Raw genomic sequence first — 72,089 nt, forward strand, 5'->3', positions numbered from 1 at the left:
GGTTTGACCTCCAATATACTTTGGCCACCTGAGTGACAGCTTAGTCTTTCGGAGTTCACTGCACACTCAAGTCAAGTAGGTACCTATCTCCTCAAAACAATTCATCACTCTTAGGTAATGCTGACACTCAGGCTATACCTATTTACTATGATTGTTTCTATCACGTCGGAGATGGGAGGATGCTACTTATCCACTTATCACTAAGGTTAGCCTTTCGGAGTTCCCAAAGTAGTCTATGAATAGTCCATTCTCTCATCGAGATAGGAGGCCACAGGATTCTAACTGTTAAAGATTCCCGCACTATTACTTGTTTTATTTAGTTGAGGGCAATAAGGTAATTTTAACATTACTACGCATTAACCATGTTACTCCTAACCATCATACATCACATGCATCTAGTAACGCTCACAAGCAAATATTACCCTATGTACTAACATGTAGCAAACCATATAAAGCAAATAAAGTAAGCAATAATATGGAATGGTCATGGGATTCTCGAAGGTCTTCAACTCCTTGAAGCTTGAGAAGCTCCCACTCGAAACTTTATCTTCCTTGAAGTCACGTTCCTCTTCTTTCATCTCAAAGATCATCTCATGTCTTCAAGCGGTTACATCCATTGGACTTTAAAATTAAATTACATCTCATGAATTTAAAATAAAGATTAAAATTTTACAATCATTTAGAAAACCTTGGGAAACCAACCCTCCAATTGTAGGGCTGCCCAAGGAGGATACAACCATTTAGAATGGGGTAAGAAGAGGAGGAAATTAAGAAGTTACATAAATATAAAACAACCATCACATACTTAATCCCATGACCATTCCAGGTTACAAAACAAATGGTTAGATCAATTGCTCAAAATCAAAGTGCTAGTACCACATGAATCTCATAATCCCACTTTTAACTCTTTAAAAATGATTCAAGTATCAACTTTAATACCTAACACTTGGATATGCAATCTATACATGATAGGTAGGCATGTACTCTAGAAAGCATTGCATTCTCTATATTATCTCATAATAAAATGCAATGAAGGCAAAATTATAATTTAACACATACTTGTTTAATTACACAATTTCAAGAACTATTCTGAAATTTCTTTAATTAAACGATGTTAGAATGAAAATGCATTTCGGTTATCATAAAACTCGATGTCCAATCAATTCTCAATTAACCACACCAAGTGGAACCTCAAATTAAAAAATAAACGAGAAATTTACACATACCCCCCTGAGGTTTGACGAAAGGATATTTTTACCCCCCAGGTTGGGAAAATTCTGCGTACCCCCCTGAGGTTTGCAAATAGTAAAAAAAAAACCCATTCCGTCAATTCATGACTAACGGTGTTAAAAACATGGGATGAAATGACAAAATTACCATTGCCAAAAAAAAAAAAAAACCTGCAACCCATCTTCGAGTTGCAGGTTTGGAACTCCAAAGATCCCAACTCAAAACGAAGAAATACAGTTTCCCTTCTCATCCTCGTCCTTGTCTTCTTCCCCTTCCCTCTGCGCCTCGTCCAGTGCCCCCTCTATGGCCGGACACCTGCACCCTGTCGTCCACCCGCCTCAGCTCTCTGCAGCAATCTTCCAGTGACTCTTCTTCGTACTCATGGCCACTTCTGTACAGCACCCACCCTCTTCCTCCTCCTTGTCCTTGCCCTCCTCCTCTCTGTAGGTATCGTTGGCAACTTCACATAGAAAACAACAAAAACAAAATCTTGGATTCAGATTCCGATTTCAAATTCAAAATTAAGCAATGATTTTCGGTGGATTTTTTTTTTATTTTTTCAAAAAGAAAGAACCTCTGGCGGCAACGCAACTCCTCACGGCACCTCCCTCTGCAGCAGTCTTCCAGTGACAGTCCAAAATTTTAAGTATAGTTGTAATAGGGAACCCAAAAATTGAACTGCCAATCTTCTTTTGTTTAGATAAAAAATTTCAAGTATAGATCAATAAGAGACCTTTCGATCAGTCAATCTTCTTTTGCAAACGGGTTTTGAAGAAAACTTGGTTTTTTCCCTTTTCAGATGAGAAGCAAGGAAGAGGGGGGAGAGAGAGAGGGGTTTAAACATTAAATAACAGAGAAACTATAAGCAGAGAAAGATGTTGAAGAAGGGAGAGAGATCTTCCGCAAATCTACCTTTTTCCCATCTGCTTCCTCTTCAGCTCTACCTTTCAGCAACGATTTCATACCCTCTCAACCTCCAATCATGGCTGCCAACCCACCTCTGCCTTTCGTTCCAGTCAAATTGCCGGCAACTGAATCCATAAGCCACCCAACCCTCTTCTCCTTCTGTTTCTGAAATCCCAAATACTAGACTCATAATCACCAATTCCAAAATTGAATCAATTCTAAGCAAAGCCGTAGCTTGTTGGGTTCAATATGAGAAAGCCCTGGAATTGCCCCTTTGAAAAGGAATTCTGAAGTGAGAGTTCGAAGCACTTCATGTGGTGTGATACCATCGACAATTTGAACATTTGCATCCGCAAGGTTTCTCAAAAATCAAAACAAAAATTGAACTAAAATAAACAAAAACTAGAAGCTAAGAGAATCCGACAAAACAAGAAATTGCGGGAATTTCTAACATGTTTAATGGAGAAAAAGGTAGAGAAAGGAGAGACGGGCGCCAAAGTGTTTTCAAAATCTGAGGTCTTCTGTCTCTGGTGGAGCCGCATCTCAAAAGCGGTAGGGAACCGTTGTGGCGGTGGAGTAACGGTGACAAGGTCAGGGCAAGCCGAGGTAGTTAGGAGATTGGGTTGAATCGAATTTGATATTCAGAGACAAAAGACAACCGAACTAATCCGACAAGAGTAGGATGGCATCGACGCCGGTGAACGAGTTGCAAGTTTTTGGGGGAAGATGAGTAGAGGTTTTTTTTTTTTTTGGCAAGGGTAATTTTTTCATTTCATCCCATATTTTTAACACCATTAGTCATGAATTGATGGAATAGGCTTATTTGTTACTGTTTGCAAACCTTAGGGGGATACGCAGAATTTTCCAAACTTGGGGGGTAAAAATATCCTTTCGTCAAACCTCAGGGGGGTATGTGTAAATTTCTCAAAATAAAATTTGCATGTATTTCATTCAAAACATTTTTGACCGGTCCATGGGTCAAAGGCCCTTGGTTCGGCCCAAGGCCGAACCGTGTGGGTCCTATAGGTCCAACCCAAGTATTAATAAAGTGGGTCCTATGGGTCAATTTGCAATTAAATAGAATCCTATTTTAATTTGGACTTTCCTAATCAAGTTAGGATTTCTATTTGAATCAATTTCCATTCATGAGATAAAATAGTTAGAGTTTGATTCCAAATAAGAAATCGGAATCCCACTCCTTTTAAATTCTCAGTATATTGTGAGCAACTTAATTAGATTTAGATTCCTATCCAAAGTAGGAAATTAATTCAAATACAAGTTTCATAATCTAATTAGGCAATCTTGCTCACAAATCCAACTTTCCTAATCTAATTCGGAGACTTTGTTAAAAGTCCTATTGTGTTCAAAACACAATTAGAGCATCTTCAAGCAATCTCTATTAAAATAGCTTCAACTAGAACTCCATTAATGGAGTTTACAAGATGAAATTTGACATGAAAAAGATGAACTTTTTAAATCTACATCACATGCACACATAAATATTTTCAAAAATCATCATCTTCCCCAACCCCCATGGAGCCCCCCCCCCCCTTTTTTTTTTTGAGATGCAAGGGCCGCTGCCCACGCGGCGCACGACAACAGGCCGCTGCCTGCGCACGTGCTGGCCGCGGCCTGCAGCCACGCGGCACTAGAGATGTAAACGGATATTTAAAAATCCGTATTCGATCCACATTCGTATCCGTTTAGGAGAATCCAAATCCGTCCGAAACTAATCGGATACGAATATGATAATCCCCCTATCCGACCGATTATTATCCGATTCGCTTAGCAATCCGACGGTAATAAAATATCTGAAATATATCTCTGTGTCCATCTATCCTTTTAAGTTACCTTATTGGATTTTGTTATCTTATTTTTACAATTTTATAAGTTAAGATAATGTAATTCTTTTTCTATATTTTTTAGTGGTTTATATATATTGTTTTATGCAAGGTGATACATGGAATCACATATCTATGTGAGAAAATTAAAGACTAAGAAGAGTAAAAGAAAGGGTAGTTGTTGAACTCTCAAGTCTCAACCCTAACCTTCATCATAAAAATGGTAAAGATGCCAACGGATAGTCGAAAATTCATATTTGATTCACATTCATATCCATTTAGGAGATTCCATATTCAAAAAATCACTATCCGAAAACTATCCGAATCCGCCTGAAAATTGGTAGGATATTATCCGAATCCGTCCAAATATAAACGGATACGAATATGATAATGCTACTATCCGATCGAATTCGATCTGTTTACATCTCTACGTGGCACGCAGGGCTGCGCCTGCGCATGATCGGCCGTCCCACACCTACTGACAAGCTGGCCAGTAGGGGCGGCTGGCAGGTCGTGCTTGCTTGCTGCGGCTGTCGGCCGACGGTTCCTACTGGTGTGGCCTCTTCTCCTTCGTTTCATATATTGTCAACTTCAAATTTTGTGTACAATACTCAAAATTCAAAAAACTCAAAACACAATAATGGAGGAAGAAGAAGAAGATTGCAATTTGATTTTGACATATGTTTAATGAAGAACCTACGCTCTGATGCCAATTGTTAGTGGCGGCGAAAGTGATGGGATTCTCATGGAATCACAAAATTTTATGAGCATGCAAGGATCTCAATAAACACATTAATGTACTAATCTCAAGGGGAGAGCAAGGTCACCTAGAACACTCAAATGGTGTGTTCCTGCAAAGGAATACAACACTTGAAGATCTCCCAAGCTTGCTTCATCTCCAATGACCAATAGTGCTTGAGGAAGAAGAAGACTCTCGTTTTCTCTTTCTAAGCTCTCCCACAATTTTGTGCAAATTGTTTTAATGATTTTTTTTTCTATCATCATCAATCATCCTTGGTCGTAGGTCTCTTTAATACAGAGACCTAATTGAGGAGGTGACAAACCTACGGTCAAGATCTAACCAAGTGGTGTGATCCTAAAGGGTAGCCCATAAGATTATCCTAAATTACACATACGGATAAAACTTATCCAAAATTATAGTAAAGGACGATCCTACTAGGGCGTAACCTGAAAAACCCCTTGCGGTAGGTAATTTTATTATATTTTCTCCCCACACTACTAACACCTATAATGGGCCATTGCAACCATGGAATAAATGTCACCACCACAATTTCGGTCCATTATAATTTATCACGAGAGTATGGAGGACTTTTATTGGCCATAAAACTCTAAAAACTCTTTTCCAAAATACATTTAATTTAATATTAATAAAATAAAATACTCTTTGCAAACACTTTACAAAATACCAAGGCTTTGGATTTGGCACAATCACATCCGTTCACTCTCTTTTGGTGTTCTCCCTTTACTAGCAGTGGAAACTTTATTGAGCATCACATCCATAACTATTTACATTGTGCACACCGAGTAGCCGATATATAGTCAGTCCTTTCGATAGACATCAACCATTGACACACCACAAATGTACAGAACATAAATAAAATGGCAAGTGTCTCTCAAGTACAGAAAAAATAACTACCGAAGATTGCCGTTGCAACTACAACTTGATGGTGAATAATTCGGGAATCCTCGTGGATCATGTTCAACACAAAATGTGCCTATATTTATATTTTGGTTCAATCACTATTGTACAAATGTAAAATATAGCAACCATAGAACAGATTACCCAAATTTATCCGTAATTGTGAATAAAATGGTTTGAATTGGGCAGATGCAATATACAATTATGACAAGCACATAATTAAATAAAACCAAATTAATTAATTTAATCAAATTAAATTGGTTTTGATGGACACATAAACGTTATATCCAACATGCAGCACCACATGGAAACCAACTGTGAGATCCCATTAGGTTGTCAGTAGATGGGGGAAAAATTGTTGTTCTCTCCCTCTATTTGACCACTTTATTAAGTTAGCCATCCTAGTAATGCATTTTTATCAGGCTGCTAAATGGTAATGGTGTACAACTCTAAGAACATCTCCCTTTCAGCTTTCAGGCACATTAAGTTTAGACAGAGAATCAAAATGACCCCACCTACTTGTATTAAGACTATTAGCCCTACAAGTCCTCAGCATTAATGCTAAAGGCTATAAACCTCTACCCGATTAGCTTTTTTTTTAATGCCAAAATATTATCTGGGACCCGAGGGAAGCCCCAAAATTTTATTAATCATAGAGGAAAAACAAATACAAGGGAAGGACATAGCCGCCTTACCCCAACCCAAGGAGAACCAAACTCTCAAGCACTCAAGATAACCCGTCCCTTACATTCAGTATTTAATTAAAAAATAATTAAATTATTTGTCTGTATTCACCTCTACCCTATTAGTTAATGTCTAAGAAAAGATCAACACATCTATATGGGAATGGAAGGTATACTTCTCCCCTCCCTCCCCCCAAGCCGCCCCCAAGAAGTTCCTTCATGTATGTCCTAGTTATGCATTAACCTTATGTCATTTGTATGACAAATTCAATGATGAATGAACTAATCTGTGTCATATCAACAATACAAAAATTCAAACTGCTCACAAAGATTGGTGGTAAAAATAATTAATGGTTATCATAAGAGATGTAATTGTAATATGTTTACATTTCCTAGTTTATCTATGTTACCATAGGATAGAGTTCTCAATTATCAAAGATTGGAAGTTTCCTCTCCCATTGATTCTTGGCCAAGTGCATTGGTCATCTATATTTCATGTTACTTGGATTCCCATAGTTCTATCTCTATAAAAAACAAAAAAAACACTTAAGGTTTTCTTTATTTTATATGTTGTAGATATAAACACATAAAGTTCCCTGAGGCCAATTCTGAAATGGTCCATGGCTTCAGGTGAGGAGTTTATGTTGGTTCATAATGAAGGTAATGAAATGGCCCAGGATGGTTCCATAGTTGTAGGCTTGTTTCCTGTTCTTGTTTCATCTTTGAATCAAATAGTCTAACCCATTCCTATTCTGTTCTCCTTTAACATTTCAATGAGTTTGATTATGTCTGAACTTATGATAATGAATAAGAGTTAATGTTTTTTCATGAAATTTTTTTTATCTGTATGTATTGTATTGCTCTTATTAATTTTCCTTAATCATTATGACCTTTTTCAATTATTCGGCAATGAATATAAGGTGTGCAATTCAATTTCATTGGGTTAGAAAAGTGTTCAAAAAATATGTTGGCCTAGACATGTATGGGTACTTGAACATGATTTTTGACATCTACAATTCAATCCTTTTTTCTTTTTTTTTAGCTATGGATCACCAATGTGTATATTAAAATAAAAGAATGGAGGTTACAAGATTGATAGAAGAACCACCAAAAAGAAAAACATAGTAAGAAGCCATTTCACCTTCGGCATTGCCACTAGCAAAACTGCAACCTCTGGTAATCTTTACAAAAACAAAATCGAATCCCAACAGGATCTATGTAAATCAGTAATAAGGCCTGTCAAGCGTGTCCCAAGAGACCGGCAGGCTTAAGAAGGTAGGGGCATCGTTCCAAACATTCAAGGCTTTGGCTTTGGCTGCATGGTTCGCAAGGGCATCAACAGCCATGTTCGCTTCATGGAAGCAATGGGAAACCCATCACTGTATCGAGTCTAAAAGAGTAGAAACTGACCACCATGTCTGCAGGAAAAACCAGGGTATCTTGTGAGAGAGGATTGATTTAACCACAGCCTCTGAGTCGCTCTCAATCTAAAGCTTCACAATATGGAGTAGATATGGAGATGACAGATGACTATAGTATATATTAGTTGTTCGGGTTGCCTAAGATGGATGTCATCAATTGCATGTTTATGATCTTGAAGATAGCCCTGGTAACATTGACAATTATACAGTTAATAACTTCTCTAATGTTTATAAAGGAAAAATAGTTGAGTAGCCGGTTGAATTTAGTTCCACAGTTAATGGTACACATCTTAAGAGAAGTTAGATTAGAGATGGGCCTCGAAGGTAAAGCAGACTGTTAGAAGGAGTGGTGGTGTGTGTCGGGTATCAACTAGTGCTACTAGCAGTGATAATGATTCTACCAGTAGTGCTACAGCTAATGCAAATGCTACTAGTAAAGGTAAAACTACTGCTAATACTATCGTTGTTGTCATGAGTGGAAGATCTGCAATTATAGATGTTGTTACTAGTAGTGAGTTGAAGAAGACTACTGATGAATTGTTACCAAGTAGTAGTAGCTTGAGGAAGAGTCCTGAGGATTTGAAGGCAGTTAGCAATAGTGTTGCCTAGTCAGAGGAATCTTCGCATAGTTCTCATCCATCCAGTAGTGATGAAGAATGAAGAAAGCAAAGTGATAATGAAAGTGATATAACAGTGAATGTGATGCAGTTGATTTAGAAAGAAAGAATGATGGAAATACTGAGAAGAGCCATGATGATATATTTGAGCATGAATTTGAAGATGTTGTTTCTAATGATTCTAGGAGAATATCTTTGAAAAAAAGAACCATTTATAATGATACGAATCACTTCAAGGCTGCCCTCCAGAACTTTGTGATTCAAGAAGGTTTTGAGAATTTATTTGTGAAAAATGAGAAAGAAAGAGTAATTGTTGTATGTAAAGCAAGTGGATGTACTTGAAGGGTCTATGTTTTCCGTGTTTCATTGAACAAGAATGCTGACATGACTTTTATGATAAAATCATACAATCCAACATATACTTGTATCAGGACCACAAAATATAAAAGTGTTACATTGAAATGGATAGCAGAAAAAAATTGCAAATCAGGTTAAGACTGATCCAAAAATGAGTGTGAAAACAAGGAAGGTAGTGTTGGGTGCATCCGACATTAAAGTCTCTTATATGAAAATTTATAGGACACGCAATATTGCTGTAGAAATTAATCAAGGTAGCTTTGAGAAGTCATATGTACTATTACCTGAGTATGTTGATACGGTCTTGAAGACCATGCCTGGTAGTATGTTCAAGCTTCGTTATAATGAAAGACAAGACATGTCACAACCTCTAGTGTTTAAGAGGTTGTTTGTTCTATTTCCAGCATGCAAAGAAGATTTCAGGAAGGGATGCACATCTTTCATTGATATTGATGGATGTCATCTCAAGAGAAAGTATGGTGGTGTTCTATTATCAGCCATATTTATTGATGGGAACAATGCCTTGTTCCCTATTGCATTGGGACAGTTGGTTGTTTTTCCTTGAATGTTTACATGAGACACTTAAAGTTATGATTTGTCTTTGACTTTTATGTTAGACAAACAAAGGATACTCTAATATTTATTTGCAATTATGTTATTATATGGTTGTGTGTAATTGTGGTTTAAATTTGAATATGTTTTGTAGAGACTATCAGATGCAATTAGTATGGTCTTTCCAAATGCTCATCAGAGATGCTGCAAAAAGACATTTATATCAGAATTTCAAAAAAAGGTTTCCTGGTCCAGTTCTTAAGAATTATTTTTGGTCAGCCTGAAGAGCATATACTGCCACCCAGTTTTAAAGGGAAATGAATGGTATTACGGAACTTAACAGTGAAGCATACCAGTGGTTGATGAAAAATCCCCTAAGCATGTGGTCAAGGCATCCATTTGAAGCTAGGGCAAAGAGTGACCATATCACAAATAACATTTCAGAATCTTTCAACCAATGGATAACAAATATAAGACATATGTTTATTCTCACCTTACTTGACCAGCTAAGAGTGAAGCTGATGGAAAGAATGTATAACATGTATGAGAAAGGCTGTGGTTATGACATTCAAGGTATAATGACAACAAATGTGAAAAAAAAGTTAGACATGGTGCAGCAAAAGGCAACGGAATATATTTTTTGTCCATCTAGTCCAAATGCTTTTAAGGTGACAGATATGTTTCAAGATCGCATGTTGGTTAATTTGATAGATCACACATGTACCTGTAGAGTGTGGAATTGTACTGGGCTACCATGTAAACATGTAGCAGCAGCTATTACATTCATGAGGGAAAAACTTGAAAGATATTGTGATTCATTATACAGTATCAAGACATTTATGGATGTATATGGAGGGATGATCCATCCATTTCTTGATCTGGTTGAATTGACACCAAATGATCCTACCAAACTGGTACAGCCTCTAGTTCTTAAAAGGAGACTAGGAAGACCTCACAAAATCATGAACGAGGAAGGTGATGAGGAGTACAATGGGAGATCAACACAAATGAGATGTAGAAAATGCAAGCAAGTAGGCCACAACAAGAGGATATACCAGTTAGCTCCAATGAAGGGCACTGAAGCTTCTACTAGTAAGGGAGTTGATGTGAAAGTATATAACCTATATGCTTTTGTAGATATTTAATTTCTTGAATGTTTTATTGAAATGCATAATTAACTCTATTTATGTATGTCATACATATGTAGAGAAAGAAGGTAAATGAGAGCCAAGATGATACTTGCAACTCTCAAAGAATTATCAGATCATAGACATCTACAACTATAATACAAGAGAGTATACAGGATAAGACCATATCCAAATTGGTAAGAAAGTATGCAAGATTGCAAAAAGGACAACAGCTCAAAAGACGGTTGCAGACATGAAAAAGGTTTAGTTGGTTAGGAATTGAGAGGTTGTTTGGAATTTATTTGATGGGATTGAAACAAGGAATTTATTTGATGAGTTTGGCATGTAACAATTTTATAAATCCATTTCTTAATGGATTTTAATGATGTTAATTATTGTGGGTCTTGAATTTGAACAAGTTATATTTGTATGGATGTTGATGGCTTTTATTGAGATTGTATTATGATGATAGTAATTATTGTATAGATGATGATGGTAATTATTGTGTGGATGGTAATAGTTGTCATGTGCTGTTGTTTGTAAGTCTATAATATTATCTTATATATGGATAAATATTGTCCATTTGAACATTGAGGTTCACATCATTTCTTTTCGAATGATGCTCATGTGGAATTAGATTCTCCTATCCTTTAAGATTAATTTTGTCTAAATACAGGTTTGTATTACTATCATTTATATACTAAAATACTCTCCGTTTGAAATAAAGGTTCATATACGCAAAACTAATGGAATTTAAACCATTTCAATAGTATTAGAGCTTGGTCTTATTCAAATTCAAAAGAGAAATCTTACAACTTGCTTTTGTCACTTTTAAACAAACAACATTACAAAAGCACCACAAACTTGATTTCCTCGTTTATTGACAAACAATACAAATACCAACACAACTAAAATTGTTATTATAAGCTTCAGTATTTCAAAAGAGTTCTCCAAATTCTTCAATCCTTCCGTCAAACCACATATCTCTTCCCCACTCTATCGATCTTCTTGACTTCTTTCTCCTACAACCTCATGGGGATGGTCTCCGATTGTAGACAATATTGTTGGTGCATTTATTGGGTCACACCATTTGAAAAATTCACAATCATTAGATATAACTTGACAGCAGTAGTACAACCTGTACTTGTTTTGTATAGACTCTGATATTCTCACTAATGTCCTTCTATAACATCTACATTGTAGGTTCATATACAAACATGAATCTTGATTTTATATTTTTTCACACTCGATGTTGACAAATTTTTTCATGTAAAAATAAAAATGAAAAATATCATATGTAGAACTAATAGATAATGCAAAAGAGAAAAAAAAAAAAAAAAAAAAAGTTGAGTTCCAAGGGTGTGTGAGTCCATGCAATGACAGTGATTCCGGCTACAAATAATGGAGACTTAGGCCTAAATATGCAATATCTATTCCCTTTTCATTTATTGCCAGTTTCTATTATTAATCTTTCATGCTTGTTTATATTTTGTCTAGGTTTATTGCACTCATCATACTGCACATGCTATTCCCTTCCCCGGAAAAAAACATAGACAATATACAAGTACAAGCAGGCATGTCTTGAATGGATTCTGTCACACCCAGCCTTGGATTGCTCAGGTATTTTCATGAACCGATGCAGTCATGCACCTAACCTAACCAGAAACTCAATGCAGCACAATTACCAAGCACACACCACAATAGAATTAAAGCAACGAAAGATTAAAAGAACTTAAATATATACAATGGAGTCCGTTAAGGACCAAGTGGTAACTTTATATATACAAAGGTGTTGTCTAAGAACCCAAAACCAACTATATACAGTCATCCAAAAGTTAATATTTACATATCTAAGGTATCATGTACACAAAGGAGTAATTAACAAAAATACGGCCTAAACTATTAGGCCTGCCTAAAAGAAGGCACACAAATCACAAACGCAAGACCCGTCATGCTCCTCGATTTCTTGTGCTGCGAAACCATCGCCACCAGCGTCCACATACTCATACACAGGTAGTCCATCATCTGCACAATCATCTAAAAGAGGTTTTTCACGAGTGTAAGCTCCACTGAGCCTAATGAGAGGAGAAATCACACAGCATACAAATCAAATGATGCATGTAATAATGAATATTTAAATCATTCATTCATATGATACATGTAATATTCCCATTTTATTTTATCCACCTAGCAAATAGACTAAGTCATTGGTTTAAAACTACAGTGCTGACTCGAGAAGTATCTTGGGTCACTTCATCTTTATCGTCGCAATACTCCTTCAGACAATACCACAAAGAGCTCACCTCCACGATTAGTACCTAGTACCAAACCTTCGGGCAGACCCCGATAACCATGCACATCCCGATCCTAGTATAACCCCTACTCCAACCATCAAGTGCCTGATTACCCAGCACCTAAACCCTTGCTGGTAAGGGTCGTAACTCGGGATTTTTCCATCCTAACCATGTATTATAAATGATGACATGTTGTGTCCAAGAGTTCACTGTGTTCCATATACACGTCCACTCAAGGACACAGGGTCACACACAGGTATATAATTACATGATCCATATCATATCCAAATCCATAATATATGCATTTACATACAGATATACTTAATAATATCATCCACAAGAAACCAGTAATTAACATCATTAGAACTTCAACAACAAGAACACATATAATAAGCTATCAATACGTCAATTCACATACATGAACCTAGGCAAAAATTCGGTTACAAGATTCTTAAATAAGAAATCAATTTCAATTTTATTCAAGGTAATAAATAGAGTATCATTTATAGTTACAGCATCAATACTAGAAACCCATGCATGCAATAAAAACCCACTCACCTTAGGCTTGGAAAGAGCCAAGTAAAGAGGAGAGTTCTCTAAGCTTCAAAAGAAAGATCCAAGATAGTGCAAAGGCCCTAAACATGGTGTTACAGAAGGTTAGGGAAGGTTACATAAGGCCAGAACCCATACCCAGCCCAAACTGGGTCAAAAACCGCACTTAGTAGGGACCCGGATCTTCTGGACCTGCTAGGATCCGAACTTTCGAATCCTTTTACTGAACCCAGAATTTTGCAGGTTTTGCTGAGTTTGGAGAGTCCAGAGGGTAGGGTAAGATGATCTATACCTAATTTAGGTTCAGTAGGATCAATCGCATAATCAAGGGATTACACATGCAATTTCAATCAAAACAAAATTTACAAGAATTGAAAGGGAGATTGGGCAATTGAGGTTGGAGAACTCAAGAACAGTAGGATATGTACTAATTGATGTAAATTAGATGGAATTGAAAACCTAAAATCATAGTTAAACTTACCTATAGATGGATTAGAGTGAGAACTAAAAGAGATCCTAGGCATGCAAACCAATTTGAGTCACCAAGCTTCAAAACCGAACAATTCAGCTTCTTCTTTCCCTTCTCTTCCTAAGACCGATTTGTATCCCAAGCTTTGAGAAAAATGACTTCTCAAAGCAAGGTTGTAATTATATACATACCCCTTAGGGCTTGTTTGGCTAAAGGCATAGGATAGAATGGGTTTTTGAAGGGTAATTTTAGTCCTAGTGGATTCTGATACCAGAATTGGAATATAAGATCCCAGGTATTGTTGGAATCGTATCGATACACGATACGGGGTTTAAATGAAATTAGGATGTGCGGAGCCTGCAAGATAAAATTGGCTATCAAGCCATCATGGCCAGTCTTTAGTGGTAATCCGATAAGCACGATCGATCGGCTCGGATTACGTAAAATAAAAACTTGATTTTAATAACTAAAGGGGTTAGGTACCTATTAGTTGGCATATGAAATAGACTCGATTTAGATGCGGGTTTCACAAATTCAATGGTGGATTCTTTTCCTTTTGGGGCTTTTCAATCTTTTGTGATTATTATTGTGTAGTGTGTAGTAGTGGGAGGTCATAGAGTGTGATATGTAGGTGTTTCTACTTTTTATTTCCCCCACTCTATTATACACTCTCATTTTTTTAATAAGAGTTGAAAGGGAACCTCTGATAAAAGCTCTGTTTTTTAGAAGAATTTCAAATCATATAATTTTCTTACATGCCTGGTCTACTTCTCTAGTCCATGTAAGTTGCAAACATCTTTCATCGATTGCTTACATGCCTGGCCTGTTGCTCTAGTCCAAGCAGCATTTTTCTTTCATCCTTGTTCACACCCAACCAGTGAAGCAATCTCTATCTAAGAAGCATTCACATTGCTACAATTTGTCTCAGTAGCAAATTGATATTTGGATGAAAATCTCTATTTTTAGGCCTATAAAAGCCACTTCGTTTGAGAGGGGAGGGTTCGAATTTTCTAGTAAAAATTCTACTGAAGGTAGCCTTGAGTTCCCTCTTTCCATTGATGTCTTCACCACCTCCTCCATCCACCCCTTCTGTAGCTCAAGAAAATTCCTCGAATACACTCCCCTAGCCATTTTTGGCACACGGAGCATCACCATTCAAGCCACATTTCGGTGAGCCCTGGCAATGGTTTCCGGCGAACCAGACACATATTTTTTATTTTTATAAATAGAAGAATATGCCACTGTGTGTTTGATGTGTTCTGAAATTTGTGGAATCTAAGTCCAAATTTTTAGGATACTATTGCCCCTAAGGGTATTTTGGTAATTTTGGCTTATAACCCAAAATTTTGAAATTAATTGGGGTTTTTGTGTTGATGTGAAAAAGGCTTATTTTTTATCTATTGTTCTATGCTTTGGTTTTTAAAAAAAAAAAATTGTTTTAAAAATCAAGTAAATGGTTTTTACCATTTTACCCCTTAAGAGGGGCATTTTAGTCCTATATTTTAAAAAATACAAATACAAATATCAGAAAGATCCTGGATCTTTTTCAATGGTTTGATGTATTTTACCTCTATGTTGTGTATATATGCATATATTTTAATATATTAGCCTTGTAGGGGCATTTTAGTTATTTGGCCATTTTAATTTCTTAAAAATGTTTGAAAATGTTTAAAAATCAAGTTTGAACTTTGAATTGCTTATTGTGTAAAACCATATGTTAGATCATATCTCACTGTTTAAATAATAATATGTATTTTAATGGCTTTATAAAATTTTTAGTTAATTGTGATTCGAGTGTCAATTTTCTGAGTCCGATTCTGGAGATCCAGTGATTCAATTTCAAGTTCCAAGTGTTGTTGGAAAGGTCTGGAGATAAACTATTCATTGATGTAAAAATTGGGTGGTCATTTGGCCAAAAATTGGTCCGTATATAAACCCGAAGTTTGAGGTACTTTCTCTAGAGAATTTTGATCAAAAGTAATGGAATCGAATCAATTTTACACCAAACTTTGTGAAACACTTTAAGATAATGAAACCCACTGGAATACAAAATTTGAGATAATCCATGAAATTATCTCAAGACAAAAGATCAAAGCCTCACTTAACTTTCTTTCATATCCAATGTGAAACTAAAATTCTTTCATTCATTTGCTTTGGTTCTTTGGTTCATGGATAAGTAGAATACAAAAGGAGATATTGTTTTAAGGGAGAATGTTCTCTATGGCGGGGGCGCAAGCTGCACCCAGACACATGGGGGTGGGCACAATAACCACTCTACCCTCCTGAGTGGCAGGCCCATGTGTTTAGACGCAGCCTACGCTACGGCATAGAGAACATGAGCCCTTGTTTTAAAACCTGTTTTTGTTTTCAAAATTCCTTTAAATCCAACTTTTTTAATACATGATACTCTTTCTCAATGCTTCCAAATCCCACATATATACCTTGTTTCAATTAAACAAGAAAAAATTTTCATTCAATAGTTGAAAGTAAGGTTACATGTAACTTATTCATGAGCAAATGTGTCTTTTGGCCTTGTATCATGGGCTTTTAAGGAGGAATAATTATCTCCCCTTGAGAAAGTTTTTGCAAATCTTCACCCAAGACTTTCTATCTGGTTCCCCAATCTCCAATCTTGATTTTGCATCCTCTGCAAATTCTCTCTGTATTATTTCAATCAATGTCAGATAACAAAAATATATATATAATATGTTTCTTTCAAGAAGTTACACAAAATTGTTAATTAAGAAGTACTAATTAATCATCACTTACTTCTATAGAGTTGTTATTAGCTAGCCGATGGGTAATATCATATAAGATGTCTTTGGTGTATTCAGGGTGACCTTGGATGCCTAATATATGCTCTCCAAGCACAAACATCTCTACTCCAGTGTGCTCTGAGAAGGCAATCACCTCAGCCCCCATAGGTACCTCCCATACCTGTTATATGTTTGAAAAAATGTCAACAAAAGAAAAATTAATGAAAAAAAAAAAAAAAAAACTCTCATTACTTAGATTTAAACCATAATTTTGGTTTCACATCTAGACATCAATCCATAGCAATGAAACACCATTCACTAGGACAAAGATGTTTGACTAAACCATTCATTTAAGTGGCCTAGATATATGGATAATTAATGAGTGGAAATATCACGACCTACTAAAGTTTGAATTTTGAACAATCCAAAATAAAATCTCTTTTCACAACCACACATCTACTACCACCCCAAATCCCAAAACACACAGAAACCTACCTCATCTTGATGACACTCAAAGATGGTAAGGGAAGGTGGGATTTCCTCAAGGCCACCAAAAAAGCTAGAAAGAGGCAAGTCATCAACAATCCTGATTTTCCTCAACCCAAGATCCCATCCACCATAAGCTTTCCCAACCCTTCCACCCAATGCTCTGCACAGCACCTATTTAATAAACAAAATAGAGAAATCCATGAGAAGATGAAATATATATTAGGAAACAAAATTATATCAAGATTTAGAACTTAATTTTTGAAACAAAACCAAAAACCCTAGCTTTATGTATAACCTGGTGTCCAAAGCATATGCCAAGAACCTTCTTTTCCATGGCATCCAGTGTTTGCAAAAGAAAACAAAGTTTCAAGATCCATAACTCATTCCCATAAGCATCACAAGGACTACCACTGATGACAAAACCATGGTATTTGTGAAGATCATCCATGTCAGGGAACTCACCATCAAAAACCCTAAATAAGTCCCATTCTTCCCCTTCTTCTCCAAATGCTTTAAGAAATACATTAAAGTACCCACCATATACTTTCTTCACATAATCAGAATCCTCTACTGCCATTAACATACAGTACCTCTTCTGATCTCCAGAGACCATCTTCAACAAAACAGAGAGAGAGAGAGAGAAACAGAGGAAGAAATTAAGGTTAAATTGTAGAACTCACAGAAGATTGGAGGAGGAGAGTGAGAGTTAGTAAAAACCCAGTTGATGGGAATTTGGAGGTTGAAGACTCAAGTGAGAAGCATGTAAGGGGAGAAGGGGCTATTTGTAGTGAGAGGATTAGAGTGAGTGTGAAGACACGGTTTTAATATTTATATGTATAATATTTTATTAATTTATCCCTGATTCCACTTGCACGTGTTTTGTGAGACTTTTATATATTTTTTGTCACGTGGCTTTTTTTTTTTCAAATATAGAAACAGATATCTTTTTTTTTTGGTAAAAAAACAGATATCATTTTTCATACCTTGTTTGCTTGTGTTTAAACGTTTATGCTCCCATAAAAGGCTACAGTCAGTAAGTGGACTCGGTTACCGATCGGCCGATCCCGATTCTGATTCAGTTAGAATCAGTCGAAATCGGTTCAATTCTTAGAAATCGATTTCATTTTTTAATAAAAAATGGAGATTATCAGATCCAATAGTTTTCAATTCGATTCAACCAATAGAGATCCAATTCCAATTCGTAAAATACTTTTTTTTTTTTGGGTAAACAATTCGTAAAATACCACTGTTGGCCAAAATGATCAGTTTAGAATTGGTAAAACGGCACTTTATGAGCCGAGTTAATTAACTCGGAATCGGCTATGAACAATCCGATCCGATATCCTATCATTGAATTCAAACCATGGTTTGTTTGTAATATCAAGATCGGTCTCAATCAAAATCAATCTATCTTAGTAAAAGTTACCAAATTCAGATTTTGCTGGATCGATTCCTGTATTTGCTAGTGTTGGTTAGAAAATATTAAAAAAATATATGAAGAGAAAAAAAAATAGAAAAATCACAATGGATAACGATCTGATCTCAAGATTACAAACCATTTTAGAATCGCGATGACTGATCCAATCCCAAGATTCAGCCAATCTGGCTGAGTTGATCCATTCAAAAAAGCAATCCACATACTAAAACAGGGCAAGATCGAGATCGTTCATTATTCTTTAGATCAGTTTAAGCCGATACCAATCCAATTCAAACAATCTTGACCGATCCGATCCCATCTGATCTCATTCAATCCGAGATTACCATCCATGATTGCAATTCCCTCCTCTTCTCAAGACCCCAAAAACATAAATCTATTGATTAAAGCATTGAAGGCATAACCAGACAAGATATGTTATAACTTTTAAAGTACCCATTTACTATTCTACAACTCAGTTCATGAAAAACAACATCAGGTGTGTGAGTGTGATATGTGTTATGTATATTCGTTATTCCACTACTCTAGAAGTCTAGTCGATTAACCTTTTGCGATTGGACTGTGTGGCTGGTCTGATTACATTCTCATCAAAATAAAACTCAGCTCGTGAAATCATGCCAGTAACGAAAAACTCAAAAAGCAAATTAAAAAAAAACACAAAATAAATTTTTTTTTTTATTAGGTACTTGAACAGATATATGGACCAGATTCACGACTGGGAAAGCATCAATTTCTCCGCAAATGCACTGGAATAAGGAATTGGATTCATAAGGTAATGAATGGACAAATTTATAAATTATATGGAGAACAAAAATTACAAAAGTAAAATGACAACACATTTCATTGGATCGGCCACTAGGCATTAGATAAATTCGTATGTGGGCCCATGACTATGACCCCCACACAATTTAAAAAAAGGGATAATATTTCTATCAGTACCATCCCCATACACGGTCCCCATACACGTTTGGGAGTGTATGGTTTTTTATCCAAACAACACCAGGTTTAGCAGAAATTACACACAAAATCCTTTAAAAAAGTCTTCTTTTAATGGTGGGAGCCTTGTGTACTGGGCACACTCTTTCTACATTCTGCTTTTCTCGAGTGATGTAACCATATGTTTGGGAGTCTTAATTATCATTGCATTAAAACACCCCTCCTTAATACAATGCAATATCTCCCATGAGGCCTCTCCATTTAACATGCGTGTTGGAGACAAAAAAATCATCTGCAGTGCCTTGTAGTTCAGGTCGAGAGCTTGACACATGGAAAATGTGATATCTAATGATACGGTGCTGAGTTTGAAAAGAAAGAAGAAAAAAATTGGATCAATCGAGCTCACACCGTTGAATGAAACATCTTCCACGTATCAAGCTCTCAGACCCAAACTACAAGGCACCGCAAGATGAAGGAATTGCAGAAGATTTTAATCCCTAATGAAGAAGAATTTTGGGAAAATGTCCCAAGGAAACATAATGCATGAAAATGGGTATTTTGACTTAAAGAATGACCAAAACATGATAATATCATTAAGTCAAAAATCATCAAATGAAAACACCCAAAAAGTCCTACGGGTCGATGTACAAGTCAATTGGTTTCCAACTAGTTGATTTTTCCCGAAACCATCATAATCTCAATCATGGTGATAATTGGTCGGTTGATAGACAACAGTCTATCACTGGTTCAAGCACCAGTCGGTGACCCCCCAATTGTTGCCAATGGTCTAAAGACAGGTAGTTTTACCCCCTGGGGTTTAGCTCGGCTAATAAAGGATGCAGTGCAATGTTATGAGGTCCCCAGATGAAGCCTCCGCAATCTCCTGTTACACAAGTCTTTGGGGGGTGGGTTTGTGTAACCAGGGTTTACCCCTGCCTAAACCATAAAATCAGACAGGTTTGGGAGTTCCACGTTACCCCCCCCCCCCCCCCCGAAAAAAAAGGAGATAATTTTTTATAACGGTCATATTGAAGCACTCAACCTCTTGGAGGACCGGTCGACTGGTACATGTAAAATTGTAATTGTTAAGACATCTTTTGGAAAGGTGTTTTTTAAGCTGCCTTTGACTATAATTTAAGGACAATCTTTTATAATCTTAGTTTCACCTGGGATGATAGTTTATGTCTTATGGGAATACAATTTTCTGTGCTTCCATAAGTTTTGGAGGACAATCTTCGGTGCAATCATGGCGATACAGGTGATTTAATAAGTTCTTTTTTTTTTTTTTTGGTTGATTTAATAAGTTCTTCTTTCCAAATGGTGGCATTTTTTCTGGAAGTTAAAAATTCCTCCAAGATTTAAGATGTTTTTTTAGCATGTCTTACATGCAAGTTTACCTGTCAAGGATACTATCACGCACTGGTTGCCGATCGAGCCTACATGTTATCTCTGTGGTGCTCGTGATGAAACTCAATGACATCTTTTTATATCTTATGAATAGACTAAGCGTATCTGGGCATTTGGGCCCCTCGGGCTGAGAACTGAGTACCTTAGTAGCCCCTCCTTGGCACAGTTCTGTGCTTCCCTCCTCAATTCTAAGGCCCTGGATTTGAACTCTGCCTCTTGGTTTTTTTTTGTTGTTATTTTAACTTGCTATTTTATATGGTCTGTAAGAAACAAGGTTTCCCTTGGATTAGCCCCAACTAATGCACACTTGGTATTATCAAATGTGACTCACTGGATGCTCTATTTAGATATCACCTCTCCTATGTTAAATGCACTCACTATAGATCCCCACCAACCCACACATTGCACTCCACTTTTCACACGGCAGTTGCCTAATGACGAAATACATTTTCCTATTTTCTGCTGCACAGGCCTTTTTGAACCATCAATGGGACTAACTGGATGGGGGTATTGCTTTTTATTAGATAGCAAGAGTGTTTTAGCATCTACAGGATTTTCGTGTTCATCTAATCCGAAAGAAGCGGAGCTAATAGGGATCTTGCAGGGGTGGAAACAAGCTCTTAGGAAAGAGATACATTTAAAAGACATTTGGGTTACTAGTTTTAGTCTTAGTCAAATTTTGAAACCAGCACATACGTCTAGACTCTGGAATACCTTGGCCACTTCTTTCTCTTTATGTTGAACTAGCAGAACTAATTTCCAACTTTGCCACTGTACCTATCTCTCACAGGCACAACCAATGGACTGAAGCCATGAGATCTTTTATTCAGGGGACAGTTAGAACCAAAACTCACTCTGACCCGTTTTTTGTATGATGTACAATCATTTCTGGTTATATAACTTATGCTTTTTCTCATTAAAAAAAAAAAAGTGGTCTAGGTGTACGACGGTTATTTTTAATAACTATTTTATTTATGATTTGATTGTTCAACAGTCATATGGACAATATGGTTTTGGGCCAAACAAGCATGGGTTTTGTCAATTGATTCAATAGGTGGACCTACTTAATTTTTATGGGCCTTATTTATTTCTGAGCCCGTTTAAGTTAAAAGCCCAAATTGTTATTGATGTATACCCGGAAAGTAACCGACCAACGTTTCGGCAACAGATCTGACCCGAGACTCTGATGGGAAACCGGCTCGGTTTGAACAACATCAACATATGATGGATATTGCTAAATTTCCTGTACGGCTATGTTCACATTGGACCTTCTTCTCTCTTTCAATTTAAAAAAAAAATTGGAAACCTTGCCCTAGAATAGTCACATTTACGCTATTGTGTCTTACGTCCATTGAATGTAAACGTGATTCTTACAAAAATACATTTGCATCTTAGGAGAATGAGAATAGCAAGAGGTAAGGGAATTTGAATCATATATGTAGATTTTTAGAGATAAGGGTAGAAGAATAATACAAGGGAACAAAATTATGTGACTAAGAGCAAGCATCTCAGATAAAGATGAGAAAAGTTGGTCTCTTGTGGAGAAACCCTAGTCTTTAGGATCCCCTCATGCAACAACTTACAAGTTGAATATGCTCATTATGATCCTAGAGTTGAGTCTCCTTGACATTCTTTTCACCAAATTGTTGTTCTTTGTGGGTGGATTGGATGGTAAGACCTTCCCAAAAATGGAAAGCATTGAAGCAACATAGATGGGAGGTTTCAAGGTACAAAGCATTAGTTCCCCCCCCCCCACCCACCCAAAAAAAAGCATTAGTTTTTATTAGATTTAGAATATTTGTACGGATCATTATCCTCTCAGGTTACTTGCTCGGTATAGTTATCCGGTTACTCTCATAGGGGGCAGAAATGACGACCTAATCCCCTACCCGAACACACTGTCCGAGTGAGGTTAAGTTGTCATTTTCGCTCTCCTATGAGAGGAATCGGACAACCGTACCAAGCAACGAACTTGAGAGAAAAAAAAATTCATATTCATATACAAAGTCGATAACAAAAAATTATAGAAAGGTACTTATAGTCTAAGTAGGACTAGTGAAACAAAAATTGGCCAAATGATGATAATAAAACTCTGAAAATCCCGTATAAATGAATTTTTTCTAAAACAAAATATAAATAGTTGAAAATACAAAAAGAGTATATCAATAAATTGGATGGTATAGATTTGAATCCGAATCTAATATTCAACATGTGATCAATCTAGACCATTATCTAAATATTTATATAACGAAAATTGCCACATCAGCCTTGTGCAACGCAAATCTTAGGTGATTTTTTAGACAAACTTTCGATTTTTATTTTCTTCTTTTTAATTGTTAAGAAAATGTGGTTGGAGAATTATAATTAAGAATGGTGTTTGAAGGCTGGATTCATAAGAATTGGAATTTGAATTATTGAGAATAAGAATAAAAGTGACCTGTTTGCAGCCCTCTAAGGAATACACATATTCATGGGATTGCTTTTTTAAAGCTGATTCCTATTGCTAGGATGCGATTTGTTGGTGGGTAAGATTTAAAATAAATAAATTGTATTTTCTTAAAAAAGTTACAAGCCGGTCTAGCTCAGTTGGTAGAGCACAAGGCTCTTAACCTTGTGGTCGTGTATTCGAGCCCCATGGTGGGTGTTTATGTTTTTTGGTTTGGTACGCTCTACGTGCTCAGTGTACAATGACATGCTTTAGTTCCATATCGGAAAACTACAAGAGTTATAAATGGTATTTATTATATTACATTCTTTATCTTTTGAGTTAAACCAGAAAAGGAAGACATTCTATGATGTATATGCGAGTGCGGTGTGGACAATGGGCTATAGAAGTACAGTCTTCAAACGAAATATCTCTCTCTTTCAATCAGTGTCTCACAAAGAAATCCTCTATTTTGTCTTTATTGCTTTGTTGAGTCTCGATATGATTTTTTCCATTAGACATTTTAACTTTGGGCCTAGCCCGGTTTTGTTTGTAATTGTCATTATAAATATAAACAAAGTCATTAAAACAGAAGCAAGCATTATTTCTTTTGGTGAAGGATTAAAATCAGTGTCTCACAGAGAAATCCTCTATTTTGTCTTTATTGCTTTGTTGCGTTTTGATATGATTTTTTCCATTAGACATTTTAACTTTGGCCCTAGCCCGGTTTTGTTCGTAATTGTCATTATAAATATAAACAAAATCATTAAAACAAAAGCAAGCATTATTTCCTTTGGTGAAGGATTAAAATCAGTGTCTCATAGAGAAATCCTCTATTTTGTCTTTATTGCTTTGTTGCGTCTCGATATGATTTTTTCCATTAGACATTTTAACTTTGGCCCTAGTCCGGTTTTGTTCGTAATTGTCATTATAAATATAAACAAAATCATTAAAACAGAAGTAAGCATTATTTCCTTTGGTGAAGGATTAAAATCCTCTTCAATTCCTTCATCTTGTGGTGTTTTGGAGTTCGGGTTTGAGAGCTCGACAAGTGGAAGATACTTCATCCAATGGTGCGAGCTTGATTGACCCAGTTTTTTTTCTTCTTCAACTCAGCACCGTTGGATGTCGTATCTTCCACGTGTCGAGCTCTCAGGTCCGAATGCGATTAGGTCTGTCACCTCTTTCTTCTCCTTCTTGTCTTGCTGAAGAGTACTACTCCAGCTTTGCAACACTTGAGAGAGGAGAGCATCATTCCTGGGAGGCAAGTGGATCCTTATCCTCTCAATTACACTGCCTGTACTTGATGTCAAGGACATCTAAAAGAGGAGGCAGAAATGACTATCCTACCCCCTGCCCGAACACACTGCTCGAGGCAGAAATGACTATCCTACCCCCTGCCTGAACACATTGCTCGAGGTGGGATCCACGTGGTGTCCACCTTCCTCTATTAGATGTACTTGACGTCAAGTACAGGCAGTGTAATTGAGAGGATAAAAATTCTTTCCATTTTCTCTCCACGTCGATTACATAATGGACTGACTGGGACCTGTCTACGGTATAGACCTTTGCTGATTGCGAGCCCTCCTGCCATTGCTCTCCATATGGAATTTCCTAATTTTTGGTGGAGTAGAACATCCCCAAATAGTCTTCCAAACCACTTCTAGAACTTGACCATGGGTACCTTAGCCTGAATCTGTGAGAGCTTCGTCATTTTCCATGTCCTTCAGATTGCACAAGAAGTGATATGCCGACTTTGGTGAGAAGGAATTCCCTTTCCTGGCACATGGCAACTGTTGAACTCTACAATGTTCACCTATCTTGGTGAACACTAACAAAGTGTGTTTGAAATAAGGCTTGGGCTAAACTAGCCCTCCTGGAGCTCAAGTTGGGCTTGGCTACAACACTTGATGTCTCCCTTACTCCTCCTTGGCCCATCCTTTCCTACCTTGCGATTCATGGTTGGACAGCCTTTTTACACCAACAACCTTGAATCTCTTCATTTCTTATTGTTGAATCCCTTCCTTTTACCAATAAGCATTTTATGTCAGTTTACTTCACTTCTTGTAGCCAAACATGGAGGTAGGAAATCATATCTAAAAATTTTAATGCAATTGTAATTGGTAAACAAAACGAAATTGTCATATTGGGTGGACAAACATATAAAAGGTTTATGAGATTCATATATATATAGGGAGAATGTTCTCTGTACCGGGGGCGCAGACTGTGCTCAAACACATGGGAGTGGGCGCAATGACCACCCTGTCCCCCTAAGTGGCAGACCCATATGACTAGACGCAGTCTGCGCTGCGGCACAGAGACCATGAGCCCATATATATATTCCCAACTTACTACTTCATCATCTATTTTGAGTTGGATATATGCAAGATTTCCTAGTACTTTAGATTGTGAAGAGATGCAAAACTTTGGACTTGATTAATTATATAGTAAGAGTGCAAGAAAAAATTAAGAAGGGGGGAAGGATAAAGAGTAGGATTGAGATAGCGGTTCCTTCAAAGACACTTTCAACATTTCTTTTAAGTTTTCTATTTTTATATTAATGTTGAAGTATTTTTTTTTTTTGTTTGGTAGAATTTTAACGTTGAAGTTAAAACAAAGAAAACTGATATGTAAGTGTATATGTGTATATATAGGAAAAAAGTACTTAGTCGCGCCCCCTACGCCCAAACACATGAGTGATGAAATGAACACCCCACCTCCATATTGGATGCTTGGACATGAGCTCCCATTGGTCCATGCGCTAACACAAGGACCATGCGACCAAGTAGCATTCTCTCTGTATACATGAAAAAAAAAAATTGCCTGATCACACAATTGCTATACCCAAACAATCCCCTTGCAATGATCGCTCCGCACCCTACAAAATTAAAAATTCCCCTAATCGATGTCCCTACACATCTCCTCATTGGCGCTCATGCTCATACAAGAGCCACGCAACCGGACACAACATTCTTCTTCCCTATATAGAGGTTATACTCAAAGGATTATTTTATGGGATGCTTAAAGAGAATACGTCCAAGTTAATATAATGACATCCATTTCTTAATTTTATGAGTAATACCAAAATTATGGATTTTGTCATAAACTAATAATAGCATTATCAAAAAGATACTTTTCTTTAAATTGGGGGGGGGGGGGAGGAGAGTTAAATATCCAAACACATCTATATTCTAACTGGTGACACATTAATTAATCAACCGTTAGAATGCGTAAAGATCATAATTTCACATAAACAACCTTTTAGACTTCAATTTTAAAAGTAAAGAGAGGGAGAACAACTAATAGATTAAACAGTCAAAATGCTTCCCCATTTAATGGATGATCGGTGTGATGCACATTTACAAATTTACCTTTAAGGTCACTTGTTAAATATATTTTCATACATTTATTTATGTCTGGATTATATCTTTTATAAATGTTTAAATTTAAAAATATTTAGTTATTATAATTAATTTTTCTACTTGCTTAATTCTTGTAATTTTTTTTTATATAAGGGCAATTAATGTTCCCTCCACAGCCCATGTTGGAAGTGCTTTTTCTACAATCTAAATATCTATCACATATTCACATGACAATTTAGATACAAAAATTTTATGAATAGGTAAACCCCAAGATTCTCCAAACATATGATCATTGGTGATTGACCACCATATAAGAGAGATTGTTTTCACAAATTTCATTGTAAAAACATTTGGCGAAATAATTAGATAGAGCATATACGAGCAGGGTTTTTGATACCGATCCAAATCAGACAGATATACCCCTGTTTTCTTTCGAAAAAGAAAATTTATTTTACAATTTTACCTTGATCCACTGATATGGGATCCATCAAGAATCAAAATCGGTCTCCACGATATCGATACGAATCAATGCCGGTTCGGTACCGATTCCTCAAAACATGTATTCGAGTCGCTAAATTGTTCCATCAAAGCAGCAAAAGTCAGCTAGGTAGCGCTGCTGGCATCGTGATTCTTCCAGCAATTGCTATAAGAATCTGGCAATAAAGAGCTACGCATGTAATGCACATGCTCCATGCCTCACACCCTCAACCGTATGGTGTCCCTCTCATGCTCCCAATGATTTGGCATGGAAAATTTTGTCCCCACACATCAAAAGATTTTATCGACTGTCCATATCCATGGGTAAACCACCTAGTTATGTTTGACAAAAAAACTTATATTCTCATACACCTTCTCCTAGCATTAAAATATCTTGGATCGGTTGGATCGATAGAAGTTAAAGATATTACTTTTCTAATTTAATTTTTTACAGTCATTATTTTTTGCTAGGATAGAGTTACAAAAACCATAATACTTTTTTGAAAATGATAGTTAGAGCTCTATAGGTTGTTCAATGAATTCATTCATTGGACTGACTTTTTGGAGCCAAATTTACACATTTAAGGGGTTTATGCAGTCTTCGAAGTTTTGTGCGTGATTTCAAGATATTACGTTTCTATTTTATTTAGGTTTTAATTTTCCTTTGTAATTTGACTTCTTTATATAAGGATCGTTTTAGACGGAATAAATCACCTTGAAAGTTTATGAACGAAATTGCTTTGTTCGCTCTTCTTTTCCATTAGAGTTAGGGTTTTCTGTACCTTGAAGATTCAAGGGTCATGAACGCTAGAACGAGATTTAACCCTCATACTTCTTATTGCGTCAACTCTCTTGGTAGTGCTTGATTTTTTAGTCTTTATCTTGCCATTTAGCTAACTAACTCCAATTGAGGTGAAACTCTAATGTTGTGTCTACCATCTACAAAATTTGAGCCTCATTAGCCCCAAGAGAATGCATCATACCATCTACATTTGGAAAAATAGATGCTACGATTTTCTCTCTTAGGGGGTTAAACACTTAAACATACGGATACATTGATAGAAACCTAAGATATTAAAATGTAGGTAAAAATTCCTTTACACGGCCCATTTAGGAAGGCCATCGTCCATGATTCACCTACTTTGCTACTATAAGACAAGGAGAGGAGGAAATTCTAATCTTTGGATATATAAGGCACAATTTAGACTAGCACTTGCCAAATTTCAAAGTTTAATTCAGTCACGGTTCCCCATGTAAATAGTTGGAAAAATCTCCTTGTCCACATCAATCTTGGTGTGAAAGATAATTTTGTCAATAGAAGATCATATGATCAAGGAGGAGAGAGAATGTCAGTAAAGAGCCTACATAATCAGAATATGAGAAGGCATGAAAAAACATCCCCATATTGTCTTTTTCACTTCAATCTCATTCCATCCCTTAAATTTTTTTTTCTGATCGATGTACCTTGAATTCGTAAACTTTCTTTTTATTTGTAAACAAAAAAAAGAACACTAACTGCTTGCGTGGTTCATGTGCCCAAGCACATGGCCACACAAAATTATGGTTCAACCCCTAGTAATAAATTAAAAAAATCCTATTCAATCATATGCTCTTGCACGTACTCTTATTGGACCATACATGAATTTCATTTGGCATATATTAAAGTCCACTAGAAGAACAGAAAATTATCTCCTACAATTCTCCACACGGTCCAAATCCCTAGTGCCTATAATAAGAGGGGGGGGGAATGGTCATTGCACCCCCTTTGTTAGAGGCACTAAGAGAACTAGACCGGATAGGAAATTGCAGGATAAAGATCCCTAAAAGAATAAGGATAAAGCTGCGTACCTTATGATCTCCCCAGACCCCGCAGTGGGCGGGAGACTCATGCACTAGGTACCTAGTTCTAGAATAAAGCATTCTTGTGTGGATTCGCAGGATTGCAGGAACCATATCTCATAAAAAAAGTGAAGCTTTATTGGGTTGGCAAATGATGGTATCCACGATTCCACAAGGTTAATTGTTTGTAGGTCACGGGTTGAATCTTTTCGATAGTTCGATTCGATGTATTGCAGTACAGGATTTTTTATCTGCTTTGTCCTATCGATGGATCAGAATTAGTTCGATCATTGGAGCCCACAGATCATTCTAATCGGACTGCTGCGAGACCCATCCTCATATGAGGACCAACCTTATGGAAGTACTTCAATTACCCTAACACCCAACTCTTTTCATTGCCACGTGTCCCTTAACCGTATTGACTTGCTGGCGGAAAAGGGCGGGTAGTGAGTAATGATTAGGGCTTCTTACAATTATTTTTTTTAATATTTTTATTAAACAATTACGTATTTGCTATATACTTGAAAAGCAAATGCAGTTGGGAAACCAAAAACACCAAAAGATCGTCTTTCTCTCTCTCTCGGTCTCTCTCTCTCCCATTTCTCAATAACGCTCTGAGGAAGAAGATTGTTGAACAGACCCCAATAATCGGCGTTGTTTGCGCTTGTGTGCGCTGAAATCAAAATCAAGCCAGCTCGGTTTCGGTGCTGGATCAGTTCCTGATCTTGGGTGACTTTCGGTTTCTAGGGTTTCCTGAAAGATCAATTTTGAATTTATTGGGGGAATTCTAGAGCGGAGAGATATGAGCTTTGAAGATCTCGAATCTGGTCGGCCATTGGCTTCAAGACGAGGGCACATCAATGGAAAGCAAGACCCCACGCAAGCTGTTGCCTCAGGTGTGTTTCAGATCAACACCGCCGTTTCGACGTTCCAACGCCTCGTTAACACCCTCGGAACACCCAAAGACACACCCGAGCTCCGGGAGAAGCTGTCGGTGACCTTTTCCCTCCCTTCTTTCTCTTAATTTATTTGGTGGTTCAGTTTGTTTTTCTTGCATGTACAAAGCTTGGTTTTTTTTTTTTGTTTTAATCTCTTCTGGGTTCTTTTAAAGATTTTGAATTACGTGATTTTCTTGCTTGGGTTGGTTGGAATGTTGAATTTTCATGTTGATGGTATCGATTTGGTGGAGGAGTAACTGAGAACGTTTTTTTTTAAAGATGAATTAAGGATTAGAGAAGGTTTTGTGATGTTTACATTACTGAATTGAATCTGAATGTGGGTTTTAGAACACCATATATGTTCTAATTAATGGTCAGGGTTAACATTATGCCTGCATGTGTTTGTATATTAGCCGAGTTCTCTACCTTGCTAAAGTTTATTCCTAGTTTCATATCGTTTATATAATTGCGAGTTTGCTGTACTTCAAACCATATGTATTTGCTTCTAATGTGTAGAATTCTGCAATATTCTAATCATAGTGTGTCACGAGCATCCTTCCGTCAGTTCATCTGTTCATGGAATTCAAATTGCTTCATTTGTTTTATCCTATGGCTTGCAAATGTTTCCTTCTCCCGGAAAATTGAGCTCCTAGTATAAGAATATGTAGGACCTTTCTCACTTAGGTATTTGGCTTTCTGGTATTGTAATACCAATTTCACTTCCTCCATTGCAAAGTATACTGGTGAAGTAGTATTTCAAAATTTGGTTCATTAACTTGTTTATCACCGAAGCTTGTATTCATTGAACTAGAAGCTATATGGATGGCTAAAATTGGAGAAATAAGTTTGCTCTGTTGAGTGACATCTTCCAGACAATTCTTAGCATCCTTTAAGTTTTAATTATATCCTGTTAGAAGCATTTTTTCTGCTGACAGATGCTTGTGGCAGGTTCCTATTTTCCAAATCTAGGCATTGATAGAGAGCTGGGGAGATGTTGTCTTGCTTGGGGATTATTTAGACTGTTTTAAATCACAAAATAAAAAATTAAAAATCAAAAAAAAATTTGACCTTAAAGTCCATCTCAGGAAGGCTTAGTGGAGCTTTATACCCCATATGTGTTTCCTCCTCCTGGTTTTACATTTGATTTAGTGTCGAGTTTTAATCAGGCTTTTGGACCAAGCTTATGCTGGGAGTACTTATGACTCTTCACTGCCCACAGATATGGTCTGGGGTCTAACATAATCCTGATATTTTCTCCAACTAAGAACTTCCCAGCACATATTGTTGCATTATCATTTGTAAGTCTCTGTATGTTTCAACTATAGTTTCATTTGTTTGGACCTCTTGGTGTTATATCTCAGTGGATTCAGATTGATCTTGCCAATTGATAATGAGAAATTATGCAGAAAATTTCGCTTGGAAAGATTCCTAGTGACTGATTATTTTGAGGGTAGCCCAGTTTTTGGTTTATACTACAATCTCCAATATGGTATACTTTGTTGGATGCTTCATCAGTCACCTCGGCTAATGGATACTGACTCTCCTCTGCTGTCCTCCTTGAAAGTTGTTATTGCCTCACATTGATTTGGATCTTTGCATTCATCTGATAAGGTCTCCTTTCAATCTGAAATTAAATAATTAAATCCAGATGTGTTTGCCATATAAAATCTCATTGTTGTGTTAGATGGACAGATGGAAGGCCTACCTGCAAGCCCCATACTTCTTGTTATTTCTCTGACAACAGTATTTGAAACATGCTGCAGAACGCCAAGCTGTTAGTGGTTAAAGTAGTCTTAGTTAGGAAGCTTTTATTTCTTTAGGATGATCACTTACTCTCCTTTTAGCTATTTTTATTAGGGCTTTAGTAAGCCACCAACTTGGGCATGGATTTATGGTTATTGAAATTCTGAACTTGGCATTTCTGGATTGGTGTCTCAATCTGGTCTTCTAATTGTTGTAAAGACGGCATCCATTGTTTGCTGTCATGGGTTGTTCTTTGTAGTTCTTCATTTCCTTGTACTGCAATCTTGGTTAACGGTTGTTAGATATTCATTTTCTTCTATGGTTTTAAGGGTCTACTGTGTGCATCTTGTGTTGAGGACTTCCCTTCTTGTTGATTGATTACTTGCATCTAATTTTTACCATTATTGCATCTCCAAGCATTCTTTATTATTGCTGCTTGCTACCATGTTCTCAGTTGAAAATTTAACCGAGTGAGAAATATCTAGGCTTATATGATTGATTGAGAAATCTCTAGGTTTATATGATTGACATGAGAATTTGTGGATTAGTTGTTAATGATGCGACCCTGGGTCCAATAACCCTGATTATGGGTCGCTATGGACCCACCCTAGTAATAAGAAACTCAAAATTTAAAGACGATGGCAATTCTGTAATTATGTCGAATTTAGGACCACCAAGTGAAGAAAACAAAGTAGGTATTTAATTGAAAGTAAATGTTTAAGGGGAGGGTATTTTTTGAAACTAAGAATAGAGGTTGCAATGAATAAAACAAAAAACTTGAAGGGCTTAATGGTAATTAACATAAGATATGGTATTAAAAAGCAATTAAGGATGTTGAAGATCTAAAAAGGTATAAATCTGCTAGAAATGAAGCTATGAAGATTGTAAGGAATGCAAGGGAGAAGAAATATGAAGATCTCTATAACTACTTGAACACCAAGGTAGGGGAAAAAGCTATCTATAAGATTGCTAGAATGAGGGAAAGGATGAATAGAGATTTCGATCATGTTAGATGCATTGAAAGTGATGATGGTAGTGTCCTAGTAAAGGATGAGGACATTGAGGAGAGATGGAATCGTTATTTCTACAGCCTACTTAGTGAAAACAATCAGAGTTAGTAGACCGGGAGAAGGCACTACACATCAAGCCACCTGCTGGAGGTATTACGTAAAATTGGGGTTTCTAAAGTAAAAGAAGCAGTAAGAAAGATGAAAATAGCCAAGGCTCTAGGCCCAAATGAGGTCCCAATAGAAGTGTGGATGAGCTTAGGAATCGTTGGCTTATCTTGGTTAACTAAGCTGTTTAATAAGATTATGTTCATTGAGAAAATGTCGGATGAATGGAGGAGAAGCATTGTGGTCATGATTTACAAAAATAATGGTGATATCAAAAGTACAGTTGTAGAGGCATAAAACTAATGTGTCATACTATGAAATCATGGGAGAGGGTTATTGAAACATACATGAGAAAAGAGACTACTATTTCGGGGAACCAATTGGTTTTATGCCAAGAAGATCCACAACAAAAGCTATCTACCTACTTAGGAGACTCATGGAAAGATTTAGAGAGAGCCAGAAGGTTCTCCATATGGTCTTTATTGACCTAGAGAAAGCTTATGACAGACTTCCTAGAGATTTAATCTGGCATGTGCTAGGGAGGAGAAATGTTTCAAGTAAATATGTGGACATAGTTAAAGATATGTATGAAGGTGTAGTGAGCGGTGACTAGCGTAAGAACCGTGGAAGGTCAAGGTAGTGAAGTCCCAATTACAGTTGGGTTACATCAAGGATCAGCTTTAAGCCCTTATCTATATGTACAATTGCACTTATCATGGATGAGTTATCCAGAGACATCCAAGGTGAGGTTCCTTAGTGCATGCTTTTTGCTGATGACATTGTTTTGGTGGATGAGACAAAGCTGGAATTAATGCCAAACTGGAGTTATGGACTTCAACCTTGGAATCAAAAAGTTTTAAGACAATTAGGATGAAGACGGAGTACATGGTATGTAACTTTAGCAACTCCGAGACGGATAATGAGGAGGTGAAAATTGATGAGATGGAGATTCTGCAAAGTGATCATTTCAAGTATCTAGGATCATTCATCAGTAAGGAAGGTGATATAGAAGATGATGTCTCATAGAGGATTAAAGTAGGATGGTTGAAGTGGAGAGGTGTTTACAGAGTGTTATGTGATCGATGGATTCCTTTAAAGCTTAAAGGAAAATTCTAAAGGACAGTCATAAGACCTGCTGCTATGATGTATGGTGCGGGGTGTTGGGTAGTAAGGAAGTGTCATATAAGCTAAGTGTAGCGGAGATGTGGATGTTGAGATGGATGTGTGGCAAAACCAGGAAGGATAAAATTAAGAATGATCATATTAGAACTGGTATGGGAGAAGCCTCGATTCAAGATAAGCTACGAGAAAATCATCTGAGGTGGCATGGCCATATTCAATGGAGGCCTTTGGATGCTCCAGTTTGGAGAATTGACTTGATTCAGAATTTCAGATTGAAGGTACTAAAAGAGCTAGGGGCAGGCCTAAAATGATCCTAGGAGAAGTGGTGAGGAAAGATCTGCATAGTTTAGGTCTTGTTTTGAGTATGACGTTGAATAGAGCTGATATAAGGGCAAGGATCCGTGTAGCTGACCCAAGTTAGTTTGTATAAGACTGATTTGTAGTTGTTATGTTCCTCTCTCTCTCTTTTTTTTGGTCTTCTCAAGGATCCATGTAGCTGACCCCATTTAGTTGGGATAAGGCTGAGTTGTTGTTGTTGATGATGGTATTAAAAAGTAATAAGAGGAAGATTTCGTCTTCCCAACGATAAGAATAGTATCCCAAGGGAAATTTCGCTTGGTTTTGAGGCCCAAATGGCAAATTAGATCCTGAAACTTCTAGGGAACCCTATTTTTGGCTGGAACCATTAATTTGTACGAAAAAACCCAAAATGGTAATTGTACTTCAGACCTTAGGTTGGTAGTATACGTTGTACGCTGCTGTTTACATCCTCTAATATGGCTAACAGTGTCTAAATTGTATAAAATTTAGCTCCAAGTCTCCAACCACCAAGTATTAACACTATTTTTTTAAAAAAATTGTTGCAAAAAATCGATTTTATTTTTCAGAAACTTTTAAAAATATTTTAAAACAGAATTAAATCTGACTCCGTGAAATCATAAATCGGCCTAAGGTGTGGTGTCTGACATTTAAAAAATAAAAGGCCAACCACCAAATATTTACCCTATTTTTTTTTGCAAAAAATCATTTTTGGGAAAAGTGATACACCTTTAACTTTGAATCTTGCACAAAACTTCCACAAATGCAACAAATTTTCGCTTTCGATGCGTTCCACTATTGCCCTACAACTTGTTCCATGCTTTTGTGGGAGTGATTTGGCAAAGAATCACAAAAAAAAAAAGAGTTTCCCCAAACCTTAGAGTCGAAACTAGCGAAACGAACAAAATGGGTCGAAATTGTAACCCGTTTCGTTTGGAACTATTTACATTTTATATCAAAGGATTGTATTGTTTCGGTTGAAACGATACCAAAACCACACATATCATTGAAATTTCAACCGAAACCTTGCACTTTTTACATCTCGCATATAGTTTCATTTCAACATCTTGTAAAAGCAAAAAATTTTGCAAAATTTTGTGGAACCTTAAACATTGATAGTGTCCAGCTGTAACCGTATTAAAAGAATGAGCTGTAACTCACTCAAACATTCTCAATCTTGTCTGGGGCTTCAGAGGAAGATTTGCCTAAGCCTTTTAAAAAAGTCCTGGGCAGAAGCGTTATTTAAGGTTTAGATGATGCGATGGCCAGTTGCAGGGAAAAAAAACAGAAAACAGGGTATGTATATCAGATCTGTGGAAAGAGGTAGCAGTAGCCTATAAACAGTATTCAAGAAGGAATGCAAGTAGGAAGTTAATCACAAAATATCAGATCATACGAGATAATATTGGATGAGTTATATCATATTAAGGCAAGCAGAAACTAATTAAAGAAACAGGGGTAACTGACTATAGTAAGGAAAGAAGAGATGAGAAGTAAGAGATAAGAAGAATATGGGAGGAAGAGTATGGAGAGGACACACCTGATATGGAGGACATAGGATTAAGAGAAGAAGTAGAGGAGGGAGATGATCAGCCAAGCCAGAACTCATCAAACACGGATTCGTAACAGCAGTTTAAAAAGACTCAGAAATTACATTTATTCCATTCTCAATCGATGTGTACATGCTAATAACTCCTAATCTGAAGATAGAAATTGTAGTAATTAGGTAACTAAGGCTCTGTATGGCAACATTTCTGATCCAAAATACTGTTTCTGAGTCATAAACATTTTTTTTTGTGTTTCTATGATTTTGGATTAATTCTGTATCAACAAATGCTGTATGGTAAAACTGGAAAAAGATTGTTTCTGCCATTAGAAAAAAAAAAAAAGAAACATGTATGGATTGCATATTAAGAGAAGAATTTCTTCTATTCTTTGGTGGCGGTGGAGGTGGTGGTGGTGGTGATTCGTGAATATCGAGTCTGTATCGTGAACATTTTTGCTTTCAGTTTGTGTTTCTGTTTTTTCAGAGCTCCTTTTTTGTGTTTCTAAAAACTGTGCCAAATCTGTTTTTTATACCAGTTCAATTCTAAAAAACAAAAACGAACCAGACGACACATACAGGTTTTGTCCCATTTCTGTTCCAAAAAAGTACAAAAACAACAGAAGCAGTTTTTTGGACGTTGCCATACAGACCCTAAACAACTACAAAATCTCCTATGCATATCCAACTTCCCTAACATAAAAATATTGCAAAATTTACAAGATAATCCCAATTCTCCTATGTGTAACTACATCAGTAAAACATCTATGCAAGTGTTTATTGACTTTGGGGGATTATTAGGTTGTCCTTTGTTTAAGGTATTCAGCTTTTCCTTGCATTCTTGGATTCAACTAGCATCTTTGATGCCACTGCTGCGAGCTGGATTATCAAAATTTTGGTGTTGTCAGTTTTGTGTCTTCTATTGGATTGTGTATTTTCTGTATTCTAATCGAAAGCACTCATTATGTTGCTTTTTGTCACTGCTGCATCTGCTGCTAAGTACAAACTTATCTTGTATTTCCTCCTGAAGGCTTCATATCTGTTGCACGGACATTTGATTTTCACGTATTGTCAAATCATTCTGAATAATCAATTGGTAAAAAATCTTATGATGTGTGTTCATCAACTATTTGTCCAACCTGATGAAAGGCTTGAGAATCTGGACATGATCATATTGACATGGTTTTGTTTTCTTATCTCAATCGCACAACATACCACTGTTAATATCGTACAACCCCAGGTTTGAAAATGCTGTTTGGGATTACTATGGGGCCCCACATGAAGGGTAAGAATCTCAAATCAAGAGAGTAGTGTCAAAACAGTAAATGTTCCTAATTGTATAAGAGAATGGCAACTTGGTAAATAAATGGAATCTTAAATGATTACTAAGGTATAAAGAAAGAAGCTGATAGAATAGGGATTACAATTTAAAAGAGAAGGGACAAACTTGGAATGGAAATAGATTAAGGGGACAATTGGGGATAAAGGCAAAGGGGAGGGGTATTAATGGAAATTGAGAGAATAAATAAAGAAGCAAAACATATTGTGGTGGAGGGGGGGGGATGTCATCTTCTACCTTGGACCGAAAACAACAGGTGGAAGATAATGGTGGACATCGAATGGAAGAACTCCTCACAACTGCACCTTTCGACTTGAAGCTTCAGTCTAACAGTCCTTCCTTCCTTCCTGATGTTTGAAGATCTACCAGAATCTACCCAAAAGACTAGGCAACAATAACGAACCAGTGACCTGAAGTGTTTCCCTGTGGCAACTTGCAGAACCAAAGGTGATCCCTGGTTCAATCTCACGGTAGGGGAATGATTTGGACGAGAGATTCTGGGTTTTGGGTTTTTTCTCAGAGGTAACTCAAACCGCCAAAGATGAGGCTGAGTAAAGAGTTTGTGAGGGAGATCACAGCTGCCCTTTTGTACTCTTTCGTTAACCCTAAAACAGGGGAAGGGAATGGGGAAGCAGAAAAGCGAAGAATGATGGAATAAGAGAGAGAAGGATAATGAAAAGAGCAAGAAAGGAAGAAGTAAGGAGGACCTGAAAGGAGAAGGCTCAGATTTGCAGAGTAAGAAGAAGAATGAACAAGTAAGGACACTGACCTGCGATATGGAAGAGAGAAGATGAAGACAGAAGGAAATGGTGGCCAGCTGACCTACGCCACACGACGGCAACTCAAAACCAAATTTCAATTCTATTATTCAACTCTATTCTTCCATTGTATGACAAGCATATATAAAAGAAAATAAAGAGTCCTAAAAATGGAAACGACTAAAACTACTCTGCTTAAAATAACAAACCAACAACCCAAGCAATTCTCATATGTACTTACCCAACCTTCTAAAGTAAAGAGAATAAAATAAAAGATTACGAGGAAAAAAATCTCTACCAAAAGAGAATGCAACTACAAAGATATCCCCAAGTAACTAATGAACCCCTTACAAACCCTTCTTGGACCAAAAAGCCGGCTTGGGTCTCCAAATTGGGTCGTTCCAGTCCAACCATGCTAATGCAACTGCATCATAAAGATCAAGATCTTGACTTTATGGGTAATGGCCTATTGGGTGCTACATTTACAATTTCAAGTGAATTTTTTAAATTCCTCTCAAATTTATATTGTACTTGTTCTATATATTGCTTTTTGGCTTTATTTTTTTATTTTATTTTTGTCTTTCAGTACCATATCTTGAATGGTTATACATGATAGACCATTATCATAACTAATTCATTTGATTTACAGGCACAAGACAAGGCTACATATTGGACAGTTGGTGAAGGATACTTCTGCTAAACTTAAACAAGCTAGTGAAATAGATCAGCATGGTGAAGTTAGTGTAAGTTCAGATTAGCTTTGTGATTGGTCATGTGATATGACCTCAAAGGGGTTACCTTTTTCTTCCTTTTAGGTAGGAAAGCAGATCAGTTAGTACTAGGTCAGCATTTGTTGTTTGAAGACTGGGGTCATTGATGATAACTCTTGCAGATTTACCCATTAAGAAATTTCAGTAAAACTTTTCTGTTAACGTTCTGGCAGACAGTCACATGGTTCAGATCTTAGATTTTTTTGTTGATTGAGTCTTGAGCATTGATAACATAGATCTGGGACTCTGAACAGTTTTCACCATCCTTGTTTTGAGCTTGCATCTTCTTCTGGCTTGAGGACTAGGGATATTGTACCTTGACTTAAAATTTTTATTTTAAAACTGCAGGCTAGCAAGAAGGTAGCTGATGCTAAGCTTGCAAAAGATTTCCAGGCTGTTCTAAAAGAATTTCAGAAGGCGCAAAGGCTTGCAGCTGAGAGGGAAACAGCATATGCCCCATTTGTTCCCCAAGCAGTTCTTCCATCCAGGTAATTGTTCAGATACCTTTTTCTTGGATAGTAGTTATCATAAAGTACCCATCTTTAAATTTCCAAAAATCTGTGTTACCTTGATCTCTGTACAAAAGATAGTGGTTATGGTCAACAACTGTCGTCGTGTTTTTCGCTGTTTTATAGTTGTATAGAGTCTATAGATGTGTGATGCTTTTATAATTTTGGCAGTAGTGTCTTCTCATCCTATTCTATGATCCTTGATACAGCTATAATCTTCTCATCCTACTATATAATCCTTGTTACAGCTATACTGAAAGTGAGATAGATGTAAGTTCGGATAAGAATCCAGAACAGCGTGCTCTTCTTGCAGAAACTAGAAGGTGAGGTTTGCTTTTATGATTTGTACTGTGATATGGATTAGATAGTTTTAAAAACTGATTAGAATATTTCTGGTATTTCGTTTCATACCAGAAATCATCCTACTAATTGAACAGTCCATGAAGTTCAGAATTGTGGTTAAAAGTTCTTATGAACAAGAAGGTTCCTTTGCCTTAGTTGTTGTTAGGAACCTAACAATTGTTTGATGTGGCTCTTGTCATTGCGGATAAATGTAAGGTGTGATACTGTTGGTGGTGCCATGGACTTTTGGCTCTCCTACACAGGAAGGCCTTCCTATGTTGTGCTTACTTTTTCCCACATCGAAGAATGGTGTAGCAATTCTTACTGTTAAATAGATAGGGCATGGTCTGGATCGGCGAAGTGTCAAATTTCAGAGCCTTATTCAATCATTTTCCTTTCCATGTAATAAGATGCACTCATTTGTTGGTCCATGCACCCTCTTAGTAGTCCCAAAATTTAAAACCATTATTTGGTCATTGGGATATTCTGTTTGGGATGAAATTTGACATGTAAACAGGGGACCTTGGGGTCATCTAACCTGCCATGTGGCAGATATCTGGGCCATATAGGAAGGTCTTCCTCAGTGGCCCATGTAGGAAACTACTACCCCTTTTACTCTCCTCCGTGTTTACATGTGCATATTGTTCTTTGCAGATCCACCAGTTCCATTCAGGGAGATGGTGAGGCAGAGTCCCCACTGTCATTGGTTGGATGATACCATTGCTGCCTCCTGTAGGAGTCTGGGATAACTTATCATAGTCAATTGTTATTTTAATTCTCATATTACTATTGTCGTTTGTTGTTGTTGAACAGTTTCGAATTGCATTTCCGCGTTGCTGATAACTTGAATATTCTACTTTATTAGACAGGAGGTGTTACTACTGGACAATGAGATTGTCTTCAATGAAGCCATCATCGAGGAAAGAGAGCAAGGGATAAAAGAAGTCCAGCAGCAAATTGGTGAGGTGAACGAAATTTTTAAAGATCTAGCCGTGCTGGTTCATGATCAAGGAGTTATAATTGGTAAATAATGAAATCTTGTAATCGGTTGTTTGGTTTGTGATTCATTGCCTACATTATACTAACTTCCAAATTTATTTGTACAGAGGAAATAGACAGCAACATTGAGGGCTCCTATGCTGCTACTGTACAGGCAAAATCCCAACTTGCAAAAGCATCCAAGACCCAAAAATCAAATTCATCTCTGGTAAAGTTCGGTAGCTTCTATATTTCTTTTTCCTTGATATAATACCTACATACATATGTATATATATGGCAAAAAGGTAACTTGAATCAGTCAAGATTTAGCTAACACCGGGGGTGGATGGTCCATACATATGCTGAGCCATCTGATTAAATCTAATATTTATTCTCTCCTTTGTAATATGATTTTCTTTTGGGGACCCTCCCCAACTTCTTACTTGTCCTGGCGCCATCATATATTTCTTTAAATTTCACCTTTCAGTTTCTGACAAAATCTGCTTTGGATATTTAATATGCATTGGTCTAACATTAAATCTCTACTGCCAGACCTGCTTGCTGTTGGTGATATTTGGGATCGTTTTGCTCATTGTAATCGTAGTCCTTGCAGCTTAAGTTGCAAATTTGCTCTCCAAGTTGACGGTATTGTTTGTGCCACATGGTCTGATGTCTCTACTAATTCCATGATGATGATGTTCTACTGGAGATCCTGGCTGACAGGATTTACTTGGTATTTAAACTCGCTCTTTGGGTGTGTATAACCTTCAATTTAGTTGCCCTTGTTTGGGGCTTTGGGTTTTCATCACTCTTTTCCCTTTTGAGTAAGTTGGTGTTTGAAGGGTTTTTTTTTTACATGGCAGTATATTGTGTAATGATCCGTCTATTATCAATAAATTTGAAATTCTTTTGCTCCGCTGTTTTTTATGTTCATGCAGCTGAAAATTAAGATACAAACTCTATATTTATAAAGATTCTCCTCCACCTGCCTTTAGAATCAAAACGGCACACCCTATTGAAACTGTCAAATACTTTTCTGTAGAGAATTTGTCACTCTACCATACTATCAGCTTTTGGTATTTCAGAAGTATTTTTTCTGCATGCGTTACCCTTTAAGCCTTTCTTTTATATGCATTATTTACATGTTCCTGCTACTACCTATATAGTAGATGTTGAATCTTTTAGGATCAAAAAGAGCAAAGCCAGAACCTTCACTCTCTTTATAACCAGCATCTGCAATAAGGTGGATTTTTTTTTTTTTTTTTTTTTAAAAAGATGGATAAAGGAGTTCAATGCTCCTGTAAAAGTACATTGGGAAGATATTGTGGCATGGATTAACACAGTTCTGTGAAGACTTCTACGTTGATGATACTCAGATCTTCCATCTCTGTTGGATGCATGTGTAGATGATGAGCTAGTTTTTCATGTATGTGCAGAGAGCAGGAAGCACACTACCACTAAGCATTGTTTTTGGACTTGGCTTAGGTGCCCCTTAAAGCACCCTTTTTTATAATTTTTATTTAGGATCTGTTATTCCCTTTTGTGTTTCTTTTCCTTGTTTCAAGACTTTCAACCAGGAAAAAGCATCTTAAAACATCCACCTATACTTTTGAAATGGAACATTAGAAGAGAACAAATGGGCAAGAACATAACTTTTAACTTCAAAATACTTGATGAAGAATTTGGGGAAAGGTCTCTCTTAGCTAAGAAAAATAAATAACTTTTAATTTTCTTTTCTTTTTTCTTTTTTAAATGGTACAGAGCCTTTTAAAGTTACAAAATACCATATGATCATATCAAATATTTGTTAATCATTTAACTTGTTTGATAGGAATTTGTTGCTAATTCTTGTCTCTTGAGTCTTGACCATCAAAAAGTTCTTTTTGTTGACAATGAAGGAGGAGCTTAACTCTTCATTAAGAACAAAGCCAAACTTACAACACTGGAAACAGCATTCATCAAATCAAGGAAGGCAACCAATTGTCTATTCCCTAAAACTTTAAAGTCCTAACCCATTTGAAGAGGCAACTTGAGCCCTTTATAGTTCTATCAATGGCTATGGCTTAAGCCTCTTTTATTGCCTAAGCTGTACGTCTTTGAGATGTGAGTTGAGTTAACAAGGGAAGTAAGAAGGACAATGCAGCACTTTTGCTCGTTGACAAGAAACATGGAGAGAAAATGCTAAAAATTGAGAGAGAAGACTCAAACCCCACCACTATTTTTTGGAAGTTTGTCCCTATATATCGTAAAGTTAGATGCCTTTCAATTCCTTTCCTTGCATGTTGTTAATTAAGAGGATTAATATTGCGAAAGCGTAGGAAAAACATATTTAGAGGTGTGCATTTAATTATATATCCAGTATACACAGGCTTAATTAAACTTGGATTTCATGCATTTATAATCAGAAATGCATGGTAGCAGCATAACACTAGGACTGGGTGGGCCAATGAACTCAATTGGAACATCCATCTCTCTCACTTCACTCACTAGGCTTTTTTTTTATCAGAATCCTTGGGGTTGTCAAAAAATCAGATGAACTCGATTGAACCGACCAAAATCGACCAGGTTAAACCAAAATCGGTTTGATATTGATTTTGGAGACAGAACACTTAATTCCAGTTTCGCTCTAACCCAATGTATTCAAAAAATCGAAAAACCCAACTAAAACCAGACCTAGCCGACCAATTGATACCCTTAAGAACACCTAGCATGGACTGTAAGGGTGTCCAAACCAAACTGCTTAAACAAAAACCATTAAACCTTTTAATAAATGGTTCGATTATAGTTTTAGAAATGAAACCGTTTATTAAACAGTTTGCTGTTGAACCATATAAACCATTAACTGAATATGAATTGAATTGTTTAATAAAACGTTTAAGGACTGTATATGAACCTATTACTCTTCCTTCCATCTTCGTCTCTTATCTTCAAGATCCAAAGTCATAAAACCAAACACCAAAACTATTAAAGAACAGTAAATAATTATTTAAGGACTATTTATGAACTTATTACCTTAAATCGAGATCAAAACCGTTTAAAATCGTAAAACTGGCACCGTTTAATAAATGATTTTACTTTCACAAACTTTACCAAAAGAAAAAAAAGAGTTTCAAAAAATAGAACTGCTTAATAAACATTTCGATTTTAGTTTTTACTTACAATACTCTAAACCGAATGGAACCAAACCGTTTAAATAAAAATTGCACTATTAACACCCTTAATGGACTATATGAGTAATTAGTTTTAGGGCAAAAGATCTACACATCGTTTGTGTGCATTCTTTCGCATGTCAAGACACAGTTGATCCGCATGAGAGGAACACAGTTTTAGGAATCAATATCGTATCGGTTGATTCATGTCAGTATCGATCAACACTAATATCAGATCGGAGATAATGATATGAACAGAAGGTAAAATAGTTAAAATGCAATGTCATAACGAATATTTGAAGGCAAAACCGTCCGATACAATCGATATGAACCGGTATATTGGATATAATATAGGTTTTGGAACTACCCAATACCTAATTCCATGAAAGGGGGGGGGGGGGGGAGGTGGTTATACATTACAAGTAAATGAGTAATGGCCACCAAAGCCACGTGATAATGGTGGTGGTGACACTGGTAGGAAACGACGAAGGAAACTGTTTGACAACACAACACGTGAAAAAATATCTCTCACCATCAGAGCTACTCATTCTATATATCTTTTCCATCTTTTTCTCTGTTATACTCTGTTTCTTGAAGATGGAGATTAATGGAGAGAATCATAATTACTGTCTATTATTGGCAACAAGAGACTCTGATTATGTGAAGAAAGCATATGGTGGTTACTTTGATGTATTTCTTGAAGCATTTGCAGAAGAAGAAGAAGAATGGGACATGTTTAGGGTTGTAGATGGAGAGTTTCCTGACATGAATGAGCTTCACAAGTATCATGGTTTTGTCATCAGTGGTAGCTATTGTGATGCTTTTGGTGATGATTTGTGGATCTTGAAGCTTTGCTTTCTGTTGCAGACATTGAATGCTATGGAGAAGAAGGTGCTTGGGATATGTTTTGGTCACCAGGTACTGCTATCTGATGAGGGTTTTCTTTTATTACTGCAATTGGGTTTTTTGTTTCCCTCTTTGTTGGAATTTGATTTATATATATATATATATATATATATATATATATATATATAGTAATAATGTGAAATTTATCTGATTCTTTGTTTTGGTTAGGTATTGTGCAGAGCATTGGGTGGTAAGATTGGGAGAGCTTATGGTGGATGGGACATTGGGTTGAGGGAAGTCAGGATAATAGAGAACCTTCCTCCTTCTGCTAGCACCTTCTTTCATGGCTTCAAGGAAATCCCACCTACCCTTAAAGTCATTGAGTGTCATCGGGATGAGGTAGATAGTTGTTATGTGCTTAATGAGGCTCGATCTAGTGTATGGGCGTTAGATTGGATCAGTCTAATATGAGATATGTTAAAGGGCTTGATTTAATGCATCCCATCTACTCTTTAATCTATCTAGAGCTTTTGGAATACTTTAAATCAATCCTGTTAACATATCTCATACTAAGCCGATCCAATCTAGTGCCCATACACTAGATCAAGCGTCATTAGACACATAATGATAACCCTGCTCCTGCTTTGTGTTATTGTTAACTGTAATAAATGAATGGATGAACATACTATATGTATGACCCATGGGATGCTGAAATTTAGGCAGTGTTTAGTTTGCATTCTTGGAATACATTTCAAGTCGATTTCGCATTCTTGGATGAAAAAAATACTTGTTTTTGTTGCTCGAGTATGTGAAATCGACCTAGAATGAGAATGCATACCAAACGCAACCTTAAAAAGTCTAGATTAATGAACAAATTTGGCTAAAAGGTATACAGTCTGCCTTGGAGTAACTTGTTTGCCTTCAGTTGCTTTAGCTCCTGAAGGATAAAATTTTCAATCTTCTTGGGTTATGCTTATGCAGTTCAATAATAGACGTGGGGCAGTATTTTAATTAAGAACTAGTAAGAATATATAATTAGGAATTAACTTAATTACATGGACTTTTTAAGAGAGGTTCAAATTAATGTGCAACAGGTGTGGGAGGTCCCAGTGGGTGCTGATGTGATTGCTTCTTCAGATCAGACTAGAGTAGAGATGTTCACACTGGGAAACAACATACTAGGGATTCAAGGCCACCCTGAATACACCAAAGACATCTTATATTATCTCATAGATTGTCACACTAATTACAATTATATAGAGGTAATTAACCACATATTTATATATGCTTTCTTTTTCTTTTTTTTTAATATAATTTCATTATTTGATCATGATGACTTAATGAATTGCAGAAAGGGTTTTCTAAGAATGCAAAATCAAGATTGGAGATGGCTGAACCAGATAGGAAGTCTTGGGAGAAGATCTGCAAGAGCTTTCTGAAAGGAAGATAGCTTCTTTAACCTTTTTTTTTTTTTTTTTTAAATTTTATCCTCTCTTTCTTAATGGAATAAAAAGGACTAGATCTGCCTTTGTTATGAAGTGACAAAAACTTATCTAATCAATTCTCAACTTATATGGGTTTGGCAAAAGTACTCCAAAGTCATTATTGTGTGTTCTACCTAACCTTCCTATATTTTTACAACATGAAGAGATCAAAGAGGAAAGATAGACCATTTTAGGGTCTCACTAGGTTATCTATTCAAACAGAAAAAAGGGGAGATTGTGTTCATTCTAAATCCATCTAGTTAGGAATACTTTTTGTTTTCATGAAAAAGAGAGCTAACCAATACATGAGAATCTACCTTTTCACTTGTGTGCAAGGTAATAGAGAGAGACAGTGAATCTAAAGTATGCACAAAATAATAGCATCCAGAAATAGATCAACTCAACTGTAAAAGTACAAACTAATTTTAATGTGAAAAATCCTTCTAAAGCCAATAGTAAAAACCACAGGAATTCATCCACCTAAAAATAATATTTAAAATTTTCAAATATAATAAATTTTCTTTTGGTAGAACTATAATAAGTTTTCTTAAATAAGAAAGAAACTCACAAACAAATGCGGATTCATAAGAATATAGTACTCACATCAAAACCTAACACAAACACAAGAAAAGTCATAGAACATTCCTTTCTTCCCTCCACATTCTCACCACCACTCTTATGTGGATCCCCTCAATGGACTTAGTGCACGATATCGAATCGGTATCGGTTATTCCAGAAACTGATACAATATTGATCGGCACCAATCAACTCATATCGAACGATTTTACCCCTAAGATTCTACAAAAATTGGATTTTTTTTTTACTATTTTACTCCTGATCTGTACCATTTCACCAATATAGGCTCGGCCACGTATCAGAACCAGTGTCAGCCAATACCGACACAGATCGCCTGGTACGGCCAATTCGATCCCTAAAACCATGATCCCATTCCCCTCCTTAATCTGAGGAGGAACCCATATACATGCTTAGAAGTTAGAATAATATCCAAAAAGCCAAAAGATGAGGAAAGAAAAATTGGCTATCTCGAAGTTGTGTTTGGTATTTATTCTTGGAATAGATTTTGGGTTTAGAAGCATTTTGAAGGAAGGAAATAGAAAAAAATCGAGCTTTAGAAAAATCATTGGAAAAGCAAAAAAGGGAGGCCCTTTGGGCCAACGGTTTGACATTGAGTAGCCTACCGAGCACAAAGTTACAATAAATGTTTGGGCCAAAAAGAGTATTTTGGGTTAACCAAGCGACATCTCAATTCTGAGCTAAAGCCCAATCTACCAGAGTTTGAGCTTAGGCTCTATGTGGGGCAAAACTAAAATTTCAGTAGACTGTTTGATTGGAAGAAATGTTTACTTAAGGTGAAACAAAAAGACATAATATATATGTGTCCATAATACCAAAAAAAGAGAAAAACAATGCTAATCGGTTGCGTGGTTCTTATTCCCAGATATAGGACTGCATAAAATTACCACTTAACCCCCAATGAACTAAGAAATCACATTCAGTCAAATGCTTATGCAGGTACTCTTATTGACACCCGTGTTCATGTAAGTGCAGGTGCTACACAACCAGACAATGATCTCTTGCCTTACAAAGAAAGTAGGATTTATTATGTGCCTGTCCAAAAAAGTTTTACTAGCAAACATCAATTTTTAGCACGTGGCAAAGTCAGGTAAGGCACATATTTTCTGGACAGATATACCCTTACATGTTAAGTTCCAGCTAGCAAATGGAGTGTGAACCTTTCAAGGGATGCATAAACATACATAGGAGAGGGGTATTTCATTACCAGGGAGGGTAAATGATTGAATTGGATTTGAAATTTTATAGACGACCAATCCATCCATTCCTTACCTATCCAATGGTCATAATCACCAAATAAACTTTTCACATGAAAAAAATAGTTGTGCTTGTGAAGAAAACCTTCTGGACATGTCCATGTAGAAATAATTCCATCAAAACCAAAAAAAAAAAAAAAAAAAATTAACAATTTTAGATGACATATTACCTAACCAGGGGAAAGCTCTCCACTATCCACTAGTATTAGTGGGAGCAATGCTACTTTATGTATTTTCTAGTTTTTTTAATTAATTTGCTTTTCATACAAAAAAATAAAAAATAAAAAGTAAAAACATTTGAAAAAAGTGGAGCCCATAAATTTTTTTCATTACATCTGATCACATGAAAATTATTTTTAACATAAAATAGTTATTATAGTTATTATTATTATTTTTGGGAAAAGGGATCTCTGAGCCTAACGCTTTTCCTACTCCTCTCACGAAGTGACGTAGATGACCATCCTAAATCAAATCTTCTATCTCTTTCTTCAGCTGACGGCAGTCCTCTGTGTCGTTTCCGATATCTTTATGGAACCGATAATACTTCTTTTGGTTCTTGTCTTCGGGCTTTGACACCATGGGCCTCGGCCTACGAAGGAGGCCCCGATCATATATTTGCATCAAGATGTCCGTCCATCAAGTATTCAGAGGGGTTTAGTTTGGGCTTGGAGCCCTTTCTTGTCGCTGTTTGGTCTTGTGCTTCTTTCTTTATCTTTTCGGTCGTCCAATGGGTCGTGTAGATGCAGCGGACGGAGGGTCGCTGGCGTGCACCCGGGGGAAAGAAGGAAAATGGAAAAATGGGAGTCGCCACCTAGATTTAGGGTCTAGGACCCATGAATGGTGCCCCTCTTTCGCAGAAGGGGCGCTAAATTAACTCCAATGATTCAATGGATGGTCTGCCCCAGATCTCTAGGTAAGTGTCAAGTTACGGACTGGGAAGGTGTTAGGCACCCAGCAACCGCCCGGCCGACGGCCGGTCTTCCTAGACCAAACTTTGTTGTGTACTGTTGTTTTATACATATTATGTACCTAATTAAACTATTTTTTTTTTGAAGATTTTTTATTATCTTAATTGAAATTTATGAACCTAGTTAGGCTAATTAAGATTAATGTTTTAATCCTGATTACTATCACTAGACTAGATGGTTATGTACACTATGCATCCTAGTTAAGCTAATTAATGGATTTTACCTAAATTAGAAAGCCTAACTCTATGGTCTAAAACATGGTTGACTGTAAAAAAGAAAACCAAGTCTAATTATATCATGGAGAAGGACAATTATATTGATAAGCAAAACAGCTTATAGGCCAAAATAGCTGAAATTACGAAAATGCCACTAAAGGGCCAAAATATGTACAAAGGCATGAAATCATATTTAAATGCTATAAATAAGCAGAACATGATTAAATAACCTTAATCATCATGCATTTGGACCATCAAGAGCACATGAAATGGTAAGGAAATGTGGGGTGGTAAAAATTACCAAAATACCCCTGTTATGGCAAACATGTAGAAAATGCTGACTTATGCTTAAAACATGTTTATTAAAGTTAAAACATGCGGCAAAAGTAGCAGGAGCCTTTTTGGGGTCCTAAACAAGGTTTGATCGCAAAATGACCAAAATGCCCCAAAGGGCAAAATGGTAAAGTATCAAAAAGACACTTAGGATCATTGTAGGCATCGAAAGTGATGTTAAACATCCTAAAATGACTGAACACACCAAATGATATTTCCAGAATGACACCCTAGGCCCACGTTTGGTAAATTACCAAAATGCCCCTAGAGGGCGCAAATGACTTTGTATGCATATCTATCAAGCATGATGGTCACGTATGCATATGAAAACATCCTAAACCATTCTAAAACAGCATGTCATGCATAAAAACATTTTTTCCTATTTTTCCAGAATTTTTCATTATAATTAGAAAAATGACATTTATACCCCTAAATGAGGTGGGAAATGTATAAAAACTATCAAACATGCATGTCAGTGGATAATGATTCCATAAAATCAAGCATGATGAAATATGCATTCCATAATTTTTTTGTGAATTTTTATGCATTTATATTATTTTTAATATTTTCTGAAATGCTAAAAAATAAGGGAAAACAAAGAAAAATACAAAATCCCCATCACAGGTCCGAATTGGATCAAACCAGAGCCCATTCCCACTAATCAAAACATGATCTTTAACATGGTCATAACACTTTTGCCCAAATACCCACCCACATGTTCAGATTTTACATAATCCGAAATCCTTTATAGGGACAAAAATATCACAAAAAAAAATGATTTGGCGCTTGAGAAAATTAATGAATGTCAAACATAGTGACAAGCATCATCCCTGAAAATTTCATATTTTTATCACTCTTGAATTATTTTTAACATTTTTATAACTGAAAAACAACCTTTGTTGTAAAGAAAATCAAAACAAATACTTAAAAATAAGTAAAAAATATGTGAAAATACCCTTGAAGCATGGAAGTGCCTAGGCTCAGCTTGAGTAACCTTGTGTGACCGTAAATAGTCGCCGGAAACCTCCAAAAGCCGCTCCAAGTGTGGTTGTTTCGAATGGCAAGAGTGGTGAAGAAGGGGTATTTACGGAATTTTATATCAATAATGAAACATAATCTATGGATTAGAAAACCATGTTTGGAAAGAAGGGATCAAGGACTACGTGAAGGTAATTTTTCACTAATTTTTCTCCGTCCCTAGACCCTCCAAATGGCCTCCTATTTATAGGAGAAAATCTGTTCGAGGAAAGGTCTCAAAGACCCTTGGGGCCTTAATGGCTGGGGATAAGGTGAGTGATGGGCCGGCTTGTGTGTGGCCAGGCTTGGTGCGCAGCCTGGGCTTGCGTGTGCCTAGGCTTGCTGTGCAGCCTGGGCATGCGTGTGCCTAGGCCTGCTGGGCAGGTGGGCATGGGTGATGGGCCTTGTGTGGCTCAGCCTAAATGGTGGGGGTTTGTCCCCTGCCGACAGTCCAGCTGGGCCGGGTCAGACTGGGTTGACCCGGTTCGGGTCAGTCCCGTCTGACTCGGGTCGGTCAAAATGTTTTTTTAATTTTATTTTTCTCTCTTTCTCAAAGATTCCATTTTAAAGGCACACATTCAAATATTGATATCTTCCCATCCGTGTGGCCGATTTTGACGCGCCACATATTTCCGCGAAGGTCTCAACCCGTACTTTTCATCCGTGTGACAAATATTGTCGGATTTTGCCTAAAAATGGCACGGATATCGAGAAAAACACATAAATGGTGTTTCACACCGATCAAGGTCCAAATGATACCAAAATTACATGAAATTTTACGTGTAAGCACAATATGACCAAATAAAGGTATCCAAATGATTTCAGGTCACATCGGGTGGCTCGGGTACCAAGAACCATACCAGGGGCAAAACGGTCATTTTTACAAAAGTTACCCGATTTGGCCGAAACTTTACGTGAAAACTTAATATGACCAAATGAGGTCATCCAAAGTATTTGGGACTAAATCGGGTGGTCCAGATACCGAGAACCGTGTCAGGGGTAAAATGGTCATTTTCATGAAAGGTGTTGGATTTGAGTGAAACTTCACATGTGAACTTAAAATGGTTAAATACGGCTATGTTAAGGGTCTAGGCTCTATTGGGGACAGTTTGATTACAAAAAGTGGGGTTGGGGTAATTTGGTAATTCTTGCCATTCAGTCACCACACGAGTTACGTCCTTAACCATCATTGCCAAGACATACTTCCAATGTGTCAAAATGTGGTGTCTACAGAATGCCCCCATTTGACTGAGGGCACGCAGTGGACGAAAGTCAAATGAATGATTCCGCATTTTATCACAGGGGAGTGAAAATACGACCTGCACCTTGCTCAAGGATGCAGGCGTTAAAATGAAAATCCAAAAATCGAAAGCCCCCTCGGCAAACAAATTCCAAGAATTTCAAAAAGAGAAAAAGAAGCAACGTAGACCGGAAAAGAAGTCGTTAAAGATCAGCAATATGAGATCCCCAATAACCCAAATAGGCGGTTACCCGATTGAAAACCCGATAAATCCCTTAACTATTCTAAACATCCGGCAAATCTTGCTTAATTTAAAGGAAGGAGGTCAGATACTTACCTGAATTTCCAAAAGAATAATGCCTGGTGAAGTGAAATCTTACAGCTCTTACGCCAATAAAAATGAGTACGAAAGTTCCAAACTGCGATCAACTGCACCAAAACCCTTGCGGGCTAAAAACTTTGTTATCCTAGGAATAAATACCCGGAGGGTTAAATACCTCGTTGTTGTGGGACTAAATACCCAGAGGGTTAACTGCCTTGTCGTTCTGGGACTAAATACCTTGAGGGTTCAATACCTCGTTATGAAAGTTCAAGGTAAAATGCTACTTTTATTATTATTATTTTTTATTTTTTATTTTTTTATTTTGCAGCCTCATGGCTTTAAACCAAAGGATCTATGGGTAGTCGTATGACTTTGAACCAAATGATCCGGGGGTAGCCGCGTGATGTTGAACCAAAGGATCTGGGGGTGCAAATAATCCATATTGGCAGTGGTGTACAGCTTTGAATCTGAGGATTTCTCAATAGAGGTGCAGATGGTCCATGTTGGCAGCGGTGTACAGCTTTGAACCTGAGGATTTCTCAACAGAGGTGTGGATAGCCCATGTTGGCAGCGGTGTATAGCTTCAAACCTGAGGATTTCTCAACAAATGTGTGGATTATCCATCTTGGCAGCGGTGTACAACTTTGAACTTGAGGATTTCTCAACAGATGTGTAGATAGTCCATGTTGGCAGCGGTGTACAGCTTTGAACCTGAGGATTTCTCAACCGAGGTGCGGATAGTCCATGTTGGCAGCGGTGTACAGCTTTGAACCTGAGGATTTCTCAATAGAGGTGCGGATAGTCTATGTTGGCAACGGTGTATAGCTTTGAACCTAAGGATTTCTCAGCGCGGTGCGGATAGTCCATGTTGGCAGCAGTGTACCGCTTTGAACCTGAGGATTTCTCAACAAGGGTGTAGATAGTCCATGTTGGCAGCGGTGTACAGCTTTGAACCTGAGGATTTCTCAACAGATGTGTGGATTATCCATCTTGGCAGCAGTGTACAGCTTTGAACCTGATGGAAGTGGAATCTTACAGTTCCCTCGCCTTGTTAATTAACAACTGGGGGATGAAGCCTCCAAACCACGATCACCTGTACTGTTAGAACTTGGCCTAACGTGGCCTACAAATCATGTGGAAGATGAAAATTGGGCAGGAATCGAGGAACTCTAATCACTTGCCTTCTCCTTCCATCTAAGGAAGAGGACCGCGACGCTCCAATGGGTCGAGTCTATAAGGCTGCCACTCTAACGGGTCACCTATTGGTTGATACACTACTGGCACCTATTTGTTGGGTAACCTAGAGGGGGGTGAATAGGTTACCACTAGTGGATTTTGCCTCTTTTTCGATTGGTTGCACACTTATATTAAATACAAAAGCGAAGTAAATGAGGCACAAGATTTATAGTGGTTCGGCTAACTTAGCCTACATCCACTCCTCTCAACCTTGAGAGAATTCCACTAGTATTTCCCTTTCAATACAATAGGTGGGGAAATGACACCTTTACAACTCTTTTTAACAGGGATAAGAGGATCCTTACAATCTTAGTTTCGGGACAAGAGTATCCTTTCAATCTCTTAAGGATGAGAGGGTCCTTGTACTAATCTAAGTACAGATCTAGATTAATACAACAATGCTTTATCAAATCAAAAGCATAAACAAGTAAATACAATAGAAGTTTGGTATAAATACCTATCAAAGAGTAGTGACACTTTTACCCTTTGAGTGATGGTGCTCAATGATATGAATGAGAGTGATGCACCTTGAGTCTCCTAGATGACTCTCCTTGATGGCATGAGTTGGAGAGAGTGGAGAGTTAAGAGCTTGGTAATATCTCTTTGAAGAGCTTGAATTGAATAATTTAGCTCAATGACAAATTCTCACTTTTGTACCTTTTCAAATGTACAATGCACTTTTTCTATCAAAGATGTGTTTTGTTCCTTGTTTGGATGTGTTTTATAAAGCCAAAAGTTGGAGTTTGTTTGTTCTCCAACGGACATAAAACTATCATATTTTAGATCGTCATTCGACCTATAAAAGTTGTCGTCGACCATCAAAAATCTAGCCGTTGAAAACTAGCCGTTGAGCCCAAGTTTGGGGCTGTAGGTCGATTGTCGGTCGACCTATGGATTGACCTACGGTGTGTCGGTCGACCGATAGATCCGTCGGTTGCAACCGACAGTGCCACTGCAAACAAGCCTGTATTTTTATATTCTCGTAGGTCGACCACAGTCGTAGGTCACCGACGATAGTTATCCTAGTTTTTGATTGTCCGTCAAGGGGATTTTTGGTCCAGGCTTGCTTGGGGACTTCATAGGTTTTTGTCTAACACTTTAATGGCCATGTTTCTTGAGTCTAGGGCATGGGAATGAGTTCCTCCTAGGGTCTCTTGCATGTGAATGCAATGTGTGTGTAATGTGATATGTACATGTAATGAAATGTGTTCTAATGCACTTGAATCTTCTTGGAGAGTCTTTGTCTTGGCTTCCTTTAGAAGATGTTCCTCAATCTTCAAATTTCTTCTTTTCCTTAACTCTTACATTGTGAGCTCAGTTGATCAAGTCTTTCTGGATGCTTGATGCTCCCAACGTCTGACTATGAAGTTTGCTTAAAGATTGGAATATTAGTATTAATCTTAATGTTTGTTATCATCAAAATTAGTTTATGGAGAAATGTGTTTTCCAACACTATTGGTTGACACTCTACTGGGTCATGAAAATAGATTGACACTCTATCGAGTCAATATAGGGTTGACCCCTAAAGGGTTAGGGAAGCAGATTGACTCTCTACCGGGTCAAGAGATGGATCGACGCACTACCGGGTCAAGAGATGTGTCACACTCTATTGGGTCACGAATGAATTGATGCTCTACCGGGTCAAGAGATGGATCGACGCACTACTGGGTCAAGAGATATATGACATTCTACTGGGTCACGAATGAATTGACGCTCTACAGGGTCAAGACATGGGTTGACGCACTACTGGGTCAAAAGATGTGTGACACTCTACTGGGTCAAGATACAGGTGTAAACATAATTCACATGCAAATTGGACTCTTTAAACATCATGCCAAGTTAAATTAAATTGGGAATAAGTACAGATGCAAGCATGGAATATATACAAATGCAATCAACATGCAAAACTATTAAATTAAACATGGAATAAACACAAATGCAATCAACATGTAGGCATGAAATAGATGCAGATTAGGATAAATGACCACAATTAATAGCTAATTTACAGACACGGTCTAACAATATGTTCATGCAGGAGAGTGTAATCTGTCACCAGGGAACGAGGATTGGAGAAACAAGAAGGAAACCCATCAATGAGTATTGCCCCAGAACAAACTGCCTCCGACCCACTCAACATAAATTCAAGAAAATTCTAACTCCCCAATTTTGCTATGAAATATGCCAATTTTTTCATCAATTCCTCTATGTGGTGTAAAAACATGATTTTATTTGGAGTCCCTTGATTTAGATTGAACCAACAATTGAAGTAGGGAGACATGTGTGAGTCATCCGCATTACTCTGCCACAACCATTTGTCCAAAACATGCAGTACTTGGTTCTCTAGCTGTCACCAATGGCGATCTCATCTGATGTCTTCTACTACAAGGGCTACCAGTTGCCCCGGTCAATTCCCCACCACAACCTGCAATGATTTTTTTTTTTTTTTTTTTTTTTTTTGAATACTCTCCTTCTGCTATTGATGGTATTCAAGGGTGATCTGTTCAAGTTGTTATCATCAAAAGACAACACGTCATGTCTGGACCCACTCAAGCCTAAAATAACTACATGATATACTTTTGTAAGACACTACAAAGAGGTCTGATGGGTCTACCATGGATGGAGAGACTAACAGGAATGGTGAGCTCGTGAGAGAAATCGCACAATTAGAAAGAAATCAGTGGTTTGAAGGAAAAAGGATGGTGCGATTGCAAGAGCAAACCCGTCGACTCTAGAGGTGGATAAAACTCTTTGGGAATTCCACTAATGAAGTGAGTGGTGGAAAGAGCTCAACTGAAATTGTGAGAGAATTAGATGATGAAAATAGCGACAAATCTGTCGTTCCCTTAAAACATGGGAGTTGGTAAGGAAATTCTTATGAAGCCCTAAAATGATGGGTAATGAAGTTTGGTATGACCGAACTTGAAAGTTGCCTACGTATCCCAAGTCGGGAATCAGGCCAGACGTAGTTTATGCCTGATAATGGTTGAAAAAAAGAGATTTAATGGAAAGATGTAATGGGTGGTGTGACCGAGCTTGAAAGCTGCCTACGTATCCCATGTCAGGAATCAGGTCAAACGTAGTTCGTGCATGATGATGTGTTGGTGTTAAAGCCTTGATAATTAAGTTCCATCGTAGCCAGGTGAGCTCGAAGCTGTCGAAGAAAACTCCACCATATCTAGCCTAGGAGGACTTAGCAGGTTGTAATGAGCCTTTGGACTTAGTTGCAAAGGATGGTAATAGCTCAAATATGCCCCTAGGGTCTAACTAGAATTTGATAATTTTGGCTCCAACAAGTTAACTAAAAACTTAGCATTTCTGGCCCCAAAGGTTTAATCAAGAAGTTTCTAACCCTGTGATTTGTTGAATAGATTGGCAATTTTGCCTCAAAGGCTTAATTGAGAAGATTGGAAACTTTTGCCCCATGGTTACTTGCAAGATCTTTCCCAACGTCACTTGAACCGATGCATCTTATTGATCTTTGATTCTGTCTTCTTTTTTTCTTTTTTATCCTTTTTTACATTTTTTTTTGTTTTTGCTTTTTTTGTTTCTTTTTTTTTTTTGAGATTGCACCGGCTTGGGTTTTGAAAATCTTTTCTTTTCTCATTCCTGGGGGCCTTATTGCCTTTGTGACATTAGGTTTCAACACAAAGATTTCTCCTGATTAGACCCTAGAAAATATGGGGACATGTTACAAATAGGAGGGTATTTGGATAATGGGTTGTAGGTAAGCTGAGATGAGCTTTCAAAAAAAATGCCAAGGCACAACAGGGGAACTAGCGGATTCAAATGTTTCTGGATTCTTTGGGAAAGCAAGCGGCCGAAGATGGCCTCCCTTAATAGGTTCAATGCGGTGAAATCCCTTCTAAGCTCCACTCTCGTTGGAAGGGGATCAGATGTATGGAAAGCTCAAGATCTTTTATTATCAATACTTTGACACCTAAAATGGACAATGAATGGTTGATGAGTTTTTTTTTTCTTTTTCATTCAGGAAAGCTAGGCAACGGGTCGTCGCAAGATTCATCATTAAAAGATAGGAAATAGGGGAAGAATAAACAATATACTCAAGAGAAGCTATTTTATTGAAAGCTGAAAAGGTAACATCAAACACAAACTCACTAGGACTGACACAACACCAAGAAGGAAAGGTAACATCTTTCATAGGTGGAAAACATAGAGAAAAAGAAAGAACAACAACATGACTGCCTACAACACTAACGAACTTAGGCCCAGACATGGCCAAAACATTCAGGTAAGGAAAGCAACCCCATGGGATGAACAGAATCATCTAGGAAACTTCAATTGATAAAGACACCCACAGTAGGGTGGATCAATAGATGTGTGGTGAGAAACTATTTCCTCCATCTCCAGCAACTTCTGTGTCAAAAAGCTAATGATGTCCAAAACCTTCAAACGCCCTTGTTGGGCTTGACATTGCTGCTTAAGAGAACTACTTATCCTGCTTCGGACGGAGTTCAAACTTCTTCGCATTCAACAAGTCTTGCACTGCATGTCGGAGATTGGTACAATTGTCGGTTGCATGACCCTTCTGATTGTGGTAATGGCAGAATAAGTTTGGGTCATACCACTTCGGTTTTGGATCCGAAAGAGGAATGGGTTCCGCCTTCTTAATCAAACCAGCTTCGAGCAAGCTGCTAAAGAGTGTCCCAAAGGGCATTCCCAGATTCGTAAATTGTCTTCTAAGATGACAGGAAGGACGAGTAATGTTTTGCCCCATTGTACGTGGTGATGGCCTCAAGGATGAGGCTGGAGACGGGGGAACAACAACTGCCACTGTATTAACTCCTGGAATTCCTGGCTAAGGGGTTCTCGAGCTACTGCTAGCTTTTGGCGAACCTGTTTGATATCTGTTACCTTGTGGGAGATTTTCATCATTGATTGCATCTTCAACCTACTGGCCAGCAACGATCAAGTTATCAAAAGTGGTGATGCCTTGCCCAAATATGTATGTGCGGTATGGATGTCGCAACCCCTTCATAAGTATGCCGACCTGCTCTCGCTCACTGGGTCGATCCCACATCTGAGCTGCTTTGTCACGAAACCTTTTCAGGTAGCTAGTGAACCCTTCGTCAGAAAGTAGCCTTGTTGTCTCTAACTCTAGTCAAGTTAGTTCCACCTTAGTATTGTAGGAATACTGGTGGGAGAAAGCCTTCATCATATCTTCCCAAGTATGGATTGAAGATGGATCTAGAGCCATTAACCAACGATGAGCAGCACTGGTCAATGAAAACTGAAAAGCTTGCCCCAACTGTTCATCTGTGAAACCTCGGGACTTCAGCTGGCCAATGAAAGACCTCAAGTGGGTACGAGGATCTCCTCTACCATCAAACTTATCAGATTTCCACTTGAACTTATCAGGGAGTATAGCATTGGGGAAAAAGCATAATCCATCAGTGTCAATGATTTGATCTTCAACTCCTTTCAGATTTCGGATTGTGTACTCTAGCTGATAAAACTTATCTTCCCAAGTCTTATCTTGTTGACTCTGATGTGTTCGCCGGGCAGGAGTGGAATCGATTACAACTTGGTCCTCGTCATCAACTGCCAAGGTTGGAGGAGTAGACCGATACGGGGAGAATCCAGGAGGATAAAGAGGGTCTGATTGTATAGGAACATCTGGTGTACGCTCAGGATTCTCTTGTATCCTCATAGTGGCCATCATGTTGACCATCATCTGTTCCAATTTGACCATTAATCTATTCTCCATCGTCTCCCAACTGGACGAGGGATCACCATACTCACTCATTCTGCTTGAACAGTTGGAACTTTCTGAACTCTCTGATGCGACACTTGACGGAGGCAAAGAAGGAACTTTGACAAGTCTACCGGTAGTGGAATCCCTAACCCAGGGCTCTCTTTCACGAGAAATGGTACCTCGAATGAGTGGGAAAGGTTGAAAGAGTGGAATTTCAGTGAGACCCTCCCCCTAGATTTGAAATAGTGCATTGAAAAAAGACGAAGTGATGAGATGGTAACAGACAGACTCTCCTTTCTGAACATGACTATAGACAGTAAGCATGCACAACGAGATTTGAACACACAAAAGTTAGTCCAAAAGAGAGTGCCACCAACTCAAAGGCATATTGGAGAAAAGTGCACTCAAATTGGGTGAACTCTCTCATGATAAATCAATCAAGGTGGTCTAAATAAGAATTTTCATGCAGGCAATACTACCTTGAGACAATCACCCAAAACTTGGTGGTGGATAAATTTGGATCTTCCCCTAACACCGGGACAGCAAATGTGGAACCTTTACCAGGTTAAGATCTACGCCAAATTGGATTGATTATCGAGGAGTAGGCATCACCCTACAGTTCCAATCTTGTGTTGTGGACATAAAAACCAACGACGATGTAGTAATAAACACTTGTGCCCTAGTGTTAAAATCAAATCCTTATTCATCCGTCGATAGATGGGAGACTAAAACTAGTAGGATTGGCTATGAAGGAATTCCGAAAGGGAAGGGACCGCAGAGAAAGTACAGTCAGTTTGTGGCGCTCCTATGCATGCATAGGGTGGGATTATAGGACAGAAAATGTCACCCTTGACAGAACCGATATACCTATCGCTCGTATGTATGGAGCGAGTCGAGGGTACATGGTTCCTTTGATATACCAGAGGTACGATATCAAGGGGTGTGGCTTCGCCGCGGACTACCCATGACTACACATGGGTTCCAACGACTAACCACAGGGTTGAGTGATTCCATGCAGGAAGTGGCTATCATCCGATCTCAGAGTACTTAGTATGATGTGCCCCACTTCCCCGGGGGTAGAGGCACAACAGGGAATACCCACGTCGTTTGATTTCACTCCGAGCATGATGCATGATGCAGTTAGTACAATCACAATATATACAAACAATTATGTACAAACACAAGTATACAACAAAGTGTGGTCAAATCAGAAGTCTGACAGTCCCCAGTGGAGTCGCCACTGTAGATGCAGCGGACGGAGGGTCGCTGGCGTGCACCCGGGGGAAAGAAGGAAAATGGAAAAATGGGAGTCGCCACCTAGATTTAGGGTCTAAGACCCATGAATGGTGCCCCTCCTTCGCAGAAGGGGCACTAAATTGACTCCAATGATTCAATGGATGGTCTGCCCCAGATCTCTAGGTAAGTGTCAAGTTACAGGCTGGGAAGGTGTTAGGCACCCAGCAACCGCCCGGCCGACGGCCGGTCTTCCTAGACCAAACTTTGTTGTGTACTGTTGTTTTATACATATTATGTACCTAATTAAACTATTTTTTTTTTGAAGATTTTTTATTATCTTAATTGAAATTTATGAACCTAGTTAGGCTAATTAAGATTAATGTTTTAATCCTGATTACTATCACTACGCTAGATGGTTATGTACACTATGCATCCTAGTTAAGCTAATTAATGGATTTTACCTAAATTAGAAAGCTAACTCTATGGTCTAAAACATGGTTGACTGTAAAAAAGAAAACCAAGTCTAATTATATCATGGAGAAGGACAATTATATTGATAAGCAAAACAGTTTATAGGCCAAAATAGCCGAAATTACGAAAATGCCACTAAAGGGCCAAAATATGTACAAAGGCATGAAATCATATTTAAATGCTATAAATAAGTAGAACATGATTAAATAACCTTAATCATCATGCATTTGGATCTCAAGAGCACATGAAATGGTAAGGAAATGTGGGGTGGTAAAAATTACCAAAATGCCCCTGTTATGGCAAACATGTAGAAAATGCTGATTTATGCTTAAAACATGTTTATTAAAGTTAAAACATGCGGCAAAAGTAGCAGGAGCCTTTCTGGGGTCCTAAACAAGGTTTGGTCGCAAAATGACCAAAATGCCCCTAAGGGCAAAATGGTAAAGTGTCAAAAAGACACTTAGAATCATTGTAGGCATCGAAAGTGATGTTGAACATCCTAAAATGACTGAACACACCAAATGATATTTCCAGAATGACAGCCTAGGCCCACGTTTGGTAAATTACCAAAATGCCCCTAGAGGGCGCAAATGCCTTTGTATGCATATCTATCAAGCATGATGGTCACGTATGCATATGAAAACATCCTAAACCATTCTAAAACAGCATGTCATGTATAAAAACATTTTTTCCTATTTTTTCAGAATTTTTCATTATAATTAGAAAAATGACATTTATACCCCTAAATGAGGTGGGAAATGTATAAAAACTGTCAAACATGCATGTCAGTGGATAATGATTCCATAAAATCAAGCATGATGAAATATGCATTCCATAATTTTTTGTGAATTTTTATGCATTTATATTATTTTTAATATTTTCTGAAATGCTAAAAAATAAGGGAAAACAAAGAAAAATACAAAATCCCCATCACAGGTCCGAATTGGATCAAACCAGAGCCCATTCCCACTAATAAAAACATGATCTTTAACATGTTCATAACACTTTTGCCCAACTACCCACCCACATGTTCAGATTTTACATAATCCAAAATCCTTTACAGGGGTAAAAATATCACAAAAAAAATGATTTGGATCTTGATAAAATTTATAAATGTCAAACATAGTGACAAGCATCATCCCTGAAAATTTCATATTTTTATCACTCTTGAATTATTTTTAACATTTTTATAACTAAAAAACAACCTTTGTTGTAAAGAAAATCAAAACAAATGCTTAAAAATAAGTAAAAAATATGGGAAAATACCCTTGAAGCGTGGAAGTGCCTAGGCTCAGCTTGAGTAACCTTGTGTGACCGTAAATAGTCGCCGGAAACCTCCAAAAGCCGCTCCAAGTGTGGTTGCTTCGAATGGCAAGAGTGGTGAAGAAGGGGTATTTACGGAATTTTATATCAATAATGAAGCATAACCTATGGATGAGAAAACCATGTTTGAAAAGAGGGGATCAAGGACTGCGTGAAGGTAATTTTTCACAAATATTTATCCGTCCCTAGACCATCCAAATGGCCTTCTATTTATAGGAGAAAATCTGTTCGAGGAAAGGTCTCAAAGACCCTTGGGGCCTTAATGGCTGGGGATAAGGTGAGTGATGGGCTGGCTTGTGTGTGGCCAGGCTTGGTGCGCAGCCTGGGCTTGCGTGTGCCTAGGCTTGCTGTGCAGCCTGGGCATGCGTGTGCCTAGGCCTGCTGGGCAGGTGGGCATGGGTGATGGGCCTTGTGTGGCTCAGCCTAAATGGTGGGGGTTTGTCCCCTGCCGACACTCCAGCTGGGCCTGGTCAGACTGGGTTGACCCGGTTCGGGTCAGTCCCGTCTGACTCGGGTCGGTCAAAATGTTTTTTTAATTTTATTTTTCTCTCTTTCTCAAAGATTCCATTTTAAAGGCCCACATTCAAATATTGATATCTTCCCATCCGTGTGGCCGATTTTGACGCGCCACATATTGCCGAGAAGGTCTCAACCCGTACTTTTCATCCGTGTGACAGATATGGTCGGATTTTGCCTAAAAATGGCATGGATATCGAGGAAATCACATAAATGGTGTTTCACACCGATCAAGGTCCAAATGATACCAAAATTACATGAAATTTTACGTGTAAGCACAATATGACCAAATAAAGTTATCCAAATGATTTCAGGTCACATCGGGTGGCTCGGGTACCAAGAACCATACCAGGGGTAAAACGGTCATTTTCATAAAAGTTACCCGATTTGGCCGAAACTTTACGTGAAAACTTAATATGACCAAATGAGGTCATTCAAAGTATTTGGGACTAAATCGGGTGGTCCAGATACCGAGAACCGTGCCAGGGGTAAAACGGTCATTTTCATGAAAGGTGTTGGATTTGGGTGAAACTTCACATGTGAACTTAAAATGGTTAAATACGGCTATGTTAAGGGTCTAGGCTCTATTTGGGACAGTTTGGTTACAAAAAGTGGGGTTGGGGTAATTTGGTAATTCTTGCCATTCAATCACCACACGAGTTACGTCCTTAACCATCATTGCCAAGACATACTTCCAAGATGTCAAAATGTGGTGTCTACAGGTCGTCCTTGTCATTGGACGACCTTTTCTTCTCCTGGACTTTCGGTTCAGCTGCTTTTTCAGCCTTCAAGACATCCCTCACATTGGTGAACTAATGGCAACGGTCTAGCAAATCCTCCATATTGTCAAGAGGCTCTAATGCCAGGGATTTGACCAATTCATCGTTTGTGATGCCACCGTACAGGGTGTTATACGCCATCCCATCTTCCAGGTCTTTGACATCCAGAAACTCTTGCATGAACCGAGTGACGAAGTCGCGTATTGACTTATTGATTCTTTGCTTTACTGCCAGCAAGTTGGCAATCATTTTTCTTCTGTTTAATGCTGCTCTAGAAGTGAGTGACGAAGGCCTTGCATAATTCTGTAAAGCTCCCAATGGAACCTGGCTTTAGGCTTGAAAACCGGGTGATGGCGGCCCCTTCTAGGGAACTGGGGAATGTCGATAGGTGATTTCTTCTGAACCCCTGTACAGATTCGTCACTGTGTTGACGTAGTTGATATGATCGTGTGGGTTTGTCTTCCCATCATACCTTTCAAAGCTTGGCGGCTTGAATCTAGTAGGGAGGTCAAAGCCTATGATCGCTACTGAGAATGGGTGACCGCCCGACATGGAATGCCCTTTAGCGAGCGATTATCGATCAAGGCTTTTTAGCTTTTCGTTTATTTCTTTCAACTTCTTTTCAATGTCATTCTCGACCATTTGGCTTGTTGCTGCCTGGTTGGGTAGTTGTCGAATCCGATCCCCAACTTGTCTATGTAGGGTCCCCTAATCGACAGATCGTCGAACCCGATCCTCGTTTGGCCTTGGGGTCAGCCCATCATCGATGAATATTTGAACCTGATTCACGTTTTCTCCTTGTTCACCCACCCGACGGTGATCTGGTTGTGAGTATCCTGCACTACCTCTCATACGGTGGGTGCGACTGGCTTTTGGTGGGATCTCACTGCACCGACCAAACTATTAGGAACTTTTGCCTTCAAAAGGGACTCGAGTTGGCCCTCGACTTTCATGCGATCTCCCTCGTACTTTGGTAGGCAAATCTCATGTTATTGCCATTGGGGTAATCATCGACTCGTGGGGCCAGGGGTGAGATGATCTCGCGCGGCTTTTTGCCCTTCCTTCAATTGGTGTAGGTGGCAGTGGCAGTAACACCTGCTGGTTTTGAACTGGTACTAGTGTCGGTTGCTGTGCAAGTGTTGGGGTTGTGGTGTTGGTGCAGCACTTGGCTGTTGTTGCGATGGGAGTGCAGCAATTGCCATCTGCTACCTAATGAACCCCCTAACTAGTTCGTTGGTTTGCAACATCTGAAGTTGCAAATCTTATATCTGGGCATTAGTAGCCGGTGCATTAGGATCAAGAAATTGGGGCAGAGATGGCAATGGTGGCAACTACTTCAGCGGCACTTGTTCTTCAACATGAGGTTGGGGGTCACCACTACTATAGTGTTGACTTCTTGTGCTGGCTGATTTGGTCCCTGCGGTGGGTTCTGCTGGCAAGGGTATCCACGAGTGGACCTAGCACCACGGTGGGGTGGTTGTTTCTCTCCTCTCTACGAGGTTTCTGGGGGCACAGAGTTCCTTCGCAAATTGTTGGTGTTGCGGTTTGATCCTACCATTAGTGGAGAATTTGAGTGGGTTGGAACTGAGTGATTGTTCCCACAGACGGTGCCAATCTATTGCATCGAGAAACCATCAAGGGGATCCTCCTGCTAGGTAGCCTGTAGATAAGAACAAAATAAGCACCAAAGAGCCGATCTTCTCTGGCAGGGGACTCTCCAATGCTTAAATTAGATTTCTCTAGCAGTAGATAAGAGAATAGTAGTCAAGGTGATTCTGTTAGGTTTATACCTGAGTATATATAGTGTAGGCTATGGGTAGAGGTAGTTGTGGAGAGTCCCGTTGATGGACTGTTTTATCCATGGTAGGAGAGTTAATCGTGGAGTCCTTGGGGGGGGGGTAGTGACTCCTAATTAGTAGGAGTCGTGGGTGCTCCTTCCGTAGTTTCCTCATAGGAGTGTCACTAACTATCAGCAGTGAGTTAGGAGTGGATCAGTCCATTCCCCACATGGTGGATAACTCCTTTGCGTAATCAGATCCTTGGTGTCGAATCAGATGGGGCGTGGTCCGATGGACTTTTGTCCATCATACTCTTCTTGGTAATGGTGACGTGGAACAATGTTATTGGGTGGCCATATTTAAATATATCAGGGACTGATTAGGCCCAACTAAAACTGGCCCAGACCAATCGATTTACACCGCTAGGGTCGACAATAAGAAAATTTTATGGTGATTAATCTCTACTGTCCACTGTCCAGTCCACCCCAAGGATTGAACTACTAGTTTGCGAAATCTACATTGTATGGGTGATTTAAGTAGATTTTTCTTTGGATACCAGAGAAAAATACCAGTGACAAATCAACCCAAATCTTGTTACTACCTATTTTAGACCGTAACACAATTAATACTAAAGTAATTTAGAAGGAAAAAGTAGTCCCAAGGATCGAACGAAATATTCCAAAATCTAAGGGTGTCCAACCCAAACCCTAGTCGTGACTACAATTTTAAGTGTAAACTTACAGACATACATTGCTCAAAAAGTTTATATTGCATGTGATAATATTAAACAAAAAATATATAAAAGGCTCAATACAAGGTAAACCGGGTTGAACTGAAACGAATCGGGTTTGATGGACATACATATCCAACATCATTGTCGCATATATTTTACTACTTCAAATTCCGTGTAATCAATTTAATTGTCGTATGTAATCGTACCCATTTTATTTTCGTTCACGATCTTAATAACTGCGATCATAACTCGCAAACCTAGTACCATGGTTGAGAAATCAGTATCAGATCGATCGATTTGGTCGATTCTTATTGGTATCTGTTATACCTGCACCCCGGATCATCATTAATTATTGTTTCTTCCCTACGACATGTAGTTATCACTGCCACGTATGCTAGTGAGCTGTTCTCACTAGTGGTCAAACCCAGCTATAAAATTATTGACCACAGTACGGGTTTACCTGTGAGGAAACTATTCGGGATCATGGGTGACGCACCATGACAAGGAAAAAGTAAGTTCTAGCTCTTAATTTTACTTATTTACCCTTTCCCTTGATGCCCTCGAAGTGCGGGTCAAGGTTCGGACCGTCCGGGCTATTTTAGTTGAGTTGAGAATAATTCACTTATGGGCCCCACTTGTCTTGGGGAAACATGTGAAGAACAATTATACCCATATCATGTGAGCTCATCTTGTAATTAGGTTCTTTCCTAATTATAACTAGTGGGCAGACCCATTAGCTTTAGAGGCCCATTGGGCTTAAGTGGCAATTTAACTTAAGGGTCCATCTAATTCTATTTGACCCAAGATTGGGTATTCCTTTCTCTTACCCAAATAGAAGTAATGGGTCAACACATTAAGCCCTCTTTACCCATTTAACTTAAAGTACCAATTTAGCTTAATGACCCATTTAACTTGGATTAACCCATTTAGCTCTCGACCCATTTGACTTAAGGGACCCAAGTCACTTTCTATAAATAAGACAAAAGGGGGGGGGGAGAAGCATTCTTTCTCTTTACTTCTCCCATCTAACCTAAATCGTGGAGGAGAGAAAGAGGAGAGAAAGGAGAAAGAAGAAAGAAGAAAGAAGGGAAGAAGAAAGAAGGAAGGAGAAAAGGAGGAAGAAGAATGGAAAAGCTTGGCTGAAGGCTTGGAACCTCACCTTATGGAGCCCTCTACGTGGAGCTTTTCTATATTGGGGGTAGGTAAGCCATTCAATCCCACCTCTTTTCTTCTATTTTGGGTTTTGGGGTTTGAAAAATAGGAGAGATTCGACCTAAGATTCTCTTGGAACCTAAGGAATCGATGAAACCTCTAAACCTAGACTATGGTGGAATTATTTCACTCCATTACAAGCTCTAAGCCTAAGCAATCTCTTTCCATTTGAGAAATTTAAGGTTTCTACCCTATTATGTCCTAAATTAGGTTCTCTTTGCTTTCCCTCTTAAATCCTTGGGATTACATGGACCTAATGAGGTCTTAGAACCCTAATGGACCTAGGAGGAAGCTTCTTTGAAGCCTCCTTACCTTTAAACCCCTTGGGAAAGGAACCCCTGGTGAGAAACCTTTCAAATTTTGATTCTGCAGGTATGTGGTTTTATATGCAGTTTCAAGACCTACGAGAAACCACTCTTGCAACCACCCCCTGAATAAGCCCCTATTAAAATCGATTTTAGGTGCGGTTTCATATTCTGAGACAAATCACCTATAAAACCACCCTTGGCAGAGACCTTCCTAAGCCCCTGGTTAGCTAGGATTTACATGTGGTTGCAGGAATTGGGCATGAGACCACCCATAAAATCACCCTGTCTCTGAAACCTTATACTTAAATGATTTATGGGAGACCTTTTGGGGATCCGTCCCTTTACTTAATTAACATTGTTTTCACTCTTTATTTAGGTTTAAAGTTTTCGTGTTGCGACGTGTTACTTAATTGCGACGACAACTCATAACATCGGAACATAACTTATATGTGAGTGGGTTTGGTTGTTTGGGCTTGATATTATTATTGCATTGTATATTATGTCATCATTACAAATTATTAAGCATGCTTGCGCATATTGCATACTTTTATATATGATTGTTATGATGTTGATTGGAGATGCTTTACTTTGATGGGTCTCGGTACTGGTGGGTGCCGGTGTCGAAACCCCGGATACTATATACATTTATGAAATAATTATGTTGAATGTCATGTTGAACTATATGCGTCGTGCCGTGCTGGTAACCGGGCACTAAACCAGATGAAAAGTTGATGCGCCTGGATTACCTCTCGGGACGATAGGACTTGCATGTAGTATATCTGCGGCTAGGATTTTACACCCTTATGCTACGACCCTTATCAACAGGGGTTTAGGTGTTAGGTAATCACTACACCGGATTCTGTAGAGGTGGGAGAGGCCAGTCATGGTAGGATTGGTTATCAGGGGTCTGCCACTGAGTGGTCTTGGAGGCTTCGATCAGCATAGGTCCCAGGTGACAATTGAGGTTTCATTGTGGCGATAAGTTAAGTGACCCAGAGTGTCTCCCGAGTTGTCACAGTAGCATATACCTCTGACTTAGTTGTGATGTTAGGTGAAAATTTTATTTAACATATGTATGCATCATTGGACTATGTGAATTGTGTGTTTGTGCATCCCCATCCCCTCATTGGCTTAGTGGAGCTAACCCCCTCGTGTACATATTTTTTAGATTATGATGCAGGTACGGAGGAGCCAGAAGCTGTGTTAGAGGAACATGGTAATGGGTGTTCTTGTGACGATTGTGCCTACGGGCCGTGAGAATTCTAGGGACTTGTTCCCCTTTTATTTATTTTAGGGCTTAAAGCCCATGTATAAACATTTACTATTTTACCCTTGTTGATAGTTATTAGATGGTAATGGAAAATAGATTAATTACAGTATTTATCATCTAAGCTTTGATCATCTTGTAACTATTTGATTTTATACGCTTCCGCAAAACTATTGATCTTTTGGAATGTAATATTCCCCTTTCCGCACTTTGATATTATATTGTTTTAATATTGATTATGACTGTGCGTTGAGACACTGTGTTAGTGATCCTGGCAGATTAGTAGGATGACACGCGTCGTCCTAGTCACCCCTTGTGTTGTATTTTATTTCTTGTTGGGATGGGGGCGTGACAGAGTGGTATCAGAGCAACGATGCTCTGCACCAACCACAGTCTTGCAGACTCTTGATTTACTCTCCACAATTAGGTTCTAAACTAAAAATCTTCAAGAACATAAATGATTGTGTGCAGACATTGGAGAAGACTGATTGTGGTGAAACAAGAACTTAGAAGATAATAGGCAACATAGAACTTAGGACTTGAACCATAGGCTGTTAAGCTACAACTATGTAATTGTTTGGTTGAGTCTTAAGTAGGTCATAAATAGACAATTATATGTTATAATTCATAAACAATAATGAATCAATTATAACTAAGCACAATTATCAACAATGATTTAAACAAGAGAGAATTAAACAAATACATAGAGATACATATAAGATTAATTATAAATATTCAATTGTTTCAAATCTTCGTAGAAGGCAACCATATCCTTCTCATTTCAACATTCATGATTTCATCCATTCCAACAAAAACACATGACACTATCCTGCTCAATCAAAAGATACCAATCTAAACACCATAATTGTTCCAGATTCTCTGTTTGAGCATAATTATGTCTTTCCCAACTCAGAATGCAAGATCCCATTTGTTCTAAATCAAAACATTTGATTATGCTTATCTCGAGTAAATATACAAGTCTACCTTTTCCAAAAGAGGAAAAAAAAAAAAAAAAAAGAGTAAAGTAAAAGAGCTCCACAAATATCTATCCTAAGACAAGAAACTAGAATAACGATCCGAGGTAACTTCACTTTGTTGAGAAAAAGCTGGGCTAGTCGTTTGCATCACTGCCACTATCGCGACTAAGAAAGGTGTTGATGTCATCTACCCTTCTCTCGATACCCTCTAGGCGCCTAGTCGGGTCGGAGAGTTGCTTCGTGACCTCATCGAAGCCATCCACCACTCGAGTTCAACGCTCGATGGTTGTTAGAATGTCAATACCTCCCGCTTGATGAAGGTATATGGGTTCCTTTCTAGTGAACAATAGGTCTTTGCTCGCAATAAGACACATTAAAAATCCCCGCTAATCGTGTTGCTTGTGAAGGCTATAGGAACCCCTTTACATATGAAACAACCCGATAATTGTATGCCCGGGTTCTTGGTGTCAGATTTGCATAAAAATGGCGAATGAGTTTCAGGTAATATGGTTCAGGAAGGTTAAGAATGTTGGTCCACCCCAATGCCTCGAATCTCTGCCCCACCATGTAAGCTTTGAGATCATCCAACACTACATCCCACCCTTCCACTATATTTTTGAAGCGGAAGTAGTCTTGATAAAGCTCTTAGTCCTCTATCTTTTGAAACCATAGTGGATCTAGGACAGTTGGTGCAACTTGTTCAACGCATGCACGTGTTCTTGGACCCATTGATTGTTTTAACCTATAGCCAAAAGCCAAGTAGATAGTAAATTAATACCTTGAATGCTAAAGCCTAAGTAGATGATCAATGTAAGGTTATGAGGTTTAATAGCCTTTGATTCTTTTCCCAAAACAATTAAATTACAGCAGGTTCAAGCAAGAAATGGGTTTAATCAATCGTGGAGCAGGCTATAAACTTCAAAAAGAAATGTTCCAGATTTGTAATTGGGATTTTGAATCTTAAGAAACAAGTAAATATGATTTGTGACAACTCAGAGAATGTAAGCTAAGCCCTATCTAGTAAGACCGAATCAAATATGGCAAAAGAGAAGAGGAAAATTTGATTAGGTTTTGGTTTTTTCGAAATCCAACCCAAATCCTTGAGTTAGATGCCAAGATCGTATGCAAGCCCTTGTATAGGTTGCTTATGGTGAGAAAATGGTTAAGATTAGGTTACAAACAACCTATTAGGCAAAAAGGAAGCAAAAACCCTAAGTTTCCAAAACCTGAATCGTGTTTTGGGGTTTCTCCAAGAGAAAGAAATCGATGGGAGAGAGAAAGATCTTACCTGAATGCGATTGGATGTTGTTAAGGAGTAATTTGGAGCACAAAAATCCACCAAAGAATGAGGAGAGAGCAAGTACGGTTGCAGTTGGGGTTTCTCCAGAGCTTTAGAGTTGTCTTTTGAAAAAGGGAAAATGAGCCGTTAAATCGTGGACTTTAAATTTAAAGAAAAAGGCCCCACGATTTTACATACGGTTTCAGCCAAGTAAAAACCACCTAAAAATCCGCATTTACCCAAGGCTGTTTATTCTGGTTTCAATCTCAGGCGGATTTACCTGCGGTTTCATAATTGAGTAAAATCAGGCATAAAACCGCCCAAGCCAGAAAGAGTTTTCTTACCCTGTCTTGATGAACCAACCTATGTTAGGCTTTTATTTCCTTCATATGTTGTTTCCCTCGCCCCTTGTGATCTATCTTACCCTGGTAATTTAAGCTTTATGCTTGGCAAATAAAAGTATAGAAATGAAATGTTTATAAGATGTGAAAATTGTATTGTGACAAGAGCATATAAGAAAAATAAGACATGATAACCATAGGAAGATATTTGGAGTGGAGAGAAATGAATAAGATCAATGCACATGTAAAATCCATGTGAGATTCCTAATGCGTGGATGTGAATAATGAGATCAATGTGAACAACATGTGCTTTTGGTTACTTTACATCCCAACCAATATCAAACAAGCAAGTTATTGGATGAAAATACCCCAACAAGAGAAGAATAATTTATCTGAGGAAAAAGGGAAAGATTCAAGGATTTTATCAATAATTATGTATACAAGAGAATATGCTTGAAGATAAGACAATGGGATAATGTTCTACGAGATTTTATGGCATGCGAAGGAATTAAACTTAAACTTGAAGGGTTTCCCCAAAATATTGTGAATTGAAGATTTTACCACAACCAAAACCTAGACATAATCCAAGTAAAATTCAACTAGACATGACAAACATAGCAACAATCTCTAAAATACTTGCAAAGACTTGAAAATTTATAAAAGATGCATTAATCAAACAAGGATCCAACAACTTAGTGCCATCGATCAAATAGGGCTTGATTTACACCCAAAAAATCCGAGTCCCAATCGGTTTGGCATGGATTTGGTGTACATGGCTATGGGATTACAAGAAAAATCAAGACTTGATCACAACTTGAAATGATTCATCCCAAATCCAAGAAAAAAGAAAGTAGAATGGAAAGAAAGTCATATCTTGAACAAGTGAGAGTTGAACCTTGAGGCTTGAGATTACAAGAAAAATCACCTAAGGGAAGCTTGAACGGAAGTCCCTGTAGAGATTTTTCTCCCTGCGGTTATGTCCCTTTCTTTGGAGCCAAAAGTGAGTTTTAAAACTCGTGGCTCTGTTTTGTTAAAATTCTGCGAACAGATGAACAAACGGATCCACTTGTTGTGAATCCGCTCCGCACAAAACTTGAAATTATCATTTTAAATCAGTGCGGATCAACGAACGAATCCACACTCATGCGTCCATCCGTAGATCCGTTCGACTTAAACCCTCTCGGCC

At 37.9% G+C, this 72,089-nt stretch overlaps 4 protein-coding genes across 5 annotated transcripts; 3 read left to right on the plus strand and 1 right to left on the minus strand.

Moving 5' to 3' along the window:
- The first annotated feature begins 9,584 nt into the window (after window positions 1–9,584).
- On the plus strand, window positions 9,585–10,412 carry LOC122659122. The gene has a single exon (XM_043854270.1). The coding sequence runs from the start codon at window positions 9,585–9,587 to the stop codon at window positions 10,410–10,412; it is 828 nt and encodes a 275-aa protein (XP_043710205.1).
- Window positions 10,413–16,216: 5,804 nt separating this feature from the next.
- On the minus strand, window positions 16,217–17,711 carry LOC122660540 (gamma-glutamyl peptidase 5-like). Of its 2 annotated transcripts, none has more exons than XM_043855905.1 (4): window positions 17,250–17,711; window positions 16,961–17,125; window positions 16,486–16,646; window positions 16,217–16,376 (listed from the first exon to the last, which is right to left on the minus strand). In XM_043855905.1, the coding sequence occupies exons 1-4, from the start codon at window positions 17,565–17,567 to the stop codon at window positions 16,271–16,273; spliced, it is 750 nt and encodes a 249-aa protein (XP_043711840.1). In that variant the 5' UTR covers window positions 17,568–17,711; the 3' UTR covers window positions 16,217–16,270. The 2 variants fall into 2 exon arrangements, with proteins under 2 accessions (XP_043711840.1, XP_043711839.1); XM_043855904.1 differs by having other exon boundaries at window positions 16,217–16,369; window positions 16,479–16,646; window positions 17,250–17,708.
- An 11,698-nt stretch (window positions 17,712–29,409) lies between these two features.
- On the plus strand, window positions 29,410–41,231 carry LOC122659747 (syntaxin-22-like). The gene is made up of 7 exons (XM_043854866.1): window positions 29,410–29,825; window positions 38,361–38,454; window positions 38,830–38,969; window positions 39,239–39,313; window positions 40,198–40,355; window positions 40,439–40,539; window positions 40,863–41,231. The coding sequence occupies exons 1-7, from the start codon at window positions 29,638–29,640 to the stop codon at window positions 40,926–40,928; spliced, it is 822 nt and encodes a 273-aa protein (XP_043710801.1). The 5' UTR covers window positions 29,410–29,637; the 3' UTR covers window positions 40,929–41,231.
- Window positions 41,232–44,020: 2,789 nt separating this feature from the next.
- On the plus strand, window positions 44,021–45,787 carry LOC122659748 (gamma-glutamyl peptidase 5-like). Its single transcript, XM_043854867.1, has 4 exons — window positions 44,021–44,377; window positions 44,534–44,704; window positions 45,400–45,567; window positions 45,657–45,787. Exons 1-4 carry the CDS (start codon window positions 44,057–44,059, stop codon window positions 45,753–45,755), a joined length of 759 nt encoding a protein of 252 aa, XP_043710802.1. The 5' UTR covers window positions 44,021–44,056; the 3' UTR covers window positions 45,756–45,787.
- Window positions 45,788–72,089: the final 26,302 nt, after the last annotated feature.

Source organism: Telopea speciosissima, chromosome 4, assembly GCF_018873765.1.
Source record: "Telopea speciosissima isolate NSW1024214 ecotype Mountain lineage chromosome 4, Tspe_v1, whole genome shotgun sequence".
Taxonomy (NCBI): domain Eukaryota; kingdom Viridiplantae; phylum Streptophyta; class Magnoliopsida; order Proteales; family Proteaceae; genus Telopea; species Telopea speciosissima.

Bases quoted from the DNA above. Each gene is read 5' to 3' on its own strand.
- LOC122659122 (XM_043854270.1), top strand. From the start codon at position 9,585: ATGAATGGTATTACGGAACTTAACAGTGAAGCATACCAGTGGTTGATG.
- LOC122660540 (XM_043855905.1), bottom strand. From the start codon at position 17,567: ATGGTCTCTGGAGATCAGAAGAGGTACTGTATGTTAATGGCAGTAGAG. The intron at 17,126-17,249 runs GTTATACATAAA...TTTATTAAATAG, and splicing joins GCATATGCTTTGGACACCAG to GTGCTGTGCAGAGCATTGGG. The intron at 16,377-16,485 runs TATAGAAGTAAG...ATTGATTGAAAT, and splicing joins CGGCTAGCTAATAACAACTC to AATACAGAGAGAATTTGCAG.
- LOC122659747 (XM_043854866.1), top strand. From the start codon at position 29,638: ATGAGCTTTGAAGATCTCGAATCTGGTCGGCCATTGGCTTCAAGACGA. The intron at 29,826-38,360 runs GTCGGTGACCTT...TTTGATTTACAG, and splicing joins CCCGAGCTCCGGGAGAAGCT to GCACAAGACAAGGCTACATA. The intron at 39,314-40,197 runs GTGAGGTTTGCT...CTACTTTATTAG, and splicing joins CTTCTTGCAGAAACTAGAAG to ACAGGAGGTGTTACTACTGG.
- LOC122659748 (XM_043854867.1), top strand. From the start codon at position 44,057: ATGGAGATTAATGGAGAGAATCATAATTACTGTCTATTATTGGCAACA. The intron at 44,378-44,533 runs GTACTGCTATCT...TGTTTTGGTTAG, and splicing joins GGATATGTTTTGGTCACCAG to GTATTGTGCAGAGCATTGGG. The intron at 45,568-45,656 runs GTAATTAACCAC...AATGAATTGCAG, and splicing joins CTAATTACAATTATATAGAG to AAAGGGTTTTCTAAGAATGC.